The 72,089-nt window shown below is 40.4% G+C and overlaps 2 protein-coding genes and 2 long non-coding RNA genes across 6 annotated transcripts; all 4 read left to right on the top strand.

Annotated features, from left to right (window-relative positions):
* The first annotated feature begins 19,253 nt into the window (after positions 1-19,253).
* LOC140245693 (uncharacterized) lies at positions 19,254-22,168 on the top strand. Of its 2 annotated transcripts, XR_011902360.1 has the most exons (4): positions 19,254-19,529; positions 19,689-19,748; positions 20,908-20,971; positions 22,045-22,168. It is a non-coding gene; the product is annotated as an uncharacterized lncRNA (long non-coding RNA). The 2 variants fall into 2 exon arrangements; XR_011902359.1 differs by having other exon boundaries at positions 19,254-19,748.
* On the top strand, positions 22,167-23,119 carry LOC140245700 (putative nuclease HARBI1). The gene is made up of 2 exons (XM_072325239.1): positions 22,167-22,260; positions 22,818-23,119. Exons 1-2 carry the CDS (start codon positions 22,167-22,169, stop codon positions 23,117-23,119), a joined length of 396 nt encoding a protein of 131 aa, XP_072181340.1.
* Positions 23,120-37,035: 13,916 nt separating this feature from the next.
* LOC140245694 (uncharacterized) lies at positions 37,036-39,950 on the top strand. 2 transcript variants are annotated; one of them, XR_011902362.1, is made up of 4 exons: positions 37,036-37,311; positions 37,471-37,530; positions 38,690-38,753; positions 39,827-39,950. It is a non-coding gene; the product is annotated as an uncharacterized lncRNA (long non-coding RNA). The 2 variants fall into 2 exon arrangements; XR_011902361.1 differs by having other exon boundaries at positions 37,036-37,530.
* LOC140245699 (putative nuclease HARBI1) lies at positions 39,949-40,905 on the top strand. The gene is made up of 2 exons (XM_072325238.1): positions 39,949-40,042; positions 40,604-40,905. The coding sequence occupies exons 1-2, from the start codon at positions 39,949-39,951 to the stop codon at positions 40,903-40,905; spliced, it is 396 nt and encodes a 131-aa protein (XP_072181339.1).
* Positions 40,906-72,089: the final 31,184 nt, after the last annotated feature.

The following is a 72,089-nucleotide window of genomic DNA, read 5'->3' as shown; positions in this document are numbered from 1 at the left end:
TGGCAACAGGGAAAACCTTTTAAATGAAAATCAATAAAAAAGTGTGTGTGTGTGTTTTCTATTGCATCTATAAGAAAAAAAACAATGTTTGCAGCAGCAGGAGGCATTTTGGGGGTTACAAGTCACCTTTAGGCATCCGGTTACCATGGTAATATAAATATTATAACTTACAATGAATCCCACTGTATGGATGACATCTCTAGCAACATGTACATATATAGTTTTATGCAGTTTTGACGAATTCTTCGTGGAATAAATGCAAAAACTGTGTGAGTTTGTCGTTTTCAGTGCCCCAAATAGCGACAAGCGTTTACCGACCCTAGTCTTAATTTCTAGCCATTTTTTCGTCTTTATTTCTCTGAGTTGCAGCTTGTGTATTATGCAGAAGCCCGCTGTATTTATATATTGCGCTAAGTGGAGTGAGAGCACACACCCAGTGATTGCGATTCGGTCGTCACAATCACCGGGTATGCGCTCTCACTCGGCTTCCTTGAACTCTTGAAATGAAGACGAAATAAAAACGGCTAGAAACTACACTACACCGAACCCAGCTTGGCGTGAAAAGTTAGTTTGCAGGCAAAACCCTTGTTTATCGAAGAAAAAAGTATATGTGCTCTAAGACTACTACACGCAGCACTGGCACTGGCGCCTGTAGCAGTGCTAGTGGTGCGTGTAATAGTCTTGGCGTGCGCAGACTCTTTTACGTTTGTTCCAACAAATCATGATGAAAAGTGGCCAGTAAAATTCTACTGACATCACAATTTGGAACCACATACTACCTGGGGATGTTCATAGAGGTCCCATCTACCACCTTGTCTGGTCAAACCTTTTCTGCGGGGTGGGTTGAACGAACTCCTTAATTAAGCCTCTTACAGGAATTAGCGCCTTGACTATTCTGCTCAACAAACAAAGCCGCCAAGACCGATCGATAAACCGCTAATTACTGCTGATCCCGCGGCACAATGAAAGCGTTTCTTGTGCTTTTGTTCCTCTCATATACAGCTTGAATTCTATGTGGTGATCGACTATCAAGCGATGTTCCCAACTTGATTTGCTCGTACATTCTATGTTTCTGTCACGGTTTAATGTGTAAAAGTCATGCCTTTATAGTAATGTAGCAACTGGTCATTAAAAGAAAAAATTGAAAATAGAGTCGGCATACAATTTATATCGAAACAAAGCTTGGCATTCCTCTTTAACTTTGCCTACTATTACGCCCATCTTAACAGAAATTTGTAGAAGTTATACAAATTGGAAAAACAGAATTCTTTCTCAAAGCATGCCTACCTTCGTGTCTCAGAATAACGTGGCACACAGGGGGTTTCCACCATGGCACATAAAGAGTTAATCATACACCAAGTAGATTTTACATCTGACTTATGCTGTTCAAACAAGGAACAAAAATAATCCTTTTTCACTTTACGTAACAGGGATGTAAGGGTATTCCGATACTTAATGTACTTTGATTTATTAAAAGCTGTATTATGTGATTAGAATCTGTAAAACAAAGTATTTTTCTTGTTTATGGATCTGAGTTAGGCTTTAGTTATCCAAGGTGAACGTGGAACTGTTTTATAATTTCCTCTTTGATTTCTCAATGGAAAATGTGAGTGAAATAAGGGTAATAAAGTGTTCATAAATCTATCATACGCATCGTTCGGGTCAATGGAATAAAAAACTTCATTCCATTCCATTGTGGATAAACTATGTTTAAGCAGCTGAATATTATAATCAGAAAATATTCTTGTTTGCGATGAATTATTACACATCTTTTGTTTCTGTGATTCAGGTATAACAGGATTGGTAGAAACTATAACGGGAAAATGATCTGATATGTCTGTTATAACAATACATTGATCAACATAAGTGTGATTATTTGAGAATACATTATCAATCAGTGTTGCGGAGGCTCCACATAATCTTGTTGGCTTGGTAATACAAGGAGTGAAAAAGGATGATACCATGGTATTTAGAAAATCACGTGTTTGTGGCTTTTCATAATCGAGTAAGTCTAAATTAAAGTCGCCCATTATATAACTGCGTTTGTTGCGGATATAGGGCGAATCTAAAATAAATTCAAGGATTGACATAAAATCAGAATGATTACAGTTCGGTGGCTTATAAATTTCTCATATTAACACATTCTTACCGTCTGGCATACTTACATCAATAAAGATACTTTCAATTGAATCCGACATATAACATGTATAATTCAGCTGGGGTATCATTTCAAATTTCAAATCATTCTTCACATAAAATGCCACACCTCCACCCCTTTTGCAAACTCTATTATTTGTGACCAGTGTATAGACCGAATCAATTTCGATGACCTATTCACCTACCGCCCCTAGCGGCGCTATAACGGTCGCCATAACTGGGGACCAACGGGGGCTTCCAGCGAGCTAGCTACCCAGCGAGTTGCACTTGCAGCTCAGCAGCCTAGTGTACCCATCGCGCATAGTTAACCGGGCCTAGCCGCTGCGCCGCGGCCGGCGACCGCCGCGCTAATATTGTGATTGTTTATACTGTGGGAAAAGTCATTCAGCGGCTTTTAATGCTTTTCTTTCGGACAAATTGATATGAGTGATTCAGACATATTGATCTACAATGAAAGCTTCTAAGGAAGGATCAGGAAAACAAATTGTGCAGTTGCTGGGTGCACAAATAACAGAAAAAAATGGAAATGGAAGCTGGCACGGCAGTGTGTGAAATTCAGACACCGCTGACGCATGATAAATTAAGGCAAGAATTAAAGACAATTAAGTGAAATACAACGGTATAAAAATGCACAGATTTCGAAACAAACTATGTCTACTAGATTCTCTATTAACTATTTTAATTAGGTTATCACTGCATATTTGTAAAATATGTTGTTCATCTTAGAAGACAAGTTTAGATCAAAGAATTTGATAATTCACTGATTTTTTTTTCTTATCCTTGGTGTCCTACTTGCAAAAGTTAGAATACACTTCCTGGCTAGATTTTATTATTACGACAAACATTTTACAGCCTACACTACAGCTAAATAAATGTTTCAAGATGCGTTAAATTCTTATATTGTTTTCACTTCTTCAATGTTCAGCACTGAATTGACCATAGGCCTATTCAATTTTGGCCTGGAACTCTGAATTTGACTTTTGATAAAGTGATACTTATAAATATTAAACCATGGATGGTGACAAACATACCCGTTTCATAATCATACTAAGAAAGTATGATTTAAAAATCACTTTTGTAGATTATGATATTAGGCGTTAGCGTGATGTTATGCAAGGTTACTTAGACCTAAAACAGTAGAAGTTTTGGTTGTAGACATCAGGCGACGTAGTCGTTAGAGACGCCTAGATTTATATTCCGTTTGTTTTACTTATATAGTTAGGCTTGCCTGAAGTTATCGACAACCGAAAATGATATAGGATGTATGGTTTTAGAAGTCACACTAGATCTAGTTTGGACTCTTGCCTATAGATTTCTAGACAAGATCTAACGTTAGACAGATTCTACCCTGCTGGCCCGACACTCCCGAGTGTCAAAAGCCTGCCGAGGCAAAAGCCTGCCCTAAAAAGATTAAGTTTACTGATAGCTTGCAATTTATTGCGCCATATTTAGCTCACAATTCTTATCCATATATTGTATCTAATTATATCAGTTAACTTGTCAACAGTCTAGGCTTACTAGCAAGACGTCTGCCTGCGCCTAGCAATAAATTCTCCCCAGCGGTTTTTATTCTCTTACACAAATGTGAATATACGGGGCATACATGCGAGTTCCCATTAAAAAGTCATCGCTACAGAAATAGAGTCTACAAACACTCACGGATCGTACCGATATTTACCTTGAAATTCAAGTTTTGGCTACAGCCGTATGTCATCTACCCATTCGCTCATAGTCGCTACAAGTTGTTAATTTTATTTATATTTAATCAGCTAGCGAAAAAAAATGTAGACTACAGTTGAGACAAAGCCAGATGCGTCGATCGCTGCCAGCGCCAGATATAGCTAGCTGGCCGGCTGGCACCGGGTGGTAAAAGCACTGGCTGCCGCTGGCACCCTTGCCACGCACGCAGGGCGCTTGCCGACCCGGCCTGTTTGGCCCCCAGTTATGGCGTCGCCTTAAGAGGGCGCACTTCCATGAACAGTTGCTTGAATCGTTCTATAACTGTCTCATTGTACTGGAAAAGTGAAGTTTTCAGTCATCCAGGTTTCACATAACCCCAAAACTTAGAGTTTTACATTCAAAGGATCAAGAAAAAACTTTAATTGATCAATGTTTTTAATCAAACTCCTCGGCCCGAATTCACAAAGGTGATTTCGCTCGAAACCATGGTTTCAAACCTCAGATTTGAAACCATGGTTTCAACTTGCGATTCACAAAGGTGGTTTCGGCAGAAACCATGGTTTCTCCGCAGTCTTCTACATCACGGTTTTGAGTCAACTGTTTGGGGTGGTCTGAAACAGTGGACTGAAACAGTGGACTCAACTGAAACTGTGGTTTTAACCAATCACAGAGCAGCATTTCGGGACATACTTAAAACTTTTGCAGACGAGAGTTGGTGGTCGGCGCGGCAATTCTTGAATCACTCGGCAAGAGAATAAAGAGTTGTTGATGGTTAGAGAGTTACTAGCGTTCGCTCCAACTTTTAGAAAATCGTGAGTAATTTATCCATTTATAGTGATGAGAAGTGTTTTGTGCTATCATCCATTGTTTTTACTTGGGAAGAAAATTTAGATTGATGGTATAAAATGCATGCAATGCTACCTAGCAGAACACGGGATTTGATATAGAGATGCGTTATCGTCAGCAGTTTTTGTGTAGTCCTACACGTATATTTTTGTGTCGCCCTCTCGCACAATAGCGGCGAACTACCATACCACACATCCTTCTCCTTGTGACCTAGCCCGACCAGACGCTGTTAATACGCTACGCGAATACAGCGTCTGACCAACGAGCGGGCACCTACAAAGTGGGGAACCACAACACAACTACAAAACTTATGAAAATTCATACGTTCTTTATAAACAATGTACACGTTACCAAACGTTACTCACCTTAAGTGCATGCTTGTATTACAGAAGGTTCGTAAGTCCATTGAGAGCCCTCGTGATAAGTCCGTGGAACCAAAAAATGATACTTTCTGGCGGATTCCCTAACACCGTCAGGGTTCATCGTTGCAGAATTCAAAATGGCGCCTTGATCTCTGCGGATCTTTTGCGTGCGTGCGATGCGCTGCTTGAGTGTTGGTGTAGCAGCACGGTCGACAGCGCGACCTTTTGAAAGGGCATTCAGATCATGTGACCTCCCGGATACTGTATTGGAAATGGCCTGGCGTGAAAGACGATGTACCGTTCGTGAACCGTTCACACATGCTGCATTTAACCATCATTTTAGGAAAGTTATTAAATCTAAATTTCAATATTCATAGCATAGATATGAAGTCTCATTATCATTTTGTTCGTCAGATGAGTTTGAAGTGACAAAAAAATGATCTAAAGTATCAAAATTCAATCCGATCGCATGCGATCGTTGGACCCTCTTCGTGTTTGGAGCTTCGTTGGTACAGCCCTGTCGCGCTACGTATGTACAGCGGCGACTGGGCTGTGTATAGTTACTTGTGACCTTGCTTGACTCCTTGAGCTCTGCCAGTTCTCTCTATTCTTTAACTGCTCATGGTCAGGCAGGCACACAAAACTGGCTAGAACTGAAGAAAACGTTTGATCTTCCTATACACAATTCTAAAATAGTAATTAGTTAGATCTAGAGCGTAGAGGATCAGTCTCGAACGAGAGACCTATAGCCTAACCGTTAGGTAACCATGGTGAGTTCTCACGAAGAGTAGGTGTTCTTAACATTTAAAAACTTAGGACCTAGTCTAGAACTGTGACCAGCCCCACGCAACGCGAAGCGTTGGACAGGTACTGTATAGGACTAGGCCTAGATCTATAACCTTTCATAACTGTGTACAATTCCAAGGAGCATCCGGGGTTATGTTAGACCTTTGTTCAGTTTGGCAAGAGTTCCTTTTGGGACAGCCACCCATAGTGAGTGCGAGTGTGCATCCGTGTGTATCGCAAGCAAGGTTAGGCTAGGTATAACCCCGTCGCGGGGCGCTGTAACACAGTAACAGCGCCCCGAAGCAACCCATGCAATTTTAGGAAGCACTCAAGTGCACTGCAACACGTAAATAACTCACCGCTCAAAAGGACACTTGAATTCGCAACGAAAAGCCACATGCTGTAAAACCATATTGTTGAATATTAGAGGCGACTATGTATTTTTCACCATTACCTCCGAAAACAAGATAAATAGTCATCTTTGAGACCGTCTGCGGGATCCCCACTCGAGATACTGTCCGTTCGCCGTTTTGAACGTATCACGTAAATATACTGATCTGCGCATGCGCAAATGAATATTCATATTTTACGTCATCTGCCATATTTGTACAATGTTGCTCGTATTTGGTTCTCGGTCTCATAAAGTACACCTGCTGTTCGTACCAATACCATAGCTATGATGGAGTTCAAAGATGCTCTGAGTGAAGTAGAGGAGGATGTAAAAAGAATAAGTTCAAAGTGAAGCAAACAGAAATTATCGAGAACGCATTGAAACAGAATGACACCTTGCCAACTGAGCAAGAGTGCTTGCTTTGGTTTCATCACCAAATCTTGGATAAAGCAGGGCTGCACACTAACCCATTTTTTTTTTCTGCCGGTCCAACCTGTCTCTGTCGGACCAGTAAATATCCATTTTTTTTGTCCATTTTTGTACTGGTCGGAACAGAAAATTTACTGGCCAACAACAACCTGAAAAAGCATTAACTGGCTTGCAAACTTATTTTCATGTTTTTGTCGACAATAATATTACCTCCCCCCAAAAAAGTACATTTTACAAATAGATATTTTATAAACTCAAGTGCCTTGTTTATGGATCATTACCTTGAGAAGGAACAAAAAGGAATCATTTGTGAATTGATTTGTTGATACGAAAAGGAAGTAAAAAAAAAAAAAAGAAGAAGGGTCTGGAATGCGGTTTTTAACTTTCCTCCGAAAATTTCTTCCCCTATCTTACAAGTATGCGTTCTTGAAAGTACACTGCAGGGTCGAATTTGTGATGCTTTGTACTCCTACATGTATCTCTTCTTCGTGTATAGAACCATTTTAAAAGAATTGAATGTTTGTGAATTAAAGTGTTAAATGTTTATGAACAATATCAGATTGTATCAAATGCGTTTGTGACTTTTTGTCAACATCGGCGCACGTAGAGTAACACGCGTTACTTAAGTTGCTGCGCTTTTCACACTTTTGGTGCTCAGCTGGATTGTGATGATTATATGAACTATTTTTGCTGTATAGTATTTTCTGATTCACGTGCCAGAAGGGGTTCTTTATTTTTCTCCCGATAATCTTTTCGCATTTGTGCATGCGCTCTTGAAAGGTATATACGGCAGCATACGGCATCAGGGTCGAATTCACGATCCTTTTTGCGCTTATTTCTACCTCAAATATCAGCGGGATTGTGACGATTTCATGAACTTTACTTCGGATCACTGTTCGGATGTAATCTTTCGTGATGAACACACCAGAATGGTTGAAAATGCGCCCTTTATTTTTCTCCGATAATCTTTCCTCATTTCGTAAATGCGTCCTATCGGATTAGAAGATATGATACGGCCGAATTCATGATTCTATTTTCACCTCTTGTTCTCCTCAAACTTCAACGGGATTGTGATGATTTCATGAATCATTTCGGCTGTAATCTTTTATAATGCACAAGCCAAAAGAGGTTTAAGATGTGTCTTATTTTTCTCCCGAATATCTCTTGTGCATGCGGTATGCGTTTTTGAAAGATACACAGCATGCAGGGCCGACTTCACGATCCTTTTTGCGCCTATTGTTTCCTTAAATTTCAAAGGGATTGCCATGCTTTCATGGATTATTATTCGACTATAATCTTAATGATTCATGTGCCAAGAGGGGTTGGAAATGTGTTCTTTAATTTTCCCCGATAAAATCTTCGAATTTCGTAAATGCGTTCTTGAAACATCATAACACGGCCGAATTCATGATCCTTTTTGCGCCTATCAATAATCAGCGGGATTGTGACGATTTCATGAATTCCTACGGCTGTAATCTTTTTCTTTGCACACACCAAAAGGGGTTGAAAATGTGTCCTTTTATACTTTTTACCGATAATCTCTCCACATTTCGTAAATGCGCGTCCTCTCGGATAAGAAGGTATTCACGGCCGAATTCATGATTCGTTTTGCGCCTTTATATTGTCTCCTCAAACTTTAACGGCATCGCGGTGATTTTATGAATTATTTCGGCTCTAATCTTTTGTGATGCACACACCAGAAGGGTTGAAAATACGTTCTTTATTTTTGTCCAAAAAATCTCTTCGGAATTATTCATGCGTTTTTTGAAAGATACACAGCATTCAGGGCCGAATTCGAGATCCTTCTTGCGCCTATCGTTTCCTCAAATTTCAACGGGATTGCGATGATTTGATATTCGGCTGTAATCTTTATGATGCACGCACCAGAAGGGGTTGAAAATGTGTCTTTTATTTTTCCCCCAGTAATCTCTTCGCACTATTCGAATATCACGATCTTTTTTGCGCCTATTTCTGTACCTCAGATATCAGCAGGATTGCGATGATATCGTGAATTATTTCGGCTGTAATCTGTTGTGATGCACGCACAAGAAGGATTGAAAGTAGTTTTTTTCCCGATAATTTCTTCGCATTTGTGCATGCGCTTTTGATAACCAACATGGTTTGCAGGACCGAATTCAAGATCCTTTTTGCGCCTAGTGTTTCCGCAAATTTCAACGGGACTGCGATGATTTTATGAATTATTTTTTCTCGTCACATTTTTTGCATGCGTTCTTGAAAGGTAACAAGGACCGATTTCGTTATCCTTTTTGTGCCTATCTTCATTATGAGACCATTCTGAAGGAATGATATGAAAACAAACGCAATCAGATCTTATACTGCTGTAATTTTTTTAATTTTTCTAAAAATCTGCACGAGTAAACTCGTTCTAACATGTCATCTGCCACGCTGCTGCAAAGCCGGGATCGGATCATGGGTTAAAAAAGGCATGAGTGAAATGACCACAGAAATGCGTGCGCCTCTATGAATACATACTCCTTGTCTGATGGCATGACCGCCGATCGCAAGCAAATGAACAAACGCGTTGGGGAATACCGGCATGCATTTCAGCAGTTACATTGTACATACACGTATGTATAAGGCTAAAAAAAAGGTATTGATCAAGCAAGACAACATCAAAAAAAAAAAAAAAAAAGCCATGGGGAGCAATGGAATACAATCCCAATGACCACGTGGATGGATCTGAAAGGGTTATTTTCTAGTTTTTTATTAACCAATCCATTATGCCTTTAAGATGAAAGCCAATTTAAAATTTTATCAATTTCACGAGAATGATAAAAAAAAAAATCCAGCAGAACAGTGCAAAAATGATAAAATCAGATTAAAAATAAGAAAGTTATGACATTTGAAATTTCAAAAATTTTCAGAAGACACTTCTTGTCCCATTGCTATGAATGAATGAATGAATGAATGAATAAATGAATGAATGAAAATGAATGAATACTCAAGAGTCAATTTTATTGATCTGTATGTCACAGTACATAGAAATTTAGCTTCCAATTCTTCCAACTTGTTACACACAATAATTATGAAACACACACGCACGCGGACACACACACACACATACACACAATCAAACAGAAAGTGACAAGCCTGACAGAAAAAGAAAGACAGGAAGGATCTCCTCTCATACGGTAGTAAGTCTTTGGAAAAAAAAGGTCTCTCAATAAATAATCAAACAATTCTCAACTATTGGAAATAAACAAAACATGTACACGTGTAACAGAAGTGTATTCAATTCAAATCACAGTAGAAAATAAACATGAAGCAAAAATGAATATGAGTCCCCAAGAAGCAGAGCTTGTGAGTGGAGCCCATTGTGAATGTACAACATTACAGCTATAATGTACAGTGTGAAAGGAAACTTGATTTATAGATGAGACATCTGGGGCATTGCCTCTGCAGACTGGGGAAAAAAACAACAAAACAAAACAAAACAAACATACCCTCTGTCATGAAAATTACCTGTTATTTTCTTAATCCGTCACATCTTCAGATGTTCATTATGTGTGCACTTCCTTTATTGCAAATGAATAATGAACCACACATTCGAAATGTGCTTTAAAAATGAAATAAATAAGTGCCGGTAGGCCCGATAGTAAATCATCGCCCAGCATGCATTCTATTTGTTACGTCTCATGAATATTCATTTCAGTTCTCAGCGAGCCGTCCGTTTATTTTTTCCACACGCAAACATTGTGCATTATAGTATGTGCTACGTTTTATCCATATTAGCGCATGCGCTGTGTAAGTTGTACTACAATACGAAATGCAGTAGGACTAAAACCTCGGATAAAATCTTTCACTGGGCTCTTAAAACAGATCATATTGTAAATCGACTTCGCCGGCCATGATTGTAAGTATCTTATCTAAGAGTAAGGCTCCTAATTTTAGTGTAAAACCCTGTATTTTGGTCTCTGGTCACCGATATGCTAAGCCATATCAGGTGCTTCTGTGACAGGTATAGGTTTGCTGTGCGACCCCTTTACGGTACGTATTTGTCCGTATGGGGTCGCTGCTGCGGTTAGGCTAGGTAGAGTTGTATAATGGGTTTAATGTAGCTTGTATAGGATCTACATCTAGCTGCACTGACCCACTGTCTACTACGTACTAGTAGTACTAGTACATAACATAGTAGACTAACTATACACATAGTCCAGGCGCAGCAACCCAGAAAAAATGACTTCGTTCAACCCACCCTGCAGAAAAGGTTTGACTGCATGGGGTGGTCGGTTGGACCCTCTGGAACACCCCTAGGTAGTATGTGATATCAAATTGTGGTATCAATGGAATTTTACAGGCCATTTTAGTTGCGGCATTACCATATTCTTCGAGGAAGCGTCTGCGCACACTAAGACTACTACACGTACCACTAGCACTGCTACAGGCGCCAATGCCAGTGGTGCGTGTTATAGTCTTAGCGTACAAAGACTTTTTCCGCGACAAACATCGGTTTTTGCCTGCAAACTAACTATTCACGCTAAGCTGGGGTCGGTTTAGTGTAGTTTCCAGACGTTTTTTTTTTTTTTCGTCTTTATTTCTCCGAGTTGAAGCAAGCCAAGTGAGAGTGCATACCCAGCGATTGTGACGCCCGAACCGTTTTTTTTTTGTGGCAATCATTGAGCATGCACCCTCACTCGGCTTAGCGCAATACAGCGGGCTTCTGCACAACACACAAGCTGTAACTCAGAGAAATAAAGGCGAAATAAAAACAGGTAGAAATTAACGCTTGTCGCTATTGGGGCACTGAAAATGACAAAATTATCACAGTTTTTGCATTTATTTCAGGAGGATTCATCGAAACGCCTTAAAACTATATATGTGCACAATGCTAGAGATGTCAGCAATACAATGGGATACATTGTAAGGTATAATATTGTAACAAAATGATATTTATTTTGTGTAGAGTGTAGTGCATTTCCTTTGGAATTTGTGCGAAACTGCTGTTAGAGCGATATTTGTTCATACATATTCAGTAACACAATGTAGTCGTGGTTACTTTGTGCTGATTTATACATGTAACAAGCTATACATTCTAAAAGAGTGTTTGAATTGTTCCTTTAAGTCAGTCTTCTGTATTGGTGATTATTTGTCAATTAGTGGTTTTTGTGGAGATTCAGATAGTGATAAAAAGTATGGATGATAAGTGCAGCGATAATTCCTACAGTAAGTTCAAAGTTGTGTTACAGAGGTTTGACACACATTTAGCATTGTGTGTGTATACGTGTGTATACAGCTTGGCCATATGACACATTTTAGACAATTAACGTCGATTAAATAGTAAACATGATCAGTTATGGGACTGAATATGGTGTTGATGTTTGATTAAAATGATTTCAATCAAACTGTGAAGAGTTTAAAGGGATAGCTTAACTCTGTGTAAAATAAAGTAAGAATAAAGGAAATTTTAGGAGAAATTAATAACCATGCCTATAATAATTCAGCACAGGTACTATTAGCTACCTCATTTTTCATTCAGAAAGGGATGTGCTTGTATCACATTTGCACGCTACTCTGCTCATATTCTCAGTGCTCGGCAGTGAAGAAGAGAGACTGATCCTCGGGATAGCATTGTCTTTCTGTCTTGTACTCGATACGAGTTGTGAACGTGAGTATGTACACACTATACCTGTAAATAAACAAGTTGGTGTTCCGTTACATCGCCTCTGAAATTGTGATGCATTCGTGTTCAGTATAACATAAGTACTGGTTGGAATGAATGCTGGTGAGACTAGGATGGCATCCGGTAGTTCTGCAGCAGATGACAACTCATCCAGCAGCCTTTGCGAGCATTCTCGAGCGGGCTTTGCGGCACCGTGGGATAACTGAGTATCTGGACGGACGTCGGAGAACGAAGTTCAGAACTTTGGAAGGAACAAGTACGTCCCACGTACTTCCAGAACAGACGTCGGAGAACGAAGTTCAGAACTTTGGAAGGAACAAGTACGTCCCACGTACTTCCAGAACAGACGTCGGAGAACGAAGTTCAGTACTTTGGAAGGAACAAGTACGTCCCACGTACTTTCAGAACAGACGTCGGAGAACGAAGTTCAGTACTTTGGAAGAAACAAGTACGTCCGACGTACTTCCAGAACTGACGTCGGAGAATGAAGTACAGTACTTTGGAAATGAAAAGTACAAACGACGTACTTCCAGGGCGAACGTTGGAGGATGACGTACTCTAGAAACGACGTCGGGAGTGAGAGTGAAAATTCACTTGTCAGTGTGTTGGGTGAATTAGATGTGAGAAGTGAGAATGTGCCTTTGAATCAGATAGTGTGAAGTGCAAGGTGTAGACTGGTGACGTACAAGTGGTGGGAAACTTAAGGTTTTATCCTCTTCATAGAGTGATCGTATATTTCGATCAAACGGACGGTCGGCTCGGTCTGCATAAATGCCAAGGCCCCGTTGTTCGCTACAAATTGGTGTCAGGAGTGGGATACTCTGGAAGAGGATTTAGTGAGAAAGTTTTGACTCGGAGAAAGTCCAAATGAATTCTGAAATTCGACGTCCAACGCTGCGGGATGTAATGATGATGATGGCAGATCTGCGAACGTCGATGCAGCCAAAAGCAGAATCAAGAAATTCACAAATACGGGCACCGGAGATGTCACCATTGCACTCTTCACCTATGGGGCAGTTTGACAGTCAAGTTGGTTATGACCAGCCCAGAGGACAGCGATTGCCAGAAGAAGCGGGAGGCTTACCTGGACGACAAGCTCCGTTTTCACAGCCGGCATTCAACAGAGAAACATTGGCATATCCTGGCTCGACGTTTGACACAAGAAGTTTGTCGAAACCTAAGATGACTCCCGATAGGTTTGATGGAAGAACTCCAGTATCAGACTATCTCTGCCATTTTGAAGCATGTTGCAGAATTAACAAGTGGTCGGAGGAGGAAGCCACGGAATATTTGGCAGCAAGTCTACGAGGTCCAGCCGTGAAGTTGTTGTCACAACAGACGGGACGCCGCTTAACTTACCATGAATTGGTTGACCGAATGAATAAGCGGTACGGTCCAGGCGGTAAGGCGGACGTGTTCTTGGCCGAGTTGCGGCATCGACGCCGGGGCCCAAAGGAAACTCTGCAAGAGCTAGGGCAACACATCCGCGACTTAACAGCACTTGCGTACCCTGACTTTGATCAGGACGGCCATGATAGACTTGCGAGGGGGCATTTTATGGATGCCATTCTGGATCCAAGAATCAGAGAGGGTCTATTTCGAGCGCAGCCTCGTACTCTCGACGCGGCGGTGGAGGCAGCACTGAATGTGGAGGCGTTCCTCAAGATGGAAGGCGGGCGAAGGGACCAGAAAGCGTCTGGTTATAGTCGCGCAGCACTGGAGGAGACGCAAGGAAATGTTGCAGCACCGACTCACGACAAAGTTGAGAAACTGCTCGAAAATTTGATCGCCAAAACAGAACAGCGCATCCAGCAAATTACCAGCCAAGCGCAAGAACGTATGAATAAGCTAAGTAGGCCAAACATCAAGTGTCACACGTGTGGAAGAGAAGGCCACGTTGCGAAGAATTGTCCACAGCCAAAGCCGCTCTCTTCAACTACAAGTGAAACTCGACGATGTTACAACTGCAAGGAAAGTGGACATCTGAAGAGAGATTGCCCGCAACTCAAAGAGGCATCAGATTCTTCGCGGGCCGCGATGGAACAATCTCCTGGAGAAACCACTCGCATGCTAGCTGAACAGAGAGATGAGGTCGACAAGACGAATGAGGAGAAGAATGAGGTGAAACAGTCCGAAGACAAAACAGAAGGAGAAAGTGCAAGAACGTCACAAGATGCAAGACGACATGGATTATTTGTAGAAGGGAAGGCTAATGGTCAGTCCATTGCGTTTCTTCTCGACACGGGTTCATCTAACACTCTCATCTCAGAGAGAGCGTTCAGTATGATCATGGAGGCGAAGAAGCCCTCTCTTCGTACTTCTACAGAGGTTGTTCAACAGGCGGATGGCTCCCCACTGAAGATTGCTGGAAAAGCAACAATGGATATAGAGGTAGGAAACACTCAGTTCGTTACAGAGGCAACTGTGGCAGACCTACAGAATGACGGAATTCTAGGTCTTGACTTCTTCATCAAGACGAACGCCGTACTTGACTGCCGTAAACTAGAGTTACGAACTCCTCGTGGGAATATCCCATGCAGAGACCAGCATGGGCGAGCATTTTGTTACAGAGTGGTGGCTTCGGAGACGACGAGAGTGCCTGCGGGTCACGAAGTTATTCTTCCCGGAGCGGTTAAACAACCGGAAACAGTCTTCAGGACAGGACTGGTAGAACCACTCCACGAGACAGTGGAGATATCTAGCAAAGGTCTCATTGTGGGCAGAGCAATTGTCACGGCGGATGCGGACGTCTTCCCAGTGCGAGTGTTCAATCCAACGCTACAAACAAAAGTGGTTAATAGGGGAACAGCAGTGGCAACTCTGTCTCCTCTAGAAGAAGAGACAATACACAAGGGAAGTGAAGAGACGGCCAAGGGAAATGAAGTCCCTGATCATCTGCAAGACTTGCTGAAAAGGAGCGTGGACGGGGTGCCAGCCCAGCACCATCAAGCAATTGAGCAATTGCTGTGTGAGTTCAGTGACGTCTTCTCCACAGGCCCGATGGACATAGGTCGCACAGACTTGGTAGAGCATAGCATTGATACGGGAGAGAATAGACCGTTCAAACAGGCTCCGAGGCGATATCCAGCGTGTCAGCGGGAAGAGATCGACACGCAAGTAAAAGAACTTCTGGAGAAAAGGCTAATCGAGCCTACTACAAGTCCATGGGCATCAAATGTCGTTTTGGTAACCAAGAAGGATGGCAGCCAAAGGTTCTGTGTGGACTATCGTCAACTGAATGTACAGACTATCAAAGATGCTTATCCTTTGCCGAGAATAGATGACACACTCGATGCCTTGGCGGGGGCGAAATGGTTCTCGACCCTCGACCTAGCCAGCGGATACTGGCAAGTTCAGCTCGACGATGAAGCAAAGCAGAAGACGGCGTTTTATGCGAATGGCGGTCTGTACACCTGGAACGTCATGCCCTTTGGGCTGACCAATGCGCCTGCCACGTTTGAGAGGTTGATGGACAGAGTGGTAGCAGGATTGAAGTGGAAAGTGCTGCTTATCTACCTTGACGACGTCATAGTGTATGGCAGGACAGTGGCGGAAGAAGTGGAGAGACTTCGGTTGGTGTTCCAAAGACTGAGGGAAGCCAGCTTAAAGCTTAAACCCTCCAAGTGTCACTTGTTCAAGACAAGCGTCAACTTCTTGGGCCACATCGTGTCGGACAAAGGGGTCAGCACTGACCCGGAGAAAATTGATGCTGTCAGAAGTTGGCCAACACCTACCAGCGTGTCGGATGTTCGCAGCTTCTTAGGCCTGGCATCATACTACAAGCGCTTTGTGAAGGGTTTCGCAGAAATAGCGAAACCGCTACACCAATTAACAGAGAAGAACAGACCATTTGTCTGGACTGAGGAATGCAAAATCGCATTTCAAGAATTGAAATATCACCTCACAAGCCCACCGATCCTAGCCTATCCACAACCGGAAGGAGACTTCATTCTGGACACCGATGCCAGTAACAATGCGATTGGAGCCGTGCTGTCGCAGGTCCAAGATGGGCAGGAGAGAGTTGTTGCGTATGCCAGCAAGAGTTTGGGAAAGGCGGAGAAGAACTACTGTGTGACGAGAAAAGAGCTTCTTGCAATAGTGGTATACCTGAGGCATTTTCGACAGTACCTGTACGGAAGGCCTGTCACAGTCAGGACTGACCACGGATCTCTGCGCTGGCTAACTTCGTTCAAGGAACCAAGGGGACAGTTGGCGAGATGGCTGGAAGTCATATCAGAGTACGATTACCGCATCTTGCATCGTCCTGGGAGAAGTCATGGAAACGCTGACGGGTTGTCTCGCCGACCTTGCAAGCAGTGTGGGAGGTCAGATGATCAACTCAGCGAAGAAGCAACAAGAACTCTTCTACTGGAGGATGTGACAGCAACCGAGAAAATGAAACAGATGCAAGAGAATGATGCTGATGTACGACCCCTCCTGGATGCCAAGAGGGAGGGAAGCAGACCAAAGAAGGAGCAGACATCTTCATGGACGCCGGCAGCCAAACAAATGCTTCAACATTGGGATATGTTAGAAGTTCATGATGGACTCCTATATCGACGCTGGGAATCTGACGATGGCACAGTGATGAAACGACTGCTCATACTCCCTCGAGCCGCCGTCTCGACGGTCGTAAAGGAGATGCACGCAAGCAACACTTTAGGGCATTTTGGTCTCGCAAAGTGCATGGGACGGACCAAACTGAAATATTACTGGGTGGGGATGGCTGCAGACTTTCGCTCAGCAATACGACAGTGTGATGAATGCGCCCGACGGAAACCCCCAGGAAGAGCAACGAAGGCACCCCTACAACAACAAATCAGTGGATCACCGATGGAGAGAATTGCGATTGACATTGTAGGTCCCTTGCCTGAATCATACCGAGGAAACAAGTATATCATGGTGATAGGTGACTATTTCACCAAGTGGATGGAGGCATACGCCATACCCAATGAAAAAGCAGAGACTGTCGCTGAAAAACTGGTCACCGAGTTCCTATGCCGATTTGGAGTGCCCCATCAGATTCATTCCGATCAGGGCAGGAATTTTGAATCTGAAGTGTTTCAGGAGGTGTGCCGCTTGATGGGAATGGAGAAAACCAGGACAACAGCGTACAATCCGAAGTCGGACGGATTGGTAGAAAGGTTTAACCGCACACTGTTGAATTCACTAGCAACGATGATCGATCCTCTGGCAAAACAGCGAGACTGGGATGACAAACTCCCTTTTTGCACGGCTGCATACAGGAATGCCCCACAAGAGTCAACTGGAGAAACACCGAATATGCTCATGCTAGGTCGGGAAGTAAGCCTGCCAATTGACTTGAGTATGCCACCACATCCCGAATCAGACAATGTAACGACGGACTACGCAGCTGATTTGAGAGACACAATGGCCCGAATTCACAAAGGTGGTTTCGCTCGAAACCACGGTTTCAAACCGCAGATTTGAAACCGTGGTTTCAACTTGCGATTCACAAAGGTGGTTTCGGCAGAAACCATGGTTTCTCCGCAGTCTTCTACGTCACTATTTTGAGTCAACTGTTTGGGGTGGTCTGAAACAGTGGACTCAACTGAAACCGTGGTTTTAACCAATCACAGAGCAGCATTTCGGGACATACTTTTGCAGACGAGGTGGTCGGCGCGGCAATTCTTGAATCACTCGGCAAGAGAATAAAGAGTTATTGATGGTTAGAGAGTTACTGGCGTTCGCTCCAACTTTCAGAAAATCGTGAGTAATTTATCCATTTATAGTGATGAGAAGTGTTTTACGCTATCATCCATTGTTTTTATTTGTGAAGAAAATTTTAGATTGATGGTATAAAATGCATGCAATGCTACCTAGCAGAACACGGGATTTGATATAGAGATGCGTTATCGTCAGCAGGTTTTGTGTAGTCCTACACGTATATTTTTGTGTCTCCCTCTCGCACATAGATAGCGGCGAGCTACCATACCACACATCCTTCTCCTTGTGACCTTGCTTGACTCCTTGAGCTCTGCCAGTTCTCTCTATTCTTTACCTGCTCATGGTCAGGCAGGCACACAAAACTGGCTAGAATTGAAGAAAAAGTTTGATCTTCCTATACACCATTCCAAAATAGTAATTAGGGCCTAGTATAGATCTAGAGCGTAGCCGTAGAGGATCTAGGATCAGTCTCAAACGAGAGACCTAGCCAGGCCTAGGTAACCAGTGAAGTGTGAGTTCTCACGGAAGAGTACGTATCCTTAACATTTAAAAACTTAGGACCTAGTCTAGAACTGCGACCAGCGTTGGACAGCGAAGCGTTGGACAGTACTGTATAGGACTAGTAGACGTGGTCTAGGCCTTTGATAACTGTGTACAATTCCAAGGAGCACCCGGGGTTATGTTAGACCTTTGTTCAGTTTGGCAAGAGTTCCTTTTGGGACAGCCACCCATAAAAGTGAGTGCGTGTGTGCATCCGTGTGTATCGCAAGCAAGGCCAAGGTTAGGCTAGGTAGAGTTGTAACTGTAGACTAACTACTATACACCGCGCAGTCGCTGTAACACTAGGCAGCGTACTAACAGCAACATGAGCAATCGTTCGCGAACAGTGTCTCCTCAATAGGAGAGAACCGTATACTGTTTTTACAGCAATTTGCAACCTTTTGCTGGTGAGTACCAACATCTGTAGGCCTAGTATATGATAGATTAGTAGGCCTAGGTCTAACACGTGTCGTTAGGTCTAACTGCGACCAGCAGCCCCATACGCATAGCGTTACGCTATGCGTATGGGGCTGCTGGTCGCAGTTAGTCTAGGTCCTACGACTGACGAGGTGCATTTGTCGCGCTAGTCCCACTGTGCTGACTACTATACACTAGTCTATAATTTTTAGTATTGGGTCATTTTAATGTTTGATTGGTGTTTTCGTAAGCCACCGTAAAAGTCCATCGTTTTTATCTGTCGCAACTCGCTGATGTCTTGTTACGTAGTAAAAGCTAGCATACAAGACAAGTAGCAATATTATTATTTGATATACAATATACTTTGCTAACACTACAGGGTAACTCCGATATCAAAGCTCTGTTTGTCTGCCAACAACGGAGCTTCGAAGGAACATAGACACTGTGTATTGTGAAATTTGCGAAGCACATCGTATGCGGAAATGATGTACAACACTACATTAACAAGTGGTTAACCAATTGTTCAATCATAACAGCTTCTACTCGAAAATTGTCAAATTGTATGCGGAAAACAAGTGACTGATGTGTGAAGGTATGTAATGTAGTGATGTGTGTTTACCAATTATATTGGCCAGCCGACGATTTATTCTTCGATATAATTATTGACATGATCCTGCTTTGAAAATGATTGAGTTACTTATCAAAATTTAGATGGATGACATTCCCTTTTTATGTGATTTATCTGTTGCAGTAGACACATCCTTTGACTGCCATCAACAGGAAACCTGGTTTTGCTGTAAAGAACAAAACCGTAAGTAGAATCCTTTCGTAAATACACAAGTTGGGGAGGAATTAAAAATGTGGAATACTTGCTTTAGTTTAAAAACATGACTTGTGGAGATTTTGTTAATCATAATTACAAGCTTGAACTTAGTACAGTACCCTGTGAGAAAGTTATGTGTTCATCTAACTATACACAGCCCAGTCGACGTGGGTTCGCATAGCGTATTAACAGCGTCTGATCAGCTAGTGTTCATCATTGCATTGTAAGATTCCACTATGGTAGCTCATAAATGAAATTCAGAAACAGATTCATTATTGCATGCATGGGTGATCGTGAGCCTTAAACTAGAATCCACCATGATAAAAGTGTCTATTAGAGAATGAAAAAGAAAGAAAGAAAAGATATGGAATTTTAAAATATTTGAAGAAATCAGATGAGTAAATAAGCAGATTATTACTGTTTAAAAAAAAAAATGTCATCACTAGGTCTGTGTAAATGGCAAAATTGGTAAGCATCTATGTGGAGAGGGAGTATTGTACAAATGGAATACTCTTAAGAGGGGCCCTTGGGCGGCAACAACATCCTTTCTACATTGCCATCTTCTTGAAAACAATTGGAAAGATTTTTACCAAATTTGGCACTGACCATCTGCATTTTTCTGATTAGTGTTTTCAGCTCACCTGAGCCAAATAGCTCAAGTGAGCTCTAGCGATCGCTCACCATTCCCATCTTAACAACTGACAAGCAGATTTTAACCAAACTTGGAGGGAAATCTGTAAGGGGTGGGGAGTTAAAAATGTACATGTGGTGAGTGTAGCTCCCCAGGGTGCTCCAGGGTAGCATCTTTTGTTTAATTTACAAAAATGCCCCAAATCTGGCAATACTACATGCTGTGCTAGTATGGGCGCTAGACCCACAAGCTCTTTTTATGTGTACTAATTCAAATATTGTCAAGATGTCACAACTTCTCTTTTACTTCTAATGATTTCATTAAAACATCTTGAAGTTTAAAATTCCCAAATAATTTACTTGCAAAAGAAAAATGTATCAACATGGCTGAATCTCTAAATTCATTATTCATTTGTTGTTCGCAGGTCTTTGTTGTTGAAAATGTCATAAAACTTGATAGTCTGAATCAATCTCTTCAATGCAGTTAAGATCTTTGTCCTTTTTGTACCAAATGTAGGAAACACCAATAATGGCTGCGCAACCATTTGAGACATCTCCAGCTATACTCCAAAGACTGAAAGGTATTATTTTGTTTCATTTTTTGGTGCTTGCCTTGATATAACATTCAATGTTTTCCTTTGTACGATAAAGCATGGAAATAGGACAACATGGCTTCTTCAAAGTGATTATTCACTTAAAATGAGTAAGACATACATGGCTGAATCAGGTGGCCAGCTGGGCCATTTAACCAAGATGATTGGTGGGCAAATTCAATTTTGGATACAATTGCAATACAGAATGTAAGCACAAATTTCTGACTTTCATGAATAGATTTAATCAGGAAACATTGCTGTGACTGTTATGAGTGGCCAACCGGGCTACAAAGGGCTCAGTTTTTGGTGCTCGAGAAAACTTTTGTTTTGCCAGTGGCAACTGGGCCACTGCTAAAGTTGACATACATTTATAATCTAACTAAATTATCATTCTTCCAAATTACACATGTACACCTTTACATCAGCATGCAGTGGTGCTTCTTATATTCAAGTTAAATGTATGGCAAATTAGAGTAGTGGGCATTAACAATAATGACATTTTAAAGATCACCTATTTAATTCTGTGTATTCTACTGACTGGACTATGCAAGTACTTTACAACTGATCATTTGGCTCAAGAAATTCATGATAATCACCAGTTGACAGCTGACAAAACTGACATTAGTGACGACAATTTATTGTCTTTGTGTATTTCATTTTTATTTTGTCGTCCTATGAAAGTGAATTAGATGGCCAATTAAGCGGCACGTTACTGTTTTAAGCATATAACAGTAATGTTCTCCCCAATACTCTTGTTCACCTTAAAGTTGTTTTTTTCTTTTTTTTCAATTAAGATGAAATAACACCAAGTATTGACTGATCATGAGGATAGTAGAAGAAATGCTCACTCCCAAGGAGTTGTTTGTACAGACCCTGCTATCATTCTTGGGTAGAGCTGAGGTGAACAGCACCAAGGAAATGTTAACAGAATAGTAGATATTTGTTTCATAAACCTCATTATTGAATAATTATTGACCAACAAGGAGAATCATTTTGTTTTACCACATATTTTCTAACTTCATGTATATTATTGTCCAAATTATTCCTCCGTACATTCCTAGAGAGCTGAAAGGCCTCGAAGAGGATTGGCTGACAGGTGGAATCCATTTGAACTGTATGAGGATGAAGCTTTTCAAGTGAGCTACAGATTTTCGAAAGATACTCTGCACTCCACCTCATCAATATGCTTGGTGGTGATCTGAGGAGGGACACAGATTGGAATGATGCACTACCTGTTCATGTGCAGGTGTTGACCACTCTCTACTTTTATGCCGTTGGTAAGTTAATACATTTTTGCTCATTAGATTTTACAAATTGCATTTTATGTTTGTCCTTTTGTTGTTGCGGTTGTTCTTGTTCTTGTTCTTGTTCATATTGTTGTTTTGAGTAGTGAGGGGATTTATAACCAATCTCTGTGGGACCATCCATAATGGGAGGGAGCTGGAGGTTCCCCAAAGGTTGGTAGTACAGGAGATTATGTGTACCCTGGTGAGCACTAGATCTGCATACTCTCTCTTAATGTTAGTATTGCTCAGCTTTCCTTTTATTTAGACTTTTAATTGTTTTCCTCATACCAGTGATTTAACAGAGCTGCCAAACATTTTTCTTCGTATCATTTTGTACCATTTTTGTCGTTGTGGGGGGGGGGATACTCCAGTTTACATGGGAAATTGTTGCATTTGGAACTTATTTCTATGGGAATAGGATCAGTCATTTTTACAGGCTTAAATCAAATTATATATTTCTTTGTATTTTAATCAAATGTGTACAATTGCATTTGATAAAGGATTATCCACGCAAAAATCTATTTAAGTGGTTTCATATTTTTATTCAGATTCATTCCAGCAGATGCATGGGGACGAGGCATCAATGTCACAGTGGTCTGTTTGCAGAGTCATCAGAGACGTTTTGGAAGCCATCGCAAGGAGGAAGAGAGAATTCATCAGGTTTCCAACTACGAGAGAAGAGATTGAATCTACCCAGCAGAGATTCTATGAGTACTGCCGCTATCCAGATGTCATAGTTGCTATCGATAGGACTCATGTCTCAATAAGGAGTCCTGGTAGGGAACAAGCCCTGTACTTCCTTAACAGGAAGAAGAGGTATTCGATCAATGTAAATATCCCGTCAGTATAATACTGTAATCCTCTTGTTTAATGCATCCCCTGGCAAGAATTAGTTGGCGGAATCATATTAGCTGTACTCGTTACATACTCAGATAAAATATCAATGGTATTTTTCCCTCTGTGGTCATACACTGCAAAAATGATTGAGAACCATATTTCATTTGAATGATTGCCCTCTCCGCAAGTGAAATTTATTTGCATATCATATACTTCTCTTTCTTTTCTCGTCAATTTTTGATGAATGGCAGTTCATATATCAGCAGTAAAATATCTAACATTTATTGCTTTATAGAATGTAAATGTGATTAAATAGATATATCTAAATGTAAAGAAAATGACATCTCATTTAAAGACATTGCATTACAATAATTTCATATTATTTCAGGTCATGAGTTTCATCATTCGAACTTCTTTGTTACTGTATTACGACTATCGTAAGACACTACGCTATTGTATGAAATGGCAACAATAATATTTTGTTAGTCATCTGTCTCACTAAACAAATATAAATATCACCAGAAATGTAATCATGGCTTATTAACAATGAAGCATGTTGTTTGATCATCGAATACTTTGCTGTCAAATAAATAGTTACCCTTTTCTATTCAACTGGTTTACTTTATCCCCAAAAAGTATATGCATATATACAAACAGTGGATATACACGTAGACCCCATTGAATTAATGTTGAGTTAAAGAATCTTAAAGTGTACAGTGTACATCAATTACATTTAAAGGGATCATATAGTTTTGGTGGAGGCTTAAAGGAGACCTCCGGATGGTTTTCAGATTTTTACATTTGAACAACTTTAAATTAGTAATACTGAGGACAGAGTTTTAGAATTTGTGATAATTGGGATGAAGAACAAGAATATTTTCAAAATTTAGAACAAATTGCAATGAACAAGGATGATGACATGGCAGAGTCACCATAAGAATGCATGAGTTAGGGCTCAAGGAAGCAGAACAAAAGAAAAAGGCATTCATAGATTATTCACAGGTGAACTCGCAATCAAGCGGTATTGTAATGGAATTACACTGCTACATTTCTGGAACACCCCATGTGTCAACCTCCTATGTCATCATCCTTGTTCAGTGTAATTTGTTTAAGGTTTCTCAAAGTATTGTTTCTCTGCTCAAGAACCACAACAAATTCCACAAATCTATACATGGAGTACTGAGTAGTCGATTTATGTACTACATGATGTGAAATTATGAAAATTGTCTGGAATATGTCCCTTTAACTTCAGGTTTTTTATCATTTTTATTTTTATTTTATTTTTTTTTTTTTTGGTGAGATAATGAGACACCTCTTATGAAATATGAAAGAGCATGCAATTCCAAGAGGGATTCAATGTTTCTTTGATGAAAATTGGTTTTGAAATGGCCAAGATATCCAAAACAGAGTGATCCTAATAAAGTGTGGGACCTACATTTTATCATGATCGTTTTGTTTTACTTTTTTTTTTGATGTTTCAGCTATTCCATACCCGATTTTTGTCAAATAAACTTTGAATTCCTCTTAAAATGGTATGCTCTGTACTATTTCGTAAGTGTTTTCTTGGTATCTCGCAAAAAAAAAAAGTTAAAGCCTAATTTTCATCTCCATCAATACTGTACCATCCCTTTAACACATTCTTAGTGAAATTGTCAAAAATAGTAAACTATGAATAGACATGAACATTGCAATGTCATGTAAAGGCTGAAGGTGATTGGTTAGATCGAACTGAAGTTTACTCTCATTGACAATCCTTGCCAGGTGCCAAGACGTGTCAAAAAGTGACAATAATCCTGCATACGTGTAAGTGGCTTATGACTTTGGAGATTGTTAAAATCACACAATTCATCAAAAGCCACCTCAGATAGAGAATGCTAGAATGTCTATCCAAATATCCCAGAAAGTGTCTCCTAAGCTTGAATAAGCCACAGAGTCGCTCCACATTTCATAGGCATAAGAAAAATCTCCGATGGCTACAGTTGATTAAATCCGGGGACACTGACAGTCATCTCTCTCTTTATAATAATGCCTTTTTATCAGGATTTATTCTGTACTACATGTAGTTCAGGAAAGGTGGCAGATACTATATTTGCATGTTCATGTATTGTCCATCTCACTGTCTTGCATTTCTAATTTCTAAATATTTAACACATTACTAGTGTAGTAGAGGATAAAACTACCGAACATGGCTAACGTACTGTACATTGTAATGCCATTCTGACAAAGTACATTATTATGTTGTTGGTAATAAGGATTTGTCACTAATCAAAAATTATGTGATCATACCATATACTTGTGACTGCTCAGAAGGTAAAAACCATACAGTTAAACATTGGGAATGAACAATAGAATTATTTAGGTCTGGACAATATACAAGACTTTAGATGAGGTAAATTAATTAAGAATGTCCTGACATATATGTGAGCAGAAAATATTTTTGACAGGAGGTTATGTAAAAAGGGAAGCTATGGTCATTTGATAATGCTGAGGAACTGTATTCCAACAGTTACCACCTTCTCATCTGGACTGACCATTGGACAAGGGAAACATTATACCAGGCTTGATAAGTGGTAATCTTACTATCTTAATTGTGGCTACTCTGGACAAACTGTTGTTGGCCTTATTCAGGGCTACCCGGTATACGAAAACAGGTGGTTGGGCACTTGTAGTCAGTCTGAGTGTCTATCAAAATACCACGTGTCCAAAACTGAAGGATTTTAGTGGCCCACTCATGTTGTTAGGGAAACAGGGATACTTGATACATTGTGTTATGTATTGTTTGGGGGCCAAGAGGAGGATGGGCTGAATATGATAATGATGTTCACAGGAAGGTTGAACAAAACTATCCTGCTGGAACTGAGACAAGTTACTTAAAATCCAACATCTCAAGTAGGCTCGGGGAGTCTTTACTCTCTTAACATCTCACATGTATAGCGATAAATAAAAGTCATGTACATGCAGTACTTTTGTGTTTGACAACTTTGTTATTTTTCGACAGAGTTTACATGTGGTCGACATTGTTAAACCTTGTTTTGTATTTTTTTTGTAAGAGTCATCACAATCCATCAGCTGCACAATATTTTCTGCAATTTGATATCTTCATGTACGTTCATAAGTACCAGTGAAATGATCCTAATACACTGTAGTAGCATTGTTTCTATCATTTAAGCAAATGGATATGAATGAATACAAAGGTATACACTGTTACTGTCACGCGAGTCATACATGTACTTGCAAATTTGTAAAGTACATTGTCAGGCCATTGGATGGCCGGTGATTAAAAATCGTCATTTATGACTGAACTGTTTTACAGTACATACTATGTGCATACTTTGTGAGACCATGTCTGATGTATTTTTAATTGTGGATACATAATTTGTATATTAACCTGACTGTACAGTTCTGGTTGAGGTGAGGATTTAGCTTTTAATGTTTGAAAGATATTCAGAAACCACTCTATGATATGTCAAAGAGCATACAATTCTAAGGGGAATGAAAAGTTTATTTGATGAAAATCGGTTTTGAAATGATTGAGATATCCAAAAACAAGGTGAAACAAAGAGATCCTAATAAAAGGCGTGGTCAATCACCTTTTATTATTATCGCTTTTTTGATATCTCGGCCATTTGAAAACCAATTTTCATCAAATGAACGTTGAATCCTTCCTGCAACGTGAGTGCGGTCATCCAGGTCAGGGTCAGTAGTTTCCATCCAATGTGTGTGTGTGTGTGTGCGTGTGTGTGTGTGTGTCTTTCTCTCTCTCTCTCTCTGTCAGTGTGTGTGTGTGTGTGTGTGTGTGTACATGTATTTGCATTGCATTGAACATACATAAGACTCCAGCAACAGCATACAGGGGAAGGAGATATGTTTTTCATGTTTTAATGTTTTTCATGTAAAAAAAAAAAAACACAACAACAACACAATGCTAGGTGTGTACTATACTGAGCGTGCTCAGTGTAATATTAAATAGGGGAAATCCCTTTTCTGAGGTCAAGTCCACTGTTGAAACCACGGTTTCATTTGAGTCCACTGTTGAAACCACGGTTTCATTTGAGTCCACTGTTGAAACCATGGTTCCAAACCGTGGACTCAAATGAAACCGTGGTTTTTTGAGTCCACTGTTTGTGAATCGCAGACTCGAAACCACGGTTTCTAAAAACCATGGTTTCTAGAAACCGTAGTTTCATTTGAAACCACCTTTGTGAATTCGGGCCTATGAGAGCTGTACACGAAAGAGCAAGGCGCCACCTGAAGGAATCTGGGCGTCGACAGAAGAAACAATACGATCAGAAATCTACACTTGTGGATTTTCAAGAGGGAAGGTTTGTCTGGCTTCGCAAACACACCCGACAAAAAGGAGTGTCACCAAAACTCCAACCCAAGTGGCTGGGCCCATATCTCATCGTCACAAAGATGTCAGACGTGAACTTTAGGCTGCAGCTTACTCCAAGGTCTCGACCGATCGTTGTACACGCGGACAGAATGAAGAAGTACGACGGCCTGGATAGGCCTACCTGGACGTTTCAAAGACCGGACATGGAGGAAGCTGGAGAAGCGGAGACTCCTAGACCGGAGGAAGGACCCAAGAACCCCAGCAACGAAACGAGCAAAGAAACCGAGGAGGTCCCTGAGCCTGCAGTGCGAAGTGAAGGACAAGCGGAGGAAGAATCGTCCCCCGGCAGTGACTCCGATCAGGAGGAAGAGAATGTTCCTGAAACAACAGAGAGAGATCTCCAATCAAGCCAGGCTTCTGACACACACGTTGGTCGACGGTACCCACTCCGAAAGAGAAAGCCACCAAGCTATCATTAGTTACAAACCCACAAATTGTAAATAGAATCGTCTGGTTTTCTGATATGAACTCATGAACTGCGTGTGTGAGAGAATTAGACAAAATAAGTAATATAAAGGTGTGCAGAAAATCCTATGTAATAAAGTATTGACAAAAATGACTACATTGATTTCGCCACAGAGTGATGGGAGACCGCGAAAGAAGGGCTACCGGCCAGTTCTCCTGCGGAGAGTGTGGAGTCCTGTTTGAAAAGCTAAATCAACTGACCCGTCACCACAGGGAGAGACATGTGGAAAAATTGAGATGCCGCCGGTGTGACTACCGGTGTGTACGGAAAGGGGACATGAGGCGGCATGAAGCCACGCATGCCACTCCATCTGGTCCTGCGGAGAGGAGGTACAGTCGAACGCCCATCACGACTCCGAGACAGCGGACACCCACGGGAAGATGGTCACCCGAGCGGAAGGGGTCTACCCGACGAAGCTCTTCGTCTAGGGGTGGACAGCATCATTCGCGACGGAGTCGGTCACCCCCGAGGCGGACACGCCTTCCTCTCCGACGTAGTCCCTCACCTCCAGCGTCACTTCGGCAAGAAGACAGCAGCAACCCCCCAGACAGCGTTCCCGTAGAAGTGCCACCTTCGAGCCCAGTTCGTGAGGAATCGAGACCGCCACGAGAAGCATCTCCGTTGTCGGTGTCATCGGGAGGGAAGACGCCCTCTCGAGCGGCTTCGCCAGCGAAAACGGCCTGTACAGGTGGAAGGTCTCCGTCCCCTGAGGCATCTGCAGAGAGGGCTGCATCGCCAGCAAGGAGTATCTACCGGGAGGCTTCACCAGCCGAGTCCACCTCGTCAGGAAGAAAGAGTCCCTCTCCGGAAGTCTGCGACGCAGGAACCCAGACTGTGCTGGACGGCAGGCACAGAGTCAGGGAAGCAGTCAATCGGGTGAGGGGGATGTCGACGTCTGCGTCCACGGTGCTTGAAGACAGCACGAAGGGATTCGTAATTCCCAACAACGTCGTTGTCATCCGACACACGGAACGATACATCAGCAACATTGGGGAGTACATCGAGATTGTCACAGAGGAGATGAAACGAGTGGCGATGGAGTGAATTAGAGTGTAGTGAACATGGACTATAAGTGATAGGTTGAATGGACACTAAAACGGACTCTGTGAAAGACATTCGTTCCTCACTGTGTATTTTCTTTGTCTTGTTTTCTCTTGCCAGTTCACTTTAAGTTACTTTGATTTGTTTCAAATATGTTTCAAGTGTTCTTTGTAGTTTGGTTTAATCGATCAGAAGTCTCGAGAAGAGTTGTTGAACTTGTATTATGCAAAAGATAAATTAAGCTTGATTTGTTAAGCTTGGGGACCAAGCTTATTAGAGGGGGGAGTTGTGTAACAAAATGATATTTATTTTGTGTAGAGTGTAGTGCATTTCCTTTGGAATTTGTGCGAAACTGCTGTTAGAGCGATATTTGTTCATACATATTCAGTAACACAATGTAGTCGTGGTTACTTTGTGCTGATTTATACATGTAACAAGCTATACATTCTAAAAGAGTGTTTGAATTGTTCCTTTAAGTCAGTCTTCTGTATTGATGATTATTTGTCAATTAGTGGTTTTTGTGGAGATTCAGATAGTGATAAAAAGTATGGATGATAAGTGCAGCGATAATTCCTACAGTAAGTTCAAAGTTGTGTTACAGAGGTTTGACATACATTTAGCATTGTGTGTGTATACGTGTGTATACAGGTTGGCCATATGACACATTTTAGACAATTAACGTCGATTAATTAGTAAACATGATCAGTTATGGGACTGAATATGGTGTTGATGTTTGATTAAAATGATTTCAATCAAACTGTGAAGAGTTTAAAGGGATAGCTTAACTCTGTGTAAAATAAAGTAAGAATAAAGGAAATTTTAGGAGAAATTAATAACCATGCCTATAATAATTCAGCACAGGTACTATTAGCTACCTCATTTTTCATTTAGGAAGGGATGTGCTTGTATCACATTTGCACGCTACTCTGTTCATATTCTCAGTGCTCGGCAGTGAAGAAGAGAGACTGATCCTCGGGATAGCATTGTCTTTCTGTCTTGTACTCGATACGAGTTGTGAACGTGAGTATGTACACACTATACCTGTAAATAAACAAGTTGGTGTTCCGGTACATCGCCTCTGAAATTGTGATGCATTCGTGTTCAGTATAACATAAGTACTGGTTGGAATGAATGCTGGTGAGACTAGGATGGCATCCGGTGGTTCTGCAGCAGATGACAACTCATCCAGCAGCCTTTGCGAGCATTCTCGAGCGGGCTTTGCGGCACCGTGGGATAACTGAGTATCTGGACGGACGTCGGAGAACGAAGTTCAGAACTTTGGAAGGAACAAGTACGTCCCACGTACTTCCAGAACAGACGTCGGAGAACGAAGTTCAGAACTTTGGAAGGAACAAGTACGTCCCACGTACTTCCAGAACAGACGTCGGAGAACGAAGTTCAGTACTTTGGAAGGAACAAGTACGTCCCACGTACTTTCAGAACAGACGTCGGAGAACGAAGTTCAGTACTTTGGAAGAAACAAGTACGTCCGACGTACTTCCAGAACTGACGTCGGAGAATGAAGTACAGTACTTTGGAAATGAAAAGTACAAACGACGTACTTCCAGGGCGAACGTTGGAGGATGACGTACTCTAGAAACGACGTCGGGAGTGAGAGTGAAAATTCACTTGTCAGTGTGTTGGGTGAATTAGATGTGAGAAGTGAGAATGTGCCTTTGAATCAGATAGTGTGAAGTGCAAGGTGTAGACTGGTGACGTACAAGTGGTGGGAAACTTAAGGTTTTATCCTCTTCATAGAGTGATCGTATATTTCGATCAAACGGACGGTCGGCTCGGTCTGCATAAGTGCCAAGGCCCCGTTGTTCGCTACAAATTGGTGTCAGGAGTGGGATACTCTGGAAGAGGATTTAGTGAGAAAGTTTTGACTCGGAGAAAGTCAAAATGAATTCTGAAATTCGACGTCCAACGCTGCGGGATGTAATGCAGCGGTTGGAGAATAGTTTGGCTGAAATCGACCAGATGATGGCAGATCTGCGAACGTCGATGCAGCCAAAAGCAGAATCAAGAAATTCACAAATACGGGCACCGGAGATGTCACCATTGCACTCTTCACCTATGGGGCAGTTTGACAGTCAAGTTGGTTATGACCAGCCCAGAGGACAGCGATTGCCAGAAGAAGCGGGAGGCTTACCTGGACGACAAGCTCCGTTTTCACAGCCGGCATTCAACAGAGAAACATTGGCATATCCTGGCTCGACGTTTGACACAAGAAGTTTGTCGAAACCTAAGATGACTCCCGATAGGTTTGATGGAAGAACTCCAGTATCAGACTATCTCTGCCATTTTGAAGCATGTTGCAGAATTAACAAGTGGTCGGAGGAGGAAGCCACGGAATATTTGGCAGCAAGTCTACGAGGTCCAGCCGTGAAGTTGTTGTCACAACAGACGGGACGCCGCTTAACTTACCATGAATTGGTTGACCGAATGAATAAGCGGTACGGTCCAGGCGGTAAGGCGGACGTGTTCTTGGCCGAGTTGCGGCATCGACGCCGGGGCCCAAAGGAAACTCTGCAAGAGCTAGGGCAACACATCCGCGACTTAACAGCACTTGCGTACCCTGACTTTGATCAGGACGGCCATGATAGACTTGCGAGGGGGCATTTTATGGATGCCATTCTGGATCCAAGAATCAGAGAGGGTCTATTTCGAGCGCAGCCTCGTACTCTCGACGCGGCGGTGGAGGCAGCACTGAATGTGGAGGCGTTCCTCAAGATGGAAGGCGGGCGAAGGGACCAGAAAGCGTCTGGTTATAGTCGCGCAGCACTGGAGGAGACGCAAGGAAATGTTGCAGCACCGACTCACGACAAAGTTGAGAAACTGCTCGAAAATTTGATCGCCAAAACAGAACAGCGCATCCAGCAAATTACCAGCCAAGCGCAAGAACGTATGAATAAGCTAAGTAGGCCAAACATCAAGTGTCACACGTGTGGAAGAGAAGGCCACGTTGCGAAGAATTGTCCACAGCCAAAGCCGCTCTCTTCAACTACAAGTGAAACTCGACGATGTTACAACTGCAAGGAAAGTGGACATCTGAAGAGAGATTGCCCGCAACTCAAAGAGGCATCAGATTCTTCGCGGGCCGCGATGGAACAATCTCCTGGAGAAACCACTCGCATGCTAGCTGAACAGAGAGATGAGGTCGACAAGACGAATGAGGAGAAGAATGAGGTGAAACAGTCCGAAGACAAAACAGAAGGAGAAAGTGCAAGAACGTCACAAGATGCAAGACGACATGGATTATTTGTAGAAGGGAAGGCTAATGGTCAGTCCATTGCGTTTCTTCTCGACACGGGTTCATCTAACACTCTCATCTCAGAGAGAGCGTTCAGTATGATCATGGAGGCGAAGAAGCCCTCTCTTCGTACTTCTACAGAGGTTGTTCAACAGGCGGATGGCTCCCCACTGAAGATTGCTGGAAAAGCAACAATGGATATAGAGGTAGGAAACACTCAGTTCGTTACAGAGGCAACTGTGGCAGACCTACAGAATGACGGAATTCTAGGTCTTGACTTCTTCATCAAGACGAACGCCGTACTTGACTGCCGTAAACTAGAGTTACGAACTCCTCGTGGGAATATCCCATGCAGAGACCAGCATGGGCGAGCATTTTGTTACAGAGTGGTGGCTTCGGAGACGACGAGAGTGCCTGCGGGTCACGAAGTTATTCTTCCCGGAGCGGTTAAACAACCGGAAACAGTCTTCAGGACAGGACTGGTAGAACCACTCCACGAGACAGTGGAGATATCTAGCAAAGGTCTCATTGTGGGCAGAGCAATTGTCACGGCGGATGCGGACGTCTTCCCAGTGCGAGTGTTCAATCCAACGCTACAAACAAAAGTGGTTAATAGGGGAACAGCAGTGGCAACTCTGTCTCCTCTAGAAGAAGAGACAATACACAAGGGAAGTGAAGAGACGGCCAAGGGAAATGAAGTCCCTGATCATCTGCAAGACTTGCTGAAAAGGAGCGTGGACGGGGTGCCAGCCCAGCACCATCAAGCAATTGAGCAATTGCTGTGTGAGTTCAGTGACGTCTTCTCCACAGGCCCGATGGACATAGGTCGCACAGACTTGGTAGAGCATAGCATTGATACGGGAGAGAATAGACCGTTCAAACAGGCTCCGAGGCGATATCCAGCGTGTCAGCGGGAAGAGATCGACACGCAAGTAAAAGAACTTCTGGAGAAAAGGCTAATCGAGCCTACTACAAGTCCATGGGCATCAAATGTCGTTTTGGTAACCAAGAAGGATGGCAGCCAAAGGTTCTGTGTGGACTATCGTCAACTGAATGTACAGACTATCAAAGATGCTTATCCTTTGCCGAGAATAGATGACACACTCGATGCCTTGGCGGGGGCGAAATGGTTCTCGACCCTCGACCTAGCCAGCGGATACTGGCAAGTTCAGCTCGACGATGAAGCAAAGCAGAAGACGGCGTTTTATGCGAATGGCGGTCTGTACACCTGGAACGTCATGCCCTTTGGGCTGACCAATGCGCCTGCCACGTTTGAGAGGTTGATGGACAGAGTGGTAGCAGGATTGAAGTGGAAAGTGCTGCTTATCTACCTTGACGACGTCATAGTGTATGGCAGGACAGTGGCGGAAGAAGTGGAGAGACTTCGGTTGGTGTTCCAAAGACTGAGGGAAGCCAGCTTAAAGCTTAAACCCTCCAAGTGTCACTTGTTCAAGACAAGCGTCAACTTCTTGGGCCACATCGTGTCGGACAAAGGGGTCAGCACTGACCCGGAGAAAATTGATGCTGTCAGAAGTTGGCCAACACCTACCAGCGTGTCGGATGTTCGCAGCTTCTTAGGCCTGGCATCATACTACAAGCGCTTTGTGAAGGGTTTCGCAGAAATAGCGAAACCGCTACACCAATTAACAGAGAAGAACAGACCATTTGTCTGGACTGAGGAATGCAAAATCGCATTTCAAGAATTGAAATATCACCTCACAAGCCCACCGATCCTAGCCTATCCACAACCGGAAGGAGACTTCATTCTGGACACCGATGCCAGTAACAATGCGATTGGAGCCGTGCTGTCGCAGGTCCAAGATGGGCAGGAGAGAGTTGTTGCGTATGCCAGCAAGAGTTTGGGAAAGGCGGAGAAGAACTACTGTGTGACGAGAAAAGAGCTTCTTGCAATAGTGGTATACCTGAGGCATTTTCGACAGTACCTGTACGGAAGGCCTGTCACAGTCAGGACTGACCACGGATCTCTGCGCTGGCTAACTTCGTTCAAGGAACCAAGGGGACAGTTGGCGAGATGGCTGGAAGTCATATCAGAGTACGATTACCGCATCTTGCATCGTCCTGGGAGAAGTCATGGAAACGCTGACGGGTTGTCTCGCCGACCTTGCAAGCAGTGTGGGAGGTCAGATGATCAACTCAGCGAAGAAGCAACAAGAACTCTTCTACTGGAGGATGTGACAGCAACCGAGAAAATGAAACAGATGCAAGAGAATGATGCTGATGTACGACCCCTCCTGGATGCCAAGAGGGAGGGAAGCAGACCAAAGAAGGAGCAGACATCTTCATGGACGCCGGCAGCCAAACAAATGCTTCAACATTGGGATATGTTAGAAGTTCATGATGGACTCCTATATCGACGCTGGGAATCTGACGATGGCACAGTGATGAAACGACTGCTCATACTCCCTCGAGCCGCCGTCTCGACGGTCGTAAAGGAGATGCACGCAAGCAACACTTTAGGGCATTTTGGTCTCGCAAAGTGCATGGGACGGACCAAACTGAAATATTACTGGGTGGGGATGGCTGCAGACTTTCGCTCAGCAATACGACAGTGTGATGAATGCGCCCGACGGAAACCCCCAGGAAGAGCAACGAAGGCACCCCTACAACAACAAATCAGTGGATCACCGATGGAGAGAATTGCGATTGACATTGTAGGTCCCTTGCCTGAATCATACCGAGGAAACAAGTATATCATGGTGATAGGTGACTATTTCACCAAGTGGATGGAGGCATACGCCATACCCAATGAAAAAGCAGAGACTGTCGCTGAAAAACTGGTCACCGAGTTCCTATGCCGATTTGGAGTGCCCCATCAGATTCATTCCGATCAGGGCAGGAATTTTGAATCTGAAGTGTTTCAGGAGGTGTGCCGCTTGATGGGAATGGAGAAAACCAGGACAACAGCGTACAATCCGAAGTCGGACGGATTGGTAGAAAGGTTTAACCGCACACTGTTGAATTCACTAGCAACGATGATCGATCCTCTGGCAAAACAGCGAGACTGGGATGACAAACTCCCTTTTTGCACGGCTGCATACAGGAATGCCCCACAAGAGTCAACTGGAGAAACACCGAATATGCTCATGCTAGGTCGGGAAGTAAGCCTGCCAATTGACTTGAGTATGCCACCACATCCCGAATCAGACAATGTAACGACGGACTACGCAGCTGATTTGAGAGACACAATGGCCCGAATTCACAAAGGTGGTTTCGCTCGAAACCACGGTTTCAAACCGCAGATTTGAAACCGTGGTTTCAACTTGCGATTCACAAAGGTGGTTTCGGCAGAAACCATGGTTTCTCCGCAGTCTTCTACGTCACTATTTTGAGTCAACTGTTTGGGGTGGTCTGAAACAGTGGACTCAACTGAAACCGTGGTTTTAACCAATCACAGAGCAGCATTTCGGGACATACTTTTGCAGACGAGGTGGTCGGCGCGGCAATTCTTGAATCACTCGGCAAGAGAATAAAGAGTTATTGATGGTTAGAGAGTTACTGGCGTTCGCTCCAACTTTCAGAAAATCGTGAGTAATTTATCCATTTATAGTGATGAGAAGTGTTTTACGCTATCATCCATTGTTTTTATTTGTGAAGAAAATTTTAGATTGATGGTATAAAATGCATGCAATGCTACCTAGCAGAACACGGGATTTGATATAGAGATGCGTTATCGTCAGCAGGTTTTGTGTAGTCCTACACGTATATTTTTGTGTCTCCCTCTCGCACATAGATAGCGGCGAGCTACCATACCACACATCCTTCTCCTTGTGACCTTGCTTGACTCCTTGAGCTCTGCCAGTTCTCTCTATTCTTTACCTGCTCATGGTCAGGCAGGCACACAAAACTGGCTAGAATTGAAGAAAAAGTTTGATCTTCCTATACACCATTCCAAAATAGTAATTAGGGCCTAGTATAGATCTAGAGCGTAGCCGTAGAGGATCTAGGATCAGTCTCAAACGAGAGACCTAGCCAGGCCTAGGTAACCAGTGAAGTGTGAGTTCTCACGGAAGAGTACGTATCCTTAACATTTAAAAACTTAGGACCTAGTCTAGAACTGCGACCAGCGTTGGACAGCGAAGCGTTGGACAGTACTGTATAGGACTAGTAGACGTGGTCTAGGCCTTTGATAACTGTGTACAATTCCAAGGAGCACCCGGGGTTATGTTAGACCTTTGTTCAGTTTGGCAAGAGTTCCTTTTGGGACAGCCACCCATAAAAGTGAGTGCGTGTGTGCATCCGTGTGTATCGCAAGCAAGGCCAAGGTTAGGCTAGGTAGAGTTGTAACTGTAGACTAACTACTATACACCGCGCAGTCGCTGTAACACTAGGCAGCGTACTAACAGCAACATGAGCAATCGTTCGCGAACAGTGTCTCCTCAATAGGAGAGAACCGTATACTGTTTTTACAGCAATTTGCAACCTTTTGCTGGTGAGTACCAACATCTGTAGGCCTAGTATATGATAGATTAGTAGGCCTAGGTCTAACACGTGTCGTTAGGTCTAACTGCGACCAGCAGCCCCATACGCATAGCGTTACGCTATGCGTATGGGGCTGCTGGTCGCAGTTAGTCTAGGTCCTACGACTGACGAGGTGCATTTGTCGCGCTAGTCCCACTGTGCTGACTACTATACACTAGTCTATAATTTTTAGTATTGGGTCATTTTAATGTTTGATTGGTGTTTTCGTAAGCCACCGTAAAAGTCCATCGTTTTTATCTGTCGCAACTCGCTGATGTCTTGTTACGTAGTAAAAGCTAGCATACAAGACAAGTAGCAATATTATTATTTGATATACAATATACTTTGCTAACACTACAGGGTAACTCCGATATCAAAGCTCTGTTTGTCTGCCAACAACGGAGCTTCGAAGGAACATAGACACTGTGTATTGTGAAATTTGCGAAGCACATCGTATGCGGAAATGATGTACAACACTACATTAACAAGTGGTTAACCAATTGTTCAATCATAACAGCTTCTACTCGAAAATTGTCAAATTGTATGCGGAAAACAAGTGACTGATGTGTGAAGGTATGTAATGTAGTGATGTGTGTTTACCAATTATATTGGCCAGCCGACGATTTATTCTTCGATATAATTATTGACATGATCCTGCTTTGAAAATGATTGAGTTACTTATCAAAATTTAGATGGATGACATTCCCTTTTTATGTGATTTATCTGTTGCAGTAGACACATCCTTTGACTGCCATCAACAGGAAACCTGGTTTTGCTGTAAAGAACAAAACCGTAAGTAGAATCCTTTCGTAAATACACAAGTTGGAGAGGAATTAAAAATGTGGAATACTTGCTTTAGTTTAAAAACATGACTTGTGGAGATTTTGTTAATCATAATTACAAGCTTGAACTTAGTACAGTACCCTGTGAGAAAGTTATGTGTTCATCTAACTATACACAGCCCAGTCGACGTGGGTTCGCATAGCGTATTAACAGCGTCTGATCAGCTAGTGTTCATCATTGCATTGTAAGATTCCACTATGGTAGCTCATAAATGAAATTCAGAAACAGATTCATTATTGCATGCATGGGTGATCGTGAGCCTTAAACTAGAATCCACCATGATAAAAGTGTCTATTAGAGAATGAAAAAGAAAGAAAGAAAAGATATGGAATTTTAAAATATTTGAAGAAATCAGATGAGTAAATAAGCAGATTATTACTGTTTAAAAAAAAAAATGTCATCACTAGGTCTGTGTAAATGGCAAAATTGGTAAGCATCTATGTGGAGAGGGAGTATTGTACAAATGGAATACTCTTAAGAGGGGCCCTTGGGCGGCAACAACATCCTTTCTACATTGCCATCTTCTTGAAAACAATTGGAAAGATTTTTACCAAATTTGGCACTGACCATCTGCATTTTTCTGATTAGTGTTTTCAGCTCACCTGAGCCAAATAGCTCAAGTGAGCTCTAGCGATCGCTCACCATTCCCATCTTAACAACTGACAAGCAGATTTTAACCAAACTTGGAGGGAAATCTGTAAGGGGTGGGGAGTTAAAAATGTACATGTGGTGAGTGTAGCTCCCCAGGGTGCTCCAGGGTAGCATCTTTTGTTTAATTTACAAAAATGCCCCAAATCTGGCAATACTACATGCTGTGCTAGTATGGGCGCTAGACCCACAAGCTCTTTTTATGTGTACTAATTCAAATATTGTCAAGATGTCACAACTTCTCTTTTACTTCTAATGATTTCATTAAAACATCTTGAAGTTTAAAATTCCCAAATAATTTACTTGCAAAAGAAAAATGTATCAACATGGCTGAATCTCTAAATTCATTATTCATTTGTTGTTCGCAGGTCTTTGTTGTTGAAAATGTCATAAAACTTGATAGTCTGAATCAATCTCTTCAATGCAGTTAAGATCTTTGTCCTTTTTGTACCAAATGTAGGAAACACCAATAATGGCTGCGCAACCATTTGAGACATCTCCAGCTATACTCCAAAGACTGAAAGGTATTATTTTGTTTCATTTTTTGGTGCTTGCCTTGATATAACATTCAATGTTTTCCTTTGTACGATAAAGCATGGAAATAGGACAACATGGCTTCTTCAAAGTGATTATTCACTTAAAATGAGTAAGACATACATGGCTGAATCAGGTGGCCAGCTGGGCCATTTAACCAAGATGATTGGTGGGCAAATTCAATTTTGGATACAATTGCAATACAGAATGTAAGCACAAATTTCTGACTTTCATGAATAGATTTAATCAGGAAACATTGCTGTGACTGTTATGAGTGGCCAACCGGGCTACAAAGGGCTCAGTTTTTGGTGCTCGAGAAAACTTTTGTTTTGCCAGTGGCAACTGGGCCACTGCTAAAGTTGACATACATTTATAATCTAACTAAATTATCATTCTTCCAAATTACACATGTACACCTTTACATCAGCATGCAGTGGTGCTTCTTATATTCAAGTTAAATGTATGGCAAATTAGAGTAGTGGGCATTAACAATAATGACATTTTAAAGATCACCTATTTAATTCTGTGTATTCTACTGACTGGACTATGCAAGTACTTTACAACTGATCATTTGGCTCAAGAAATTCATGATAATCACCAGTTGACAGCTGACAAAACTGACATTAGTGACGACAATTTATTGTCTTTGTGTATTTCATTTTTATTTTGTCGTCCTATGAAAGTGAATTAGATGGCCAATTAAGCGGCACGTTACTGTTTTAAGCATATAACAGTAATGTTCTCCCCAATACTCTTGTTCACCTTAAAGTTGTTTTTTTCTTTTTTTTCAATTAAGATGAAATAACACCAAGTATTGACTGATCATGAGGATAGTAGAAGAAATGCTCACTCCCAAGGAGTTGTTTGTACAGACCCTGCTATCATTCTTGGGTAGAGCTGAGGTGAACAGCACCAAGGAAATGTTAACAGAATAGTAGATATTTGTTTCATAAACCTCATTATTGAATAATTATTGACCAACAAGGAGAATCATTTTGTTTTACCACATATTTTCTAACTACATGTATATTATTGTCCAAATTATTCCTCCGTACATTCCTAGAGAGCTGAAAGGCCTCGAAGAGGATTGGCTGACAGGTGGAATCCATTTGAACTGTATGAGGATGAAGCTTTTCAAGTGAGCTACAGATTTTCGAAAGATACTCTGCACTCCACCTCATCAATATGCTTGGTGGTGATCTGAGGAGGGACACAGATTGGAATGATGCACTACCTGTTCATGTGCAGGTGTTGACCACTCTCTACTTTTATGCCGTTGGTAAGTTAATACATTTTTGCTCATTAGATTTTACAAATTGCATTTTATATGTTTGTCCTTTTGTTGTTGCGGTTGTTCTTGTTCTTGTTCTTGTTCATATTGTTGTTTTGAGTAGTGAGGGGATTTATAACCAATCTCTGTGGGACCATCCATAATGGGAGGGAGCTGGAGGTTCCCCAAAGGTTGGTAGTACAGGAGATTATGTGTACCCTGGTGAGCACTAGATCTGCATACTCTCTCTTAATGTTAGTATTGCTCAGCTTTCCTTTTATTTAGACTTTTAATTGTTTTCCTCATACCAGTGATTTAACAGAGCTGCCAAACATTTTTCTTCGTATCATTTTGTACCATTTTTGTCGTTGTGGGGGGGGGGGGATACTCCAGTTTACATGGGAAATTGTTGCATTTGGAACTTATTTCTATGGGAATAGGATCAGTCATTTTTACAGGCTTAAATCAAATTATATATTTCTTTGTATTTTAATCAAATGTGTACAATTGCATTTGATAAAGGATTATCCACGCAAAAATCTATTTAAGTGGTTTCATATTTTTATTCAGATTCATTCCAGCAGATGCATGGGGACGAGGCATCAATGTCACAGTGGTCTGTTTGCAGAGTCATCAGAGACGTTTTGGAAGCCATCGCAAGGAGGAAGAGAGAATTCATCAGGTTTCCAACTACGAGAGAAGAGATTGAATCTACCCAGCAGAGATTCTATGAGTACTGCCGCTATCCAGATGTCATAGTTGCTATCGATAGGACTCATGTCTCAATAAGGAGTCCTGGTAGGGAACAAGCCCTGTACTTCCTTAACAGGAAGAAGAGGTATTCGATCAATGTAAATATCCCGTCAGTATAATACTGTAATCCTCTTGTTTAATGCATCCACTGGCAAGAATTAGTTGGCGGAATCATATTAGCTGTACTCGTTACATACTCAGATAAAATATCAATGGTATTTTTCCCTCTGTGGTCATACACTGCAAAAATGATTGAGAACCATATTTCATTTGAATGATTGCCCTCTCCGCAAGTGAAATTTATTTGCATATCATATACTTCTCTTTCTTTTCTCGTCAATTTTTGATGAATGGCAGTTCATATATCAGCAGTAAAATATCTAACATTTATTGCTTTATAGAATGTAAATGTGATTAAATAGATATATCTAAATGTAAAGAAAATGACATCTCATTTAAAGACATTGCATTACAATAATTTCATATTATTTCAGGTCATGAGTTTCATCATTCGAACTTCTTTGTTACTGTATTACGACTATCGTAAGACACTACGCTATTGTATGAAATGGCAACAATAATATTTTGTTAGTCATCTGTCTCACTAAACAAATATAAATATCACCAGAAATGTAATCATGGCTTATTAACAATGAAGCATGTTGTTTGATCATCGAATACTTTGCTGTCAAATAAATAGCTACCCTTTTCTATTCAACTGGTTTACTTTATCCCCAAAAAGTATATGCATATATACAAACAGTGGATATACACGTAGACCCCATTGAATTAATGTTGAGTTAAAGAATCTTAAAGTGTACAGTGTACATCAATTACATTTAAAGGGATCATATAGTTTTGGTGGAGGCTTAAAGGAGACCTCCGGATGGTTTTCAGATTTTTACATTTGAACAACTTTAAATTAGTAATACTGAGGACAGAGTTTTAGAATTTGTGATAATTGGGATGAAGAACAAGAATATTTTCAAAATTTAGAACAAATTGCAATGAACAAGGATGATGACATGGCAGAGTCACCATAAGAATGCATGAGTTAGGGCTCAAGGAAGCAGAACAAAAGAAAAAGGCATTCATAGATTATTCACAGGTGAACTCGCAATCAAGCGGTATTGTAATGGAATTACACTGCTACATTTCTGGAACACCCCATGTGTCAACCTCCTATGTCATCATCCTTGTTCAGTGTAATTTGTTTAAGGTTTCTCAAAGTATTGTTTCTCTGCTCAAGAACCACAACAAATTCCACAAATCTATACATGGAGTACTGAGTAGTCGATTTATGTACTACATGATGTGAAATTATGAAAATTGTCTGGAATATGTCCCTTTAACTTCAGGTTTTTTATCATTTTTATTTTTATTTTATTTTTTTTTTTTTTTGGTGAGATAATGAGACACCTCTTATGAAATATGAAAGAGCATGCAATTCCAAGAGGGATTCAATGTTTCTTTGATGAAAATTGGTTTTGAAATGGCCAAGATATCCAAAACAGAGTGATCCTAATAAAGTGTGGGACCTACATTTTATCATGATCGTTTTGTTTTACTTTTTTTTTTTGATGTTTCAGCTATTCCATACCCGATTTTTGTCAAATAAACTTTGAATTCCTCTTAAAATGGTATGCTCTGTACTATTTCGTAAGTGTTTTCTTGGTATCTCGCAAAAAAAAAAAGTTAAAGCCTAATTTTCATCTCCATCAATACTGTACCATCCCTTTAACACATTCTTAGTGAAATTGTCAAAAATAGTAAACTATGAATAGACATGAACATTGCAATGTCATGTAAAGGCTGAAGGTGATTGGTTAGATCGAACTGAAGTTTACTCTCATTGACAATCCTTGCCAGGTGCCAAGACGTGTCAAAAAGTGACAATAATCCTGCATACGTGTAAGTGGCTTATGACTTTGGAGATTGTTAAAATCACACAATTCATCAAAAGCCACCTCAGATAGAGAATGCTAGAATGTCTATCCAAATATCCCAGAAAGTGTCTCCTAAGCTTGAATAAGCCACAGAGTCGCTCCACATTTCATAGGCATAAGAAAAATCTCCGATGGCTACAGTTGATTAAATCCGGGGACACTGACAGTCATCTCTCTCTTTATAATAATGCCTTTTTATCAGGATTTATTCTGTACTACATGTAGTTCAGGAAAGGTGGCAGATACTATATTTGCATGTTCATGTATTGTCCATCTCACTGTCTTGCATTTCTAATTTCTAAATATTTAACACATTACTAGTGTAGTAGAGGATAAAACTACCGAACATGGCTAACGTACTGTACATTGTAATGCCATTCTGACAAAGTACATTATTATGTTGTTGGTAATAAGGATTTGTCACTAATCAAAAATTATGTGATCATACCATATACTTGTGACTGCTCAGAAGGTAAAAACCATACAGTTAAACATTGGGAATGAACAATAGAATTATTTAGGTCTGGACAATATACAAGACTTTAGATGAGGTAAATTAATTAAGAATGTCCTGACATATATGTGAGCAGAAAATATTTTTGACAGGAGGTTATGTAAAAAGGGAAGCTATGGTCATTTGATAATGCTGAGGAACTGTATTCCAACAGTTACCACCTTCTCATCTGGACTGACCATTGGACAAGGGAAACATTATACCAGGCTTGATAAGTGGTAATCTTACTATCTTAATTGTGGCTACTCTGGACAAACTGTTGTTGGCCTTATTCAGGGCTACCCGGTATACGAAAACAGGTGGTTGGGCACTTGTAGTCAGTCTGAGTGTCTATCAAAATATCACGTGTCCAAAACTGAAGGATTTTAGTGGCCCACTCATGTTGTTAGGGAAACAGGGATACTTGATACATTGTGTTATGTATTGTTTGGGGGCCAAGAGGAGGATGGGCTGAATATGATAATGATGTTCACAGGAAGGTTGAACAAAACTATCCTGCTGGAACTGAGACAAGTTACTTAAAATCCAACATCTCAAGTAGGCTCGGGGAGTCTTTACTCTCTTAACATCTCACATGTATAGCGATAAATAAAAGTCATGTACATGCAGTACTTTTGTGTTTGACAACTTTGTTATTTTTCGACAGAGTTTACATGTGGTCGACATTGTTAAACCTTGTTTTGTATTTTTTTTGTAAGAGTCATCACAATCCATCAGCTGCACAATATTTTCTGCAATTTGATATCTTCATGTACGTTCATAAGTACCAGTGAAATGATCCTAATACACTGTAGTAGCATTGTTTCTATCATTTAAGCAAATGGATATGAATGAATACAAAGGTATACACTGTTACTGTCACGCGAGTCATACATGTACTTGCAAATTTGTAAAGTACATTGTCAGGCCATTGGATGGCCGGTGATTAAAAATCGTCATTTATGACTGAACTGTTTTACAGTACATACTATGTGCATACTTTGTGAGACCATGTCTGATGTATTTTTAATTGTGGATACATAATTTGTATATTAACCTGACTGTACAGTTCTGGTTGAGGTGAGGATTTAGCTTTTAATGTTTGAAAGATATTCAGAAACCACTCTATGATATGTCAAAGAGCATACAATTCTAAGGGGAATGAAAAGTTTATTTGATGAAAATCGGTTTTGAAATGATTGAGATATCCAAAAACAAGGTGAAACAAAGAGATCCTAATAAAAGGCGTGGTCAATCACCTTTTATTATTATCGCTTTTTTGATATCTCGGCCATTTGAAAACCAATTTTCATCAAATGAACGTTGAATCCTTCCTGCAACGTGAGTGCGGTCATCCAGGTCAGGGTCAGTAGTTTCCATCCAATGTGTGTGTGTGTGTGTGCGTGTGTGTGTGTGTGTCTTTCTCTCTCTCTCTCTCTCTGTCAGTGTGTGTGTGTGTGTGTGTGTGTGTACATGTATTTGCATTGCATTGAACATACATAAGACTCCAGCAACAGCATACAGGGGAAGGAGATATGTTTTTCATGTTTTAATGTTTTTCATGTAAAAAAAAAAAAAAACACAACAACAACACAATGCTAGGTGTGTACTATACTGAGCATGCTCAGTGTAATATTAAATAGGGGAAATCCCTTTTCTGAGGTCAAGTCCACTGTTGAAACCACGGTTTCATTTGAGTCCACTGTTGAAACCACGGTTTCATTTGAGTCCACTGTTGAAACCATGGTTCCAAACCGTGGACTCAAATGAAACCGTGGTTTTTTGAGTCCACTGTTTGTGAATCGCAGACTCGAAACCACGGTTTCTAAAAACCATGGTTTCTAGAAACCGTAGTTTCATTTGAAACCACCTTTGTGAATTCGGGCCTATGAGAGCTGTACACGAAAGAGCAAGGCGCCACCTGAAGGAATCTGGGCGTCGACAGAAGAAACAATACGATCAGAAATCTACACTTGTGGATTTTCAAGAGGGAAGGTTTGTCTGGCTTCGCAAACACACCCGACAAAAAGGAGTGTCACCAAAACTCCAACCCAATTGGCTGGGCCCATATCTCATCGTCACAAAGATGTCAGACGTGAACTTTAGGCTGCAGCTTACTCCAAGGTCTCGACCGATCGTTGTACACGCGGACAGAATGAAGAAGTACGACGGCCTGGATAGGCCTACCTGGACGTTTCAAAGACCGGACATGGAGGAAGCTGGAGAAGCGGAGACTCCTAGACCGGAGGAAGGACCCAAGAACCCCAGCAACGAAACGAGCAAAGAAACCGAGGAGGTCCCTGAGCCTGCAGTGCGAAGTGAAGGACAAGCGGAGGAAGAATCGTCCCCCGGCAGTGACTCCGATCAGGAGGAAGAGAATGTTCCTGAAACAACAGAGAGAGATCTCCAATCAAGCCAGGCTTCTGACACACACGTTGGTCGACGGTACCCACTCCGAAAGAGAAAGCCACCAAGCTATCATTAGTTACAAACCCACAAATTGTAAATAGAATCGTCTGGTTTTCTGATATGAACTCATGAACTGCGTGTGTGAGAGAATTAGACAAAATAAGTAATATAAAGGTGTGCAGAAAATCCTATGTAATAAAGTATTGACAAAAATGACTACATTGATTTCGCCACAGAGTGATGGGAGACCGCGAAAGAAGGGCTACCGGCCAGTTCTCCTGCGGAGAGTGTGGAGTCCTGTTTGAAAAGCTAAATCAACTGACCCGTCACCACAGGGAGAGACATGTGGAAAAATTGAGATGCCGCCGGTGTGACTACCGGTGTGTACGGAAAGGGGACATGAGGCGGCATGAAGCCACGCATGCCACTCCATCTGGTCCTGCGGAGAGGAGGTACAGTCGAACGCCCATCACGACTCCGAGACAGCGGACACCCACGGGAAGATGGTCACCCGAGCGGAAGGGGTCTACCCGACGAAGCTCTTCGTCTAGGGGTGGACAGCATCATTCGCGACGGAGTCGGTCACCCCCGAGGCGGACACGCCTTCCTCTCCGACGTAGTCCCTCACCTCCAGCGTCACTTCGGCAAGAAGACAGCAGCAACCCCCCAGACAGCGTTCCCGTAGAAGTGCCACCTTCGAGCCCAGTTCGTGAGGAATCGAGACCGCCACGAGAAGCATCTCCGTTGTCGGTGTCATCGGGAGGGAAGACGCCCTCTCGAGCGGCTTCGCCAGCGAAAACGGCCTGTACAGGTGGAAGGTCTCCGTCCCCTGAGGCATCTGCAGAGAGGGCTGCATCGCCAGCAAGGAGTATCTACCGGGAGGCTTCACCAGCCGAGTCCACCTCGTCAGGAAGAAAGAGTCCCTCTCCGGAAGTCTGCGACGCAGGAACCCAGACTGTGCTGGACGGCAGGCACAGAGTCAGGGAAGCAGTCAATCGGGTGAGGGGGATGTCGACGTCTGCGTCCACGGTGCTTGAAGACAGCACGAAGGGATTCGTAATTCCCAACAACGTCGTTGTCATCCGACACACGGAACGATACATCAGCAACATTGGGGAGTACATCGAGATTGTCACAGAGGAGATGAAACGAGTGGCGATGGAGTAAATTAGAGTGTAGTGAACATGGACTATAAGTGATAGGTTGAATGGACACTAAAACGGACTCTGTGAAAGACATTCGTTCCTCACTGTGTATTTTCTTTGTCTTGTTTTCTCTTGCCAGTTCACTTTAAGTTACTTTGATTTGTTTCAAATATGTTTCAAGTGTTCTTTGTAGTTTGGTTTAATCGATCAGAAGTCTCGAGAAGAGTTGTTGAACTTGTATTATGCAAAAGATAAATTAAGCTTGATTTGTTAAGCTTGGGGACCAAGCTTATTAGAGGGGGGAGTTGTGTAACAAAATGATATTTATTTTGTGTAGAGTGTAGTGCATTTCCTTTGGAATTTGTGCGAAACTGCTGTTAGAGCGATATTTGTTCATACATATTCAGTAACACAATGTAGTCGTGGTTACTTTGTGCTGATTTATACATGTAACAAGCTATACATTCTAAAAGAGTGTTTGAATTGTTCCTTTAAGTCAGTCTTCTGTATTGATGATTATTTGTCAATTAGTGGTTTTTGTGGAGATTCAGATAGTGATAAAAAGTATGGATGATAAGTGCAGCGATAATTCCTACAGTAAGTTCAAAGTTGTGTTACAGAGGTTTGACATACATTTAGCATTGTGTGTGTATACGTGTGTATACAGGTTGGCCATATGACACATTTTAGACAATTAACGTCGATTAATTAGTAAACATGATCAGTTATGGGACTGAATATGGTGTTGATGTTTGATTAAAATGATTTCAATCAAACTGTGAAGAGTTTAAAGGGATAGCTTAACTCTGTGTAAAATAAAATAAGAATAAAGGAAATTTTAGGAGAAATTAATAACCATGCCTATAATAATTCAGCACAGGTACTATTAGCTACCTCATTTTTCATTTAGGAAGGGATGTGCTTGTATCACATTTGCACGCTACTCTGTTCATATTCTCAGTGCTCGGCAGTGAAGAAGAGAAGACTGATCCTCGGGATAGCATTGTCTTTCTGTCTTGTACTCGATACGAGTTGTGAACGTGAGTATGTACACACTATACCTGTAAATAAACAAGTTGGTGTTCCGGGAAGCGTATTTTTTATTTACACGCAAGCCTGTGGCTTTTCGCGATCTAATTCAATGAAACCGCTCGTGATGCGTCTATGCTTACTCCACTAGGGTTGTTGGTTGCGAAGAGTTCTGTGAGCACTGAACCCTCCGCTCGCGATTCGTACACGTTCATCAGTGAGTGTGTGTACGCGCTGTGAAAGATTTGCTCGCCGTGGTAGACCTGCATCCAAGTACACCCATGTACGTATGTAAACGAGTGAGAGTGCGAAAAAGAAAACAATACAAAACAAAAAATCTGACCAGGAGGAGAGGGGGAGAGAGAGAGAATCAAAAGGAAAGAGATAAAAAAAGCAATGAATATTCTGTGATATCTCATCAAATGAGGGTACATTCCATGGAAGACCAATTATTGGTGTATGATGGGGGTGTATATAATAGGCTACACTGACCGAATATTATATATATATATATATATATATATATATATATTCATATATATATATATATATATATATATATATATATATATATATTCATTTATATTCATATATATATACAGGTTGGAGTGATTTTTAAAGGGATGGTAGGGGCGCTGAGCATACTCCCAAAGAATTACATTTAGATGGTCATTTTTCGCCTTTGTAAATTGTAGGCCTATACACGTTTGCGTTTACTGATATGTGGGGGGGGGGGGACTGAAGGTGAAGCCAATCCACCCCCCCCCCCCCCGATATTGAAACGCATAACGACACAATAGGCCTACACATGACGAGTAATCTAACAGAATGTAAAAATGTAACTGCACTTTTTCCATCTCCGTTGATTGATAATTTAGATATTGACAGGAACGATTGAAGGGAAAAGGAGTGGAGAAGCAGAGCATGGATGGAAAGCTTGAAGGGAGAGTAGTTGAAAGTTATGGAATAGGCTACAGCTGGTACATATGCATGTACATGTATCAGAGAGTTGTGAAATAACACGATCGCTTAAATCTAATGACACCTGAATGGAACAAACATCATATATACATTGGAAAATGTTTGCCTTTTTTCTCATTTTAAAATTAATACATTGTATCAAAAGTACTGTATTTGTCTTTCAGACCCCCCTCACTCTCTTCTTTCCAAAACGTCTCTCTTCTCCGTCTCTCCATACATCATAGTATTTGTTCCAAATACAAGCTCTCTCTATCTCTCTTGACTCCCTCTCATATCACATGATTTCTGTTTCTAAGACCCCCTCTATATATACATTGTATGTACATGTATTAACTTTATTTCTCAGACCCCAACCCCCTGTTATATCTGTTGCTATTAAAGGCCCCCAAATCTATCTTCATACTGATGGTATATTATTTTGTTTCTCAAACCTGCCCCGCTCTTTTCTTCATACTAGTTTCAAAGACTCACTCTGCATATTCATTTTCCGACCTCTCTCGGACCCCTCCCTTTTTCAAATTCATGACTCGTGTATTCCTTGCTCGATCACTGCTTGAATTAGCCTATTTGTATATCATACAATTTATTTGTTTTTATACTCTCTCTGTCTCTCCCATTCTCTCTTTCTGATTCTTAAACTTTACAATGTTTGTTTACAAGACCACTTATTACTCTCTACATTGATCAGTTTGTCTAGAAACATGTACAGTCACATGTTATCTAGGAAAATTACACCACTGTTGCATGAAGTCATTATGCACTTTATTCACTTCTTTATGTTCAAGCAATTTTTTTCATGAAGGTATACTACAGATGTAATCGGATCCTCCAATATCCAAGAAGTATTGTGATACAAACTAGAACTATCACTCAATGTGATTAATATCCCCAAAACTAAACACTGAGGCAGTTAGCTCAACAGGCAATGATCGCTTTGTATATATGCTTTTCTTTAAAAAAAATACTATGACAATGTATTGTTCAACATTGAATAAAATTAACAAAAATGCGTTACTATGCTCACTGATAGTCACATGTTCCATATCTCAAGTCAAGTGCTCAAAACTTGAGTGAGTAAAGTCAGTAAATCAGCAATTTCTATGATTTTCATTAAGAATACTGTTACCATGTCAACACAATGTTTGACATTAAGAAAAAATGAAGTTTGCACAACTATATTATGTCATAGCTGTCACGTGGTCATGTGCCAAATTTCAAGTCAAAAGCTCAAAATCCGAGGGAGTTAGGTGAATTCACAATATCATTGCATAAGATTTTCATCCAAAATGTGCTGTCACCATGTGTAGAGCCCACTAATGTCAACAATAATCGACCAGTAGAGTCATAACAACCACTAATGTGACTGCCGTATCTTCAAGCTATATGCTTACTTGACGACAGTCTTCTGCATTTCGTACACTCCGTTAATTCAGTCAGTGATTTTCTTTATTCCGAGTGGTTCCCTATCGACGCGTTCTCTCATTATACTCTTTTCTTTAATCTGTCGATATATCTCAATTTTATATTCATTTCATTTCATTTTCATTTCATTTATTTCATTCCTTCTTTCTTTTTCGTCAAACATAACACGAAATGAATCAGAAGATATAACATAGGCATGTATTCGACTTTACATGGTAGATAATGATTAACAAATAGGAAATTATACATGCACACCGGCAGAATACAAAGTTATGTTTAGAGGGGAAAAAAGAAAGAACTGAGAGGTTCACTGAAAAGCATGCTTGTAAATTGTGAACCACTCAAAGGATTCTTGTGAATACATTAAACTTTTTTTTTTTTTTTTTTTACAAAGACAGGAGAGAACAAGACAGGACAATAGACAAGACAATAGAAACACAACGACATTACATGACTTTACATTAGGGTATACCATGACAGTAATAAAAAACAAAAGAATAATGGAAAGGAAGGAGAGAAAGAAAAAGGAAATGAAAGGAAAAGCCAACACGCTAAACATCGGGATCGTAAGAGGGAATTGAGGTGTTTCAGCTCAGTCAGCCGAGCAAAGTGTATACAAATAAGATAATGTAAAAAAAATACACAATGATGAAATCAATGATTGACGATGAACCCTTAGGCTGTAAAGACCAGCTAAGTAATGAATCGTATATATCTTAATATATGAGTTCAACAAAAAATATTTTAACTTACGCTGAAACGAATTCAAAGATAAAGAATTTTTTATATCACAACTTAAAGAATTCCAAAATCTATGGCCAGTGTATATAAATGTATTTTGAGCCAATAATGTTCTCAGAAGGGGTAAATGAAACTCATTTGATCGCCTGGTGGGATAATTATGAAAATATTGATTTCGGGGAAACATTGAATCAAAAATGCTGGAAAGTGCATTTGTGTTATAATTAAACGTAAACTGACCCAGCTGTAAGAAAAAACAAATCTTTGATTTTTTAAATCGTATATCTAACAAATAATGGATCTGCATGGGAACGTGGAGAAACGCCACAAATAATACGAAGTGCCTTTTTTTTGTAATAACAATAATCTATCTAATAAAGTTTGATGGGCACTATACCCCATGCTAAGATTCCATAATTTAAATAAGGCAATATTAATGAAAAATACAACGTCAGCAAAGAAGACAACGGGATATGAGATTTAAGTCTATTAATAATACCAATATTACGCGAAATTATTTTACTAATATTTATAATATGAGGCTTCCACGAAAGTTTATCGTCCACTGTAATTCCGAGAAACTTTATATGAGATACACGCTCTAAGTGAATGTCATCAAAGATGATATCTGTGGGTAAAACTTCTATATAGACTTACTGAATAACATATAGTTAGTTTTCTGAAGATTCAGTAATAATTTGTTGGCTCTTATCCATTGAGTCACTTTTTGTCCCCGCCGAACGAGTTCGAACAGGGGACTATGAAACGGGCTCCGTACGTGTGTGTGTCCGTCCGTCCGTCCGTCTGTCCGTCCGTCCGTGTGTGCGTCCGTGTGTGATCAAAATGTTAAATTTGCTACTTCTCTGTCATTTATGAGCCAATTTTGATTCTGTTTGCTTTATATGATAACACTACATTGGAGCTTTGAAACTTCTACACAGAATTTCAGTTGTGACCTTTGACCTTGACCTTTGACCTATATTGTACATTTTGCTACAAAATGCTACTCCTTCGCCATTTCTAACCCGATTTCGATTCCGTTTGCTTTATGTGATGGCACTAGGTGAGGGCTTCAAAACTTTTACACAGAATTTTGACCTTTGACTTCTTTGACCTTTGACCTTGATTTTTTACCTATATTGCACATTTTGCTACAAAATGCTACTTCCGGCGGGGACATATATTACGCACCGCGTAATTTCTACTTTTCCTTGTTTTAATTCGGAATTAACAGTAGAGTGACTGGATTTTGGTGGGAGAAGAAAATATTTGAATCATCGGCAAAACGTATAAAAGAAAGTATGTCGGATGATCTACAAAAATCATTTATGTAATATGATGAAAACTAAAGGTCCTAATATACTTCCCTGAGGGACGCCACATTTAATAACTTCAAGACTAGATTCGGATGTACACACTGCATGTTTCATTCTCTTGTAAACAAAAAGAAATGACTGTATTTCATTTTTGTAATATCATGATCGATGCAGAAAATTCTTAATAAATTCATTTGAATCTGGATCGTGTAATGTCATAACAACCACTATAATATCATCATAACACGTCGACGACAAATGTCATAATGGCCATAACACTAATGTCATAACACGTCGACGACAAAATTTAAAATCGAATTAATCACAAAATGTCATAACTCGTCGACCACAAATGTCAAATTTTTCAAATTTACTGCAAATGTCATAACGCGTCATAGGGGAGGATCCAGGAATTCCGTAAAGGCGGCGTGCCGCCTTTACAAAATCAAAGACTGGCGTGAACCCCCCCTTTTCTTCTTTTTATTTCTGTTGTTTTAACAAATATAGAGAGGGGGCACAAGAGAGGGAAGCGCCCCCTCTCGATCCGCGATTGCGTTGACCACAAATGTCAAAATCGGATTAACCACAAATGTCATAACACCTCGACCAGAAATATCAAAATTTCCAAATTTACTGCAAATGTCATAACGTGTCACAGGGGAAGATCCAGGAATTCCATAAAGGCGAGGCGCCTTATACAAAATCAAAAGCTGGCGCAACCAGCTTCATTTTATTTCATTTTATTTCTTTTTGTTATAATAAAAATATAAGAGACGGAGGGGGGCGCCGCGCCGCCCCTCTACAAAAGCACAAGCTGGCGTACCCCCCCCCCCCTCCCGCCCCCATTTTTTTTTTTTTTTTTTACTTCTGTTGTTTTAACAAGAATATAAGGGGCACCAGAGGGGGATGCGCTCCCTCTCGATTCGCGATTGCATCATCCACAATTGTCAAAACTCATTGCTTGCATTTCAGGGGCGGATCCAGGAATTCCGTAAAGGGGAGACACCTTTCAAAATAAAAGGCTGGCGCAACCCATCCCCCTTATTTTTTTCGTTTAATTTCTTTTGTTTAAAAGAAAAAAAAAAAGAGAAAGAAAATGAAGGAGGGGTTACTTTTGTATAAGGCGCCTCCCCTTTACGGAATTCCTGGATTCTCCCCTGTGACGCGTTAAGACATTTGCAGTAATTTTGAAATGTTGACATTTGTGGTCGACGTGTTGTGACATTTGCAGCAAAAATGGGAATTTTGACATTAGTCGTCGACGTTTTATGACATTTATTGTTAATCCGATTTTGACATTTGTCGTCGACATGTTATGACATTAGTGGTCATTACGACATTTTGTCGTCGACGTGTTATGACATTAGAGGTTGTTATGATATTGCACGATCCAAATTCAAATGAATTTATGAAGAATGTTCTGCATCGATCATGATATTATAAAAATGAAGTACAGTCATTTCTTTTTGTTTACGAGACAATGGAACATGCAGTGTGTACATCCGAATATAAAACTGAGATATACGTGTACAGATTAAAGAAAAGACTAAGAGAACACATCGATTGGGAACCACACGGAATAAAGAAAATCAAATGATCTGACTGAATTATGGCACATGCATTGGGAGTGTAAATTCAGAAGACTGTCGTCAAATAAGCATATAGCTTGAAGATGCGACAACCACATTAGTGGTTGTTATGACATTAGCGGTCGATTATTGTTGACATTAGTGAGCTCTAACATGGTGACAGCATATTTTGAAAGAAAATCATATATTCAATTGTGAATTCACCTAACTCCCTCAGCTTTTGAGCATCTGACTTGAAATTTGGCACATGTGACAGCTATAGTTTTGCAAACTTCATTTTTTTCTTAATGTCAAACATTGTGTTGCCATGGTAACATTATTTTTCATGAAAATCATAGAAATTGCTGATTTATTTACTTTACTCACTCAGGTTTTGAGCACATGACTTGAGATATGGCACATTATTGTGAGTGAGCAAAATAACACATTACTGTACTGTTAATTTTATTCAATAATTGTCATGGCATTTTTTTTTCCAGGAAAAGCATACAAAGTAATCATTGCTAGTTGAGCTAACTGCCTCAGTGTCTAGTTGGGGGTATATATTAATCACATTAGGTGATACTTCTAGTTTGTATTACAGTACTTCTTGGACTATACATCTGTACCTTCATGAAAAAAAAAGTGCTTGAATATAAAGAAGTGAATAAAGTGCATAATGACTTCATGCAATAGTGGTGTAATTTTCCTTCATACATGTGACTGTAGCGACTGTACATGTTTCTAGGCAAACTGATCAATGTATATAGAGAGTAGAAAGTGGTCTTGTAAACAAACATTGTAAAGTTTAAGAATCATTGAAAGAGAGAAGGGGGAGGGACGGAGAGAGTATGAGAAACAAATAAATTGTATGATATATATAGGCTAATTCAAGCAGTGATCGAGCAAGGAATACACGAGTCATGAATTTGAAAAAGGAGGGGGTCCGAGAGAGGTCGGAAAATGAATATGCAGAGTGAGTCTTTGAAACTAGTATGAAGGAAAGAGCGGGGCAGGTTTGAGAAACAAAATAATATACCATCAGTATGAAGATAGATGTAGGGCCTTTATTATAGCAACAGATATAACAGAGGGGGGTTGGGGTCTGAGAAATAACATAAATACATGTACATACAATGTATATTTATATATAGAAGGGGTCTTAGAAACAGAAATCATGTGATATGAGAGGGAGTCAAGAGAGATAGGAGAGAGCTTGTATTTGGAACAAATACTATGATGTATGGAGAGACGGAGAAGAGAGACGTTTTGGAAATAAGAGAGTGAGGGGGGTCTGAAAGACAAATACATTACTTTTGATACAATGTATTAATTTTAAAATGAGAAAAATGACAAGCATGATTTTCCAATGTATTTCATTCCATTCAGGTGTCATTAGATTATGCGATCATGTTATTTCAGAACTCTCTGATACATGTACATGCACATGTACCAGCCTATTCCATAACTTTCAAATTTTTTGTTTTGTATTGTCTTGTTTTTCGCACTCTCACTCGTTTACATAGTACAATGTACGTATACATGGACTTGTTGGATGCAGGTCTACCACGGCAAGCAAAACTTTCACACACTCACTGATGCACGTGTACGAATCGAATCGGCGCGAGCGGAGGCACTGTACAAGTATATAAAGTAACCCACAGAACTCTTCGCAACCTGAGCGGAGTAAGCGTAGACGCATCACAAGCGGTTTCATTGAATTAAATTGCGAAAAGCCACAGGCTTGCGTGTAAATAAAAAATACGCTTCCGGTACATCGCCTCTGAAATTGTGATGCATTCGTGTTCAGTATAACATAAGTACTGGTTGGAATGAATGCTGGTGAGACTAGGATGGCATCCGGTGGTTCTGCAGCAGATGACAACTCATCCAGCAGCCTTTGCGAGCATTCTCGAGCGGGCTTTGCGGCACCGTGGGATAACTGAGTATCTGGACGGACGTCGGAGAACGAAGTTCAGAACTTTGGAAGGAACAAGTACGTCCCACGTACTTCCAGAACAGACGTCGGAGAACGAAGTTCAGAACTTTGGAAGGAACAAGTACGTCCCACGTACTTCCAGAACAGACGTCGGAGAACGAAGTTCAGTACTTTGGAAGGAACAAGTACGTCCCACGTACTTTCAGAACAGACGTCGGAGAACGAAGTTCAGTACTTTGGAAGAAACAAGTACGTCCGACGTACTTCCAGAACTGACGTCGGAGAATGAAGTACAGTACTTTGGAAATGAAAAGTACAAACGACGTACTTCCAGGGCGAACGTTGGAGGATGACGTACTCTAGAAACGACGTCGGGAGTGAGAGTGAAAATTCACTTGTCAGTGTGTTGGGTGAATTAGATGTGAGAAGTGAGAATGTGCCTTTGAATCAGATAGTGTGAAGTGCAAGGTGTAGACTGGTGACGTACAAGTGGTGGGAAACTTAAGGTTTTATCCTCTTCATAGAGTGATCGTATATTTCGATCAAACGGACGGTCGGCTCGGTCTGCATAAGTGCCAAGGCCCCGTTGTTCGCTACAATATTGTGCATGGTTACCATGGTAACCGGATGCCTACAGGTGATTGGTAACTCCCAAAAATATCTGGAATTTAGACAGGTTTGTTTCTTTTGCCTTTCGTGCACATCACTCATTGTAGATGAGCTCTACATTGTAAAATTAGTCTGGATAAAAAGGGAAAAGACGCCCAAGATTTTTCCCTCATTCTCTCCTCAGCATTAATTCATTACTGTACTTTTTGAATAAAATTTACATATCATGATATTTCATTTTATTGAATATATATATTTTTTTTTTCTTTTCTTTTTTTTTTTTTTTACAATAGCTAACGAACACAAGAGTACGCTTAAAGGGACTGTACAGTACTGGTTGAGGTAGATATTCATGTTTTGAACATTCCTAAGTGAGATAATGAAAAGCCTCTTATGATATATGAAAGAGCATGTAATTTTAAGAAGGATTCAACGTTTATTTGATGAAAATTGGTTTTCAAATGGCTGAGATATCCAAAAAAGTGATGATAATAAAAGGCGACATGCCCCAACTTTATTGGGATATCTTTGTTTCACCTTGTTTTTGGATATCTCAGCCATTTTAAAACCGATTTTCATCGAATAAACTTTTGATACCCCCTTAGAACTGCATGCTCTTTGACATCTCATAGAGTAGTTTCTGAATATCTCGCAAAACGTTAAAAGCTAAATCTTCACCTCGACCAGAACTGTACACACCCTTTAATTCTTTGATGGATAATCCAGCGCACGTGTATATTCCTTCTTTAGAAAGGAATTTATCGGTATCCTTGAATAAACTTCCTTTAAGAACATAAACAATCAATTGCTTTCGTCAGCTCTTTTCCAGGATTGTTTTGAATAACCATCGCTCTGTAAATACTCGAAAGAGATACTATAGAATACTGTAAATTTCCACTTTTACAGTATTGGCTTTGCTTTCTGTATTCATCTTATTTTTAAGGGAAATTTGTGTCCGTACATTACTAAAAACTATTGCCTATGCTTTGAAGTCAAAGTTGTGTTGAAATTACGACGGATGCAACTTTTTCATGCATTTTACTATTCGAAAATGATATCTTTCTTTCAATGGCCGTTTATTATGCCTTTGCTTACAAATTTTGCTGTAACTTGATAATGCTTCAAAATATTCTTCACATATACCTGATGTACACTTTATGCAGAAGGAAGGACATGCTTACTGAGCTTTTTGAAATTATGGGCTTTAGTAGTTTTTGAGTTATTGACAACTAAATTCTGATTGGATAATACTGGTTGCCATGGCAACAGGGAAAACTTTTTTAACGAAAATCAATATATATATATTTTTTTTTTAATTGCATCTATAAGATAAAAATGTTTGCAGCAGCAGGAGGCATTTTGGGGGTTACCAGTCACCTTTAGGCATCCGGTTACCATGGTAACCATGCACAATATTATAACTTACAATGAATCCCACTGTATGGATGACATCTCTAGCAACATGTTCATATATAGTTTTATGCAGTTTTGATGAATTCGTCATGAAATAAATGCAACAACTGTGTGAGTTTGTCGTTTTCAGTGCCCCAAATAGCGACAAGCGTTTACGGACCCTAGTCTTAATTTCTAGCCTTTTTTATGCCTCCGCCACGAAGTGGTGCCGGAGGCATTATGTTTTCGGGTTGTCCGTCCGTCCGTACGTACGTCCGTACGTCCGTACGTCCGTCCGCTTTCGTTTACGCGATAACTTGAGTAATATTTACTGGAATTTTACCAAACTTGGTCCAAGTATGAGGTATGATAGGGCAATTATTTGATTAGATTTTGGGTGAAATCGGCTAAAGGTCAAAGGTCAAAGGTCAAGGTCAAATCATGAAATTGCATCCGTTTACGTGATAACTCAAGACTGGATGGAGCAAATTTCACCAAACTTTGTTGGAGGATGATGTATGATGGGACAATTACTTGATTAGTTTTTCAGTGAAATCAGACAGAGGTCAAAGGTCAAAGATCAAGGTCAAATCCTAAAATTTATCTGTTTACGTGATAACTCAAAACTGGATGAAGCAGCTTTCACCAAACTTGGTCCAAGGATGATGTATGATGGGACAATTAGTTGAGTAGATTTTAGTGACATTGGCAAGAGGTCAAAGGTCAAAAGGTCAAGGTCAAATGCTACAAATGTTGCAATCTCCCCCATATCTATGCAATGCCCAAAGGTATTTTCTTGAAACTTGGTGTTGACATGTACTACTGCGTAAAGATTCTCCAGAGAGAGTTTCATGTCATAAGGTCAAAGGTTAGGTGAAAATGTTGCGATATCACTTTTCTTGCAAATGGTTCAATGTATCTTCGTGGAATTTGGTACATATGAATGTACTGTCTGGCAGGGATTATCTAGGGAATTTAGGGGTCATGGGTCAATAGTCAGGGGTCAAAGGTCAAGGTCAACTCCTCAAAATTTTACTATTTCTCATATACTAGTATATGCAATGCTTGTATTATTAGTTTCAAAACTTAATACATGCATTACCTAATGGAGATTCTCCAGGAAATTTCCAGCCAGAAGGTCAAAGGTTAAGGGTCAAAGGCCAGGTTTCAATGCCCCCCCCCAAAAAAAAAACACAAAAAAAAAAACAAAACAAAAACAAAAACACACACACAAAAATCTATTTTGTACCATCATCACACTCTTTCTTCATACCTTGGAAATTACTCAATGCATAAATTTCCCCAAACTTCCCCAAATATGTGTACCTGCACTTTTAGAAAATTATAGCAAACCCAGTTCAAGATATTTCTGACAAACATGTCATTTCAATATTTGGCAATTATGTGAAACTGTCATGGATCACACATTGTGAAGACATTGTACTATACGCCTATTAGGAGAATCATGCGTTATGGCGGAGGCATCAGTCGCCATAGCGACATTTCTAGTTCGTCTTTATTTCTCTGAGTTGCAGCTTGTGTATTATGCAGAAGCCCGCTGTATATATTGCGCTAAGTGGAGTGAGAGCACACACCCAGTGATTGCGATTCGGTCGTCACAATCACCGGGTATGCGCTCTCACTCGGCTTGCTTGAACTCTTGAAATAAAGATGAAATAAAAACGGCTAGAAACTACACTACACCGAACCCAGCTTCGCGTGAAAAGTTAGTTTGCAGGCAAAACCCTTGTTTATCGAAGAAAAAGTATATGCGCGCTTAGACTACTACACGCAGCACTGGCACTGGCGCCTGTAGCAGTGCTAGCGGTGCGTGTAATAGTCTTGGCGTGCGCAGACTCTTTTACGTTTGTTCCAACAAATCATGATGAAAAACATTAGTGGCCAGTAAAATTCTACTGACACCACAATTTGGAACCACATACTACCTGGGGATGTTCATAGAGGTCCCATCTACCACCTTGTCTGGTCAAACCTTTTCTGCGGGGTGAGTTGAACGAACTCCTTAATTAAGCCTCTTACAGGAATTAGCGCCTTGACTATCAAAACAACATAAATAAAAAAAAAAGATGGGGGATGCGCCAGGCTTTAATTATGTAAAGATGCCCCCCCCCCTTTACGCAATTCCTGGATCCGCCCCTGTATTACAAGCAATGAGTTTTGACATTTGTGGTTGACGCAATCGCGGATCGAGAAGGGGGCGCATCCCCTTATGGTGCCCCCCTCTATTTTTTTAACAACATAAATGAAAAGAAAAAAAAAAATGGGGAGGGGGTGTGGAAGCCTTTGACTTTGTAAAGGCGCCTCCGTTTACGGAATTCCTGGATCCGTCTCTGTACAAATTAATGCAAATGATGGGTTTTGACATTGACTTGTGGTTGACGCAGTGGCGGATCTAGAGGGGGCGCTGCGGCCCCTCCTCGTCTCTGTTTTTGTTAAAACAAAAGAAAGAAAAAAAAAGAAAAAGAAAGGGGAGGGGTTTTGCTGGCCTTTGAGTTTGTAAAGGCACCTCCCCTTTACGGAATTCCTGGATCCCCCCTGTGACGCGTTATGACATTTGTGGTCGACGTGTTATGACATTTGTGATTAACCCAATTTTGACATTTGCGGTTGACGCAATCGCGGATCGAGAGGGGCGCATCCCCCTCTGGTGCCCTCTCTCTATATTTTGTTAACAGAAATAAAAATAAGAAAAAGGGGGGGGGGGGTCTCGCCAGCCTTTGATTTTGTAAAGGCGCCTCCCCTTGACGGAATTCCTGGATATGCCCCTGTGACGTCTTATGGCATTTGCAGTAAGATTTGGAAATTTTGACATTTGTCGTCGATGTGTTATGACATTAGTGGTTAATCCGATTTTGACATTTGTCGTCGACGTGTTATGGCATTTGCATTTAAAATGGAAATTTTGACATTTGTCGTCGACGTGTTATGACATTAGTGGTTAATCCGATTTTGACATTTGTCGTCGACGTGTTATGACATTAGTGGTCATTATGACATTTGTCGTCGACGTGTTATGACATTAGTGGTTGTTATGACATTCGTCGTCGACGTGTTATGACATTAGTGGTTGTTTTGACATTAGTGGTCGATTTTGACATTAGTGGGCTCTACAAGGGTACGTCATGGTACCTAAAAGGTATGACGCACATTGGTACTTTGACGCACCTATCCCGGGGGTCAAGAGGTGCGTCATACAAATGACAGCTGCATAACACCATCTGGTCGGGCTATAGTAGACCTACCTGTAACGTTAGTAGGCCTACTACTAATGTAATTGGGGTGGCTGTCCCAAAAGGATCTTTCCGCAGCGAGTCCGGGCGTATATCTAAACGATGAACTCTTACAAGGGCTTACAAACTACACAATCGAACATTATAATCTAACGTTAAAATGACCTAATGAATATCAGAAACTAGAACTCTACAGTCTACTTCTAACGGTTTAACTGTTAGTACTAAAGATTCTAATAACATTACCAAAATATTCAATGGGAAAAGTGTGACAAACACGTCTTGCTATTTAAAAGACGTTGGTACTCACCAGCAAAAGTTTGCAAATTGCCGTAAAGATAGGATACGGTCCTCCAAGAAGGCAGCAACATGAGCAATTGTTCGTGAACAGTGTCTCCTCAATAGGAGAGAACCGTAGACCTATACTGTTTTTACAGCAATTTGCAACCTTTTGCTGGTGAGTACCAACATCTGTAGTATATGATAGATTAGTAGGTCTAACACGTGTCGTTAGGTCTAACTGCGACCAGCATCCCCATACGCATAGCGTTACGCTATGCGTATGGGACTGCTGGTCGCAGTTAGTCTAGGCCCTACGAGGTGCGTTTGTCGCGCTAGTCCCACTGCGCTGACTAGTCTATAATTTTAGTATTGGGTCATTTGTGTTTGATTGGTGTTTTCGTAAGCCACCGTAAAAGTCCATCGTTTTTATCTGTCGCAACTCGCTGATGTCTTGTTACGTAGTAAAAGCTAGCATACAAGACAGAAGCAATATTATTTGATATACACGTGTACTTTGCTAACACTATAGGGTAACTCCCGATATCGAAGCTCTGTTTGTCTGCCAACAACGGAGCTTCGAAGGAACGTGCACGTGTATTGTGAAATTTGCGAAGCACATCGTATGCGGAAATGATGTACAACACTACATTAACAAGTGGTTAACCAATTGTTCAATCATAACAGCTTCTACTCGATGCGGAAAACAAGTGACTGATGTGTGAAGGTATGTAATGTAGTGATGTGTGTTTACCAATTATATTGGCCAGCCGACGATTTATTCTTCGATATAATTATTGACATGATCCTGCTCTGAAAATGATTGAGTTACTTATTAAAATTTAGATGGATGACATTCAGAAGCTACATTCCCTTTTTATGTGATTTACCTGTTGCAGTAGACACATCCTTTGACTGCCATCAACACGGAACCTGGTTTTGCTGTAAAGAACAAAACCGTACGTAGAATCCGTTTGTAAATGCACAAGTTGGGGAGGAATTAAAAATGTGGAATACTCGTTTAAAGACATGACTTGTGGAGATTTTATTAACTCTTTATGTGCCACGTTCGCACGTCCGACTCAGTCGACGGCGTGCCAACTTCGCATATTCTGCTCAACAAACAAAGCCGCCAAGACCGATCGATAAACCGCTAATTACTGCTAATCCCGCAGCACAATGAAAGCGTTTCTTGTGCTTTTGTTCCTCTCGTATACGACTTGCATTCTATGTGGTGGTTGACTATCAAGCAATGTTTCCAACTAGATTTGCTCGTATATTATAAGTTTCTGTCACGGTTTTATGTGCAAAAGTCATGCCTTTACAGTAATGTAGCAACTGGTCATTCAAAAGAAAATTTTAAAATGGATTCGTCATACAATTTATATCGTAACAAAGCTTGGCATTCCTCTTTAACTTTGCCTGCTATTAAGCCCATCTTAACAGAAATTTGTAAAAGTTATACAAATCGGAAACACAGACTTCTTTCTCAAAGCATGACTAGCTTTGTGACTCAGAATAACGTGGCACACAGGGGTTTCTACCATGGCACATAAAGAGTTAATCATAATTACAAGCTTGAACTTAATTACTACAGTACCCTGTGAGAAAGATATGTGTTCATCATTACATTGTAAGATTCCACTGTGGTAGCTCATAAATGAAATTCGGAAACAGATTCATTATTGCATGGGTGATCTTGAGCCTTACCCTAGAATCCACCATGATAACATTGTGTATTAGAGAATTAAAAAAAATGTAATTTTTACAATGTTTGAAGAAATAGGATAAGTAAATAAGCAGATTTTTACTGTAAAAAGAAATGTCATCACTAGGTCTGTGTAAATGGCAAAATTGGTAAGCATCTATGTGAAGAGGGACATAATATTGTACAAATGGGATACTCTTAAGAGGGGCCCTGGGGCTGCAACAACATCCTTTTTCCCTTGCCATCTTCTTGAAAACAATTGGAAAGATTTTTACCAAATTTGGCACTGACCATCTGCATTTTTCTGATTAGTGTTTTCAGCTCACCTTAGCCAAACAGCTATTTAAAGTGAGCTCTAGCAATCACTCACCATTCCCATCTTAATAACTAACAAGCAGATTTTAACCAAACTAGGGGGGGGGGGGGGATATGTAAGGGGTGGGGAGTTAAAAATGTACATGTGGTGACTGTAGCTCCCCAGGGTGCTCTAGGGTAGCATCTTTTGTTTAATTTACAAAAATGCCCCAAATCTGGCAATACTACATGTGCTAGTATGGGCGCTAGACCCGCAAGCTCTTTTTATGTAGGTACCCCTATACTAATCCAAATATTGTCAAGATGTCACAACTTCTCTTTTACTTCTAATGATTTCATTAAATCATCTTGAAGTGTAAAATTAAATCATCTTGAAGTGTAAAATTCCCAAATAATTTACTTGCAAAAGAAAAATGTATCAACATGGCTGAATCTCTAAATTCATTATTGGGTACATCTTTTAAAAGGGATGGTAAAGTTTTATTTGAGACCTAATTTCAGGTTTCTAACTTTTTTTTTTTTGGTGAGATAATGAGAAACCTCTTATAAAATATGAAAGAGCATGTAATTCCATGGGGAATTCAACGTTTATTTGATGAAAATTGGTTTTGAAATGGCTAAGATATCCAAAACAGAGCGATTCTTATAAGTGTGGGACCCACGCTTTATTACGATCGCTTTGTTTTACTTTGTTTTTAGATGTTTCAGTCATTCCAAACCCGATTTTCATCAAATAAACTTTGAATTCCTCTTAAAATGGTATGCTCTGTTCTATTTCATAAGTGTTTTCTTGGTATCTCGCAAAAAGTTAAAAGCCCAATTCTCATCTTCACCAATACTGTACTATCCCTTTAAACTGCATTCATTTGTTGTTCGCAGGTCTTTGTTGTTGAAAATGTCATAGAACTTGATAGTGTGAATCAATCTCTTGAATGCAGTTAAGATCTTTGTCCTTTTTTGTACCAAATGTAGGAAACACCAATAATGGCTGCGCAACCATTTGAGACATCTCCAGCTACACTCCAAAGACTGAGAGGTATTACAAGGTATTTTGTTTCTTTTTTTTTTTTGGTGCTTGCTTTGATATAACATTCAATGTATTCCTTTGAATGATAAAGCATGGAAATAGGACAACATGGCTTCTTCAAAGTGATTATTCACTTAACAATGAGTAAGACATACATGGCTGAACTTATTTTTCAGGTGGCCAGCTGGGCCACTTAACCAAGATGATTGGTGGGCAAATTCAATTTCGGATACAATTTCAATACAGAATGTAAGCACAAATTTCTGACTTTCATGAATGAATTTAATCAGGAAACATTGCTATGACTGTTATGAGTGGCCAACCGGGCCACAAAGGGCTCAGTTTTTGGTGCCTCGAGAAAACTTTTGTTTTGCCAGTGGCAACTGGGCCACTGCTAAAGTTGACATACATTTATAATCTAACTAAACTATCATTCTTCCAAATTACACCTGTACATCAGCATGCAGTGGTGCTACTAATTCATATAATCACAATTCTCAAGTTAAATGTATGGCAAATTAGAGTAGTGGGCATTAACAATAATGACATTTTAACCCTAACTTACCTGGGGGGGGGGGGGGGGGCATAACCCCCCCTCAATGAATTCCGCGACCATTCCGGCACGCAAAATTTTTTGACCGCGCCGTTCGCTGACTTTTTAATTTCAAGTCTCGCGCAACTTTTGAGACCAAATTTGTCGCGCCCGGGCATGCCGTTCCGAAGCCATGCCCCTTCAAAAAACTTTCTTCAACCCCAAAATTGCTCAGAAACGTGATTTTGTGTACAAAGTCAATACAAATTGTGTTTTTTCAATTAATTCATATCAGATTCATATTTTTTAATTTATTGGCTGAAATAAATTAATTTTAGTATAATTAAGCTTCAAAAAATGTGTGTGACAAAATCTGCTTAAAACAAAAACAAAAGTTCGAAAAAACCAAGAAATACATAAAGAATTGATAAAACAATAAAAAAATAAGAAATTAATTTTGATACTGAAATTCTTTTTTCGCACAAATGTTCGGAATGTCACTAGGAATATTTACACCAAAAATCAGCATTCCATAAGCTTTTATAAGCCAATTACAGACGAAAATGAGTTTTGTTTTGCATATATTTGCATAATTAATTGATTTAAAATAGAAAATGCATTTTTTTTTTTTTACATTTAACTTAACAGTCTTGTAGATTACATCCGGCTTTATGTTCATGCGGCGATCGCGCGATCAACGGCCGAGATCTGAAGGGGGGGGGGGGCATCATGCCCCCCCCCCAAGAATTCAAGCTCGCTAAATAGCCCAGGTAAGTTAGGGTTAAAGATCACCTATTCAATTCTGTGAATTCTACTGACTGGACTATGCAAGTACTTTACAACTGATCATTTGGCTCCAGAAATTCATGATAATCACCAGTTGACAGTTGACAAAACTGACATTAGTGACGACAATTTATTGTCTTTGTGTATTTCATTTTTATTTTGTCGTCCTATGAAAGTGAATTAGATGGACAATTAAGCGGCACATTACTGTTTTAAGCACATAACAGTAATGTTCTCCCCAATATTCTTGTTCACCTTAAAGTTTTTTTTTTTCAATTAGTTAAGATGAAATAACACCAAGTATTGACTGATCATGAGGATAGTAGAAGAAATGCTCACTCCCAAGGAGTTGTTTGTACCGACCCTGCTATCACTCTTGGGTAGAGCTGAGGTGAGCAGCACCAAGGAAATGTAAATAGTAGATATTTGCTTCATAAACCTTCATAAACCTCATTATTGAATATGTTTTATGACCAACAAGGAGAATCATTTTGTTTTACCACATATTTTCTAACTACATGTATATTACTGTCCAAATTATTCCTTCGTACTTTCCCAGAGAGCTGAAAGGCCTCGAAGAGGATTGGCTGACAGGCGGAATCCATTTGAACTGTATGAGGATGAAGCTTTTCAAGTGAGCTACAGATTTTCGAAAGATACTCTGCACTCCACCTCTTCAACATGCTTGGAGGTGATCTGAGGAGGGACACATATTGGAATGACGCACTACCTGTTCATGTGCAGGTGATGACCACTCTCTGCTTTTATGCCATTGGTAATTAAATTTTACAAATTGCATTTTATATGTTTGTCCTTTTGTTGTTGTTGTTGTTGTTGTTCGTATTGTTGTTTTGAGTAGTGAGGGGATTTATAACCAATCTCTGTGGGACCATCCATAATGGGAGGGAGCTGGAGGTTCCCCAAGGTTGGTAATACAGGAGATTATGTGTACCCTGGTGAGCACTAGATCTGCATACTCTCTCTTAATGTTAGTATTACTCAGCTTTTCTTTTATTTAGACTTTTAATTGATTTCCTCATACCAGTAATTTAACAGAGCTGCCAAATATTTTTCTTCGTATCACTTGTACCATTTTTTTTTGTTTTTGTTTGGGGGGGGGGGGGAATACTCCAGTTTACATGGGAAATTGTTGCATTTGGAACTTATTTGTATGAGAGTAGGATCAGTCATTTTCACAGGCTTGAATTAAATTATATATTTCTTCGTATTTTAATCAAATGTGTACAATTGCATTTGATAAAGCATTATCCACCCAAAAATCTATTAAAGTCGTTTTTATATTTTTATTCAGATTCATTCGAGCGGATGCATGGGGACGAGGCATCAATGTCACAGTCGTCTGTTTGCAGAGTCATCAGAGACGTTTTGGAAGCCATCGCAAGGAGGAAGAGAAAATTCATCAGGTTTCCAACTACGAGAGAAGAGATTGAAGCTACCCAGCAGAGATTCTCTGAGTACTGCCGCTATCCAGGAGTCATAGGTGCTATCGATAGGACTCATGTCTCAATAAGGAGTCCTGGTAGGGAACAAGCCCTGTACTTCCTTAACAGGAAGAACAGGTATTCGATCAGTGTAAATATCCCGTCAGTATAATACTGTAATCCTCTTGTTTAATGCATCCACTGGCAAGAATTAGTTGGCGGAATCATATTAGCTGTACACTTACTCGTTACATACTCAAATAAAATATCAATGGTATTTTTCCCTCTGTGGTCATACACTGCAAAAATGATCGAGAACCACATTTCATTTGAATGATTGCCCTCTCCGCAAGTGAAATTTATTTGCATATCATATACTTCTCTTTCTTTTCTCGTCAATTTTTGATGAATGGCAATTCATTTATCAACAGTAAAATGTCTAATATTTATTGCTTGATAGAATGTCCATGTGATTAAATAGATATATCTAAATGTAAAGAAAATGACATCTCATTTAAAGACATCGCATTACAATAATTTCAAATTATTTCAGGTCACGAGTCTCATCATCCGAACTTCTTTGTTACTGTATTACGACCATTGTAAGACACTACGCTATAGTATGAAATGGCAACAATAATATGTTGTTAGTCCTCTGTCTCACTAAACAAATACAAATATCACCAGAAATGTAATCATGGCTTATTAACAATGAAGCATGTTGTTTGATCATCGAATACATGCTGTCAAATAAATAGTTACCCTTTTCTATTCAACTGGTTTACTTTATCCCCAAAAAGTATGAACATATGTACAATATAAACAGTGGATATACATGTAGACCCCATTGAATTAATGTTGAGTTAAAGAATCTTAAAGTGTACGGTGTACATCAGTTATATTTAAAGGGATCGTATAGTTTTGGAGGAGACTTAAAGGAGACCTCCGGATGATTTTCAGATTTTTACATTTGAACAACTATAAATTAGTAATACTGAGGACAGAGTTTTAGAATTTTTGATATTTGAGATGAAGAACAAGAATATTTTCAAATTTGCGTTAAACAAATACATACTGCTACTGAACATTTTCGACGTGCACTCTTCGGAGTAGAAACGGCACGTATGAAACAGGAAGCGTGAACATAAGAATATAAGCAAAACGAGCAAACCATTCAAGCAAAACAGTGTGTACGCTGATTGGCTAAATAGTCCGGCAGCCATGGGGAGTAAGGTTACGTTGGAATGTTATAGTTTTTTTTTTAATTGATATTGACTGTTAAGACCTTCTCTTTTAACAATCCACACGCTGGAGCTCTGTCAGCATTGAGCAATTTGAGATATACGCGGAAATCCAAAATGGCCGCCGGCGGCCATCTTGAAAATGCTATTTACTTTCTTTTAACCCCCTAGCACATCCAAAATGGGCATTGAATGTTTGTAGGGATTGAGTCTTCAAATCTGAGGTTAGTTTCAGGATATTACTATGTTTTGATGTCTTAAAATAAAATGGCGTTTTTCAAGATGGCCGCCATATAAAAATACTGTAATGTAGACTATGTAGAATCGCGCAAAGACCTGACTTATCATTTAAGTTTTCCCTTTTTTCTTGGACAAGGGAGGTGCATGATGTAAAAATTTTATGAAGATTAAGGCCTGTAACGCTTAGATTCATTGATAAAAATAATACAGGTTACCTGTTATAACGAAGTCCCGTAACGAATGACCGCTTACAACGAAGCAATGCTAGCTGAAGTCAAGATTCTCTGTATATACAAACCTATAGCACAGCGATTCGCATAAAACGAAAGTCGCTTATAACGAAGTATCTTATGTAATCCCAAGCATTTTGTTGTAACAGGATTCGACTGTAGTATTACAGGGGCCGCGGAACCGCGGGGCTGGGGGGCTGCAGCCCTCCCCCCCCCCACACACACACTTTTGGTTCGTGAAAAAAAAATCGGGGGAAAAAAATAAAAATAGCCATGAGTATGAATATCCCAAGATTCTGGCCTTACATAAAGTTCCCGTCTAAGCACCAGCATAGCAAAAGCGGGGGATGGGGGCAGTTGGCCCTTAAGATTCTGAATAATTCTGAGTGCACAAGACTTATATTCCGAAAAAATCAAAAGTTCCCTCATGTACAAGGGGAATATCCCCTTTTAATCAACCCTTTCCTCTCTCGGTTCCCCCGATCATTATTATGCCTCCGCCACGAAGTGGTGCCGGAGGCATTATGTTTTCGGGTTGTCCGTCCGTCCGTACGTCCGTACGTACGTCTGTACGTCCATACGTCCGTCCGTCCGCATTCGTTTACGCGATAACTTTAGTAATATTTACTGGAATTTTACCAAACTTCGTTCAAGTATGAAGTATGATGGGGCAATTATTTGATTAGATTTTGGGTGAAATCGGCTAAAGGTCAAAGGTCAAAGGTCAATGTCAAATCATGAAATTGTATCCGTTTACGCGATAACTCAAGACTGGGTCGAGAAAATTTCACCAAACTTTGTTGGTGGATGATGTATGATGGGACAATTACTTGATTAGTTTTCCAGTGAAATCGGACAGAGGTCAAAGGTCAAAGATCAAGGTCAAATCCTAAAATTTATCTCTTTACGTGATAACTCAAAACTGGATGAAGCAGCTTTCACCAAACTTGGTCCAAGGATGATGTATGATGGGACAATTAGTTGAGTAGATTTTAGTGACATTGGCAAGAGGTCAAAGGTCAAAAGGTCAAGGTCAAATGCTACAAATGTTGCAATTTCCCCCATATCTATGCAATGCCCGAAGGTATTTTCTTGAAACTTGGTGTGGACATGTACTACTGCGTAAAGATTCTCCAGAGAGTTTCATGTCATAAGGTCAAAGGTTAAGTGAAAATGTTGCAATATTACTTTTCTCGCAAATGGTTCAATGTATCTTCATGGAACTTGGTACATATGCATGTACTGTCTGGCAGGGATTATCTAGGGAACTTAGGGGTCATGGTTCAATAGTCAGGGGTCAAAGGTCAAGGTCAACTCCTCAAAATTTTACTATTTCCCTCATATACTAGCATATGCAATGTTTGCATTATTAGTTTCAAAACTTAATACATGCATTACCTAATGGAGATTCTGCGGGAAATTTCCAGCCAGAAGGTCAAAGGTCAAAGGTTAAGGGTCAAAGGCCAGGTTTCAATGCCCCCCCCCAAAAAAAAAAAATCTATTTTGTACCGTCATCACACTCTTTCTTCGTACCTTGGGAATTACTCAATGCATAAACTTCCCCAAAATTTCCCAAACATGTGTACCTGCACTCTTAGAAAATTTTTACCGTGATCCCGACATCGTATGAAAAAACGAGGGGCACACATCCGATAGCGCAAAGTCTCAGCTACAACATATTAAAATCTCGGAAAAATTCACCGAAGGGTAAGTAAGGTAGTGCTCAATAAAGACAATCATGTTAATTTTCACATCTAGAAAAATTCCCTCCCATGGACATAACACGTCATAACGAAGAAAGAGAAAGAAGTACATATGACATTTGACCCCACTTTGCACAGACAATATGACATCTGAGCAAAAAGTGATTATTTTGTGAAATGATTTTTGTAACATGGTCTTTGCGTGTACAAAATATGGGAAAGATAGGACATGTATTCACTAAGATACAGGATGAAACATTTATGACCTTTGACCCTAATTTACATACCCAAGATGGTGTCCGATCAAGTAGTTTAAATTTATGAAATAATGTACGTGACATGAACTAAACATGTGCAAAATATGGGGTTGATGGCCATTGTTGTTGTTGATCTATTGCACAGAATGTAGAAGAAAGAAAGAAAAATAAAGAAAAAATTAAGTTATTTTATAGAAATTTGAAGAAGCATTAAAAAAAAATCAGAAAAAGATAAAGTTAGGAAGGGAGATTAAGACTAACTAAAGAAAAAGAAGAAAAAAGTGTTTAAAGAAAATTAAAAAAAAGATATTGGCAGGGGTGAGCCTCGAACCAGGGACCTTAGGATTACGAGTCGGATGCGCTATACACTGACCTATTTCATGCTCCATAGGCCCTGTGTATTAAGCAAAATGACGTTGCGTCGAAGCCACGTGCCATTCTCAACCAAGTTTTTCGACGTGATACCGACGTCGTACGAAGAAAACAAAGCGAATATTCACGATAGCCCAAAGTCTCAGCTACAACATATTAAAATCTGGGAAAAATTCACCGAAGCATAAGTGAGCTAGTGCTCGAAAAAGATAGTCATGTCAATTTTCATTTCCAGAAAAACTGCACTCCCATAGAGATAACACGTAAACTGGTCAAATTTGACAAGATTACATTCAGTCCATTTTTACGAGGTGATGCCGTCATCCAATCAAAATGTTGTTCTATATTAATGAAAGAACATTAAATAAGCTACAACATACTGAAATCTGGGTGAAAATCGGCAAAGGTTAAGTGAGATACGCTCGAGTGAACTTGAAATTTGATGACGTCATTTTGAAAATTTACTTTTTTATTTTATTAAGAAATTCGATATCTTTTAGTCATTTTGGCAGTATTGCCAACCCATGAAATGACATGTACAACAATACTCATAGGCTTTCAGAATATGTAAAGAAAATGGGGGGTCACCGTCCATCCTGACGAGTAAAATCGGATTTAAAATTGGCTGTTTTTTGGTATAGTTGCACTGTATATCGCCATTGACGCGCGCGCGGAATTTCAACTTTGACGGGTCCGTATGACGTCATATTGAGTCGGTTTCACTTGAAACTTGGTAGAAATATTCCTTGACATTTCAGACATCCGACCCGTGTGAAAAAGCGGGATATTTTTATCGCATATGAGCTTGGCGTGCGTATATGCCCGCGCGCGTACGCTTCCGTCGATTTTTTCTGAAATACTACAAATGACCTGAAACGTGTGCAAAACAATTTTGAGCTCGATTGGAGCATGTTAAAATTTCAACGCGCG

Source organism: Diadema setosum (assembly GCF_964275005.1).
Source record: "Diadema setosum chromosome 21 unlocalized genomic scaffold, eeDiaSeto1 Scaffold_21_unloc_1, whole genome shotgun sequence".
Taxonomy (NCBI): domain Eukaryota; kingdom Metazoa; phylum Echinodermata; class Echinoidea; order Diadematoida; family Diadematidae; genus Diadema; species Diadema setosum.
Note: the sequence above shows the minus strand (reverse complement) of the source record. Positions and strands in the feature narration are given on the sequence as shown.

Bases quoted from the DNA above. Each gene is read 5' to 3' on its own strand.
- LOC140245700 (XM_072325239.1), top strand. From the start codon at position 22,167: ATGCTTGGTGGTGATCTGAGGAGGGACACAGATTGGAATGATGCACTA. The intron at 22,261-22,817 runs GTAAGTTAATAC...ATTTTTATTCAG, and splicing joins TCTCTACTTTTATGCCGTTG to ATTCATTCCAGCAGATGCAT.
- LOC140245699 (XM_072325238.1), top strand. From the start codon at position 39,949: ATGCTTGGTGGTGATCTGAGGAGGGACACAGATTGGAATGATGCACTA. The intron at 40,043-40,603 runs GTAAGTTAATAC...ATTTTTATTCAG, and splicing joins TCTCTACTTTTATGCCGTTG to ATTCATTCCAGCAGATGCAT.